Consider the following 72,089-nt stretch of genomic DNA (forward strand, 5'->3'; position numbering starts at 1 on the left):
GAATATCAGGTATAAAGGGTCGCAGGCAACAGTGCCATTCCAGAGAGATTCAGCAAGGGCCTGTAGGGAGTTCTGAAGTTAAAATTGTGCATTGAAGGAGTTCACATCTTGCTAGAATGGGCCTGTTTTAGTATGTGTATTTGTTAGGGTTCTCCAGGACAACAGAATCCATAGGTTGCAATACATACACACAAGCATGTACATATATACATGCATTTCTGTGATAGGATGTGTGTATGCTTATACACATAAAAAGAAAGAGCAATTTAAGGGAATTGGTATATGTGCTCTTCAGGGCAAAGTGGAGATCCAGGGATGAGTTGTAGATTGAGTTCAAAGGTCATCTGCTAGACGAATACTAGAGGATATGGAGGATCATCTGCTTTACTTAGAGTCTATGATTTAAATGATAATCTCATATTAGAAATACAGAAGTATTTAAACTAATGTTTGACCAAATATCTCTTTAAGTTTACTCGTAAAATTAGCTACCAGTGTGGTCATCATACTCTGTCACTGGTTGGGGCCGCCTGCAGGAAGCAAGGCCTTGGCATGAATGCAGCAGAGGAGGCAGCAGGGCAGCAGCTGGGGCTGTCGTCAGTTCTGTTCCCTGTAGCAGATCTGTGCAGCTTCTGTTCTTGGCCACCACACACAAAAGCAGTGATCAAGGCAGCAACAAAAGATCTATCCAAAGTTTAACTCTCCTTAGTAGACAAAATATAGGTTGGAACAACACAAGGGACAGGTGGATGAAACCAGAACACATGTAAGACAACAGCAGAGCAGGCAGACATGAAGGGGGCACTACACTGGAGCTGAGAGGAAGGCAGAAAATCAAGGAGTGGTGGTGCGAAACATGCCAAAGCAGCAACAAAAACACGAACAAACCAGGATCTGACAGGCACTGCGCTAAAACGAATACCCCCCTGTAAGAAGAAGAGACCTAGGCTCAGAGATGCTAAGTAACTTGGCCAAACTCATCTTTCTAATTAGTAGCCAGATTTAGAATTTGTCTTCTCTACTGTGAATTCCATCTCTTTCTACTCTATTATACTGACTTCCTTTTTTAAAGAGACAGGCCCTTGCTGTATTGCCTAGGCTGGACTGAGACTCCTGGGCTAAAGGGATCCTCTTGCCTCAGCCTCCTGAGTAGCTGGGACTGTACTGTAGGTGCACACCACCAAGTCTGGCTTAAACTGACTTTCTGATCTATCTTGGGGTCGAGAAACCCAACTATGGAGTGAAGAAACAAGCATGAGGCAGCAGAAGTAAAACAGCTTTGGCAGGAAGCAAACCATCTGCCTTCACAAAGAAGCATCTTAATCTATTTTCTACTGAAGCAACTTCCAGTCCCTGGGGAAGTCCAGGCTCAGGCTTGCACGTGAAAGCAGGAAAGTAGATTCAGTCGGGGAAGCAGTGTGTGTGAGGGCAGGGACACAGGCTGATCCCGACACATCTTTGTGAAATGCGGATGAACTATCAGAAACAGAGGCAGTTTTCCTTTGAAAGTCTGTCACATTCACAATGAGGGTGATGAAAGACTTTGCTTCCTTGCCTTTTAGGTAACTTCAATATGGCCAGACTTTGAAATATAATACTGTACTGAATTTTGTATTGAATGTGGTGGTGCAATATTGAACTATAAAAGAAAGGGCTGGAACAGTACTTTTCAAATACTTGCTGCTCAGAATCCCTTTGCCCTTTTCCACTTACAGGTATGATCTTATCTATTGATATTTTCTGTCTCAAAAGGCCCTCTGTCTATTCTATCAGGTTGCCCTATTTTTCATTGTGTAATAGGCTGTATTTTGAAAATGAATAGCCCCAAACACTTCGATATATTGCTATTACTGTGCTTTTCTTTTGAAGACATTCTTTACGTGGCATTTGCACTTTAATCAGACTTCAAGCTGCTATGATAGCAGCCCTTCTCTCTTGCTAGACCCCACCACCATGCAGACACCAACTCCTTTGTACATCTCAATGACTCCTGTCATTCTTAACACCCCTTGTGTTATCTCGACATGGTAAGGAGCAGCTGGCAGTCTTCCAACCTCTTTCCAGCAATGCCTGCTGCTGCCACTCTGTAGCAATCAACAGATGCATCGTGTGGCCTCCTTTATTCTCACTGTGTGGCTCTGCCCACCCTTGCTCTTGATGCCCACTTGAAATCCTAGTGCATCACATGTACAGGTTTTTCATGGGCACTATAGCTAAAGTGAACATGGCCAGAAGGAGCTATTGGGAGGCAGCAAATCTGTTGAAAGCTATTTGTGTTCTAGGAGCATACTGAAGAGTCAGCCCACTCGTGTAAACACTGAGCACTGAGATAGTGGTATTTTAGCTGCAATTTGGAGAATTTCAAAATAAGGCTGGTCTGGGGCAGAATAAAATCATATAGACATATTTATCATCAGCAGGATACAGCCTGATTTATAACAGAAACAAAAGAAATGATACTGTGCATTGAGTGTCAGCTGTGATCCTTGAAGACAAGGGCCAAAACTCCTAGTCACCTTGGCAGTCAAGTATGATGCTGGCCACAGTGGGTGCTCAATTGATGTGTATTTAACTGAACTGAATTTTTTTGTTTGTTTTTGAGATGGAGTCTTGCTTTGTTGCTCAGGCTGGAGTGCAGTGGTGCAAGCATGGCTTATGGTAGCCTCAAACTCCTGGGCTCAAGCCATCCTCCAACCTCAATCAGCATCTTGAGTATGTAGGATTGCAGGCATGCAACATCACACCAAAGTAATTTTTAATTTTCTTATTTTGGGGGAAGACAGGATCCTGCTATATTGCCCAGGTTGGTCTCAAACTCTTCGCTTCAAGTGATTTTCCCACCTTTATCTCCCAGAGTGTTGAGATTACAGGCATGAGCCACTGCAATAGCATGAACTAAATTTACAGCAAGGGAAACAAACTGGTTTATAAGTTTATTATTGTGGAATGTGTTAGAGAGTTTTAGGTAATCAGGTAAAAGTTAAGGCCCCTCTCACCAGAAACATATACACACAAAAATTTGTATGAAATTTCAAGAGGTCTTGTTACCCACCTAACATTGAAATCCTGCCAACAACTTCCATTGAGACTTTTCACATACTAGATATTCTACTTTAAAAATGTTTTAAAAAACATTCGAAGAGCAATGAAGGATCAGTAACCAGGGTTATATCCTCTGTGGCAAAATGTTGGTGACCTGACATTTAGAAATAACCCCGACATTTACTGTTTATAGAAAGTTTCTTAACCTCCCTAAAGCTCATCTGCAATATAGAAATGAATTTTTTTTCTTTCTATGCTATAGTGGCATTTAATGCCATAATTTATGTGAAATACTTGTGTAATATCTCTAGACAGCTTATTATTATTGAGCTAATCTAAGCTGATTATTTTATCTTTGCTTGTTTTTTTTCTTCTTCTTCCTCTTTTTCTCCCACTTCTTTTTCTTCCCTTTCTCCTTCTTCTGGCTCAATATTTGGTGCAAACTATTGTTAGTGCTTAGTGGTTTTTCTGTATTTGTGAAGAGTCACAAACAATGAAAATACCTTGATCTCCTGTTAACACATAGTGGGTTACTAGCAACATGCATTCCTTAGCTTATGTTGTTCATGCAAAGAACTTGGGGTCTGAGCTTCAAAGATAGAGATTTGAATACTTCTCTCCATTTACTTGGGGAAGATGACAAAATCTCCTTCTACAACTGTACTTTATATAAGTTTACACATTTGGAAAATAGCGATAATAACAGGGTTATTTGAGAATTCAAGAGACACTGCACTTAAAAATAACACTTTGAAAATTGTAAAGCACTCTGCAAGAAATAGAGAAGAGAGGTATGATGGTGCTAGTCCCATTTGCTCTTTCGCTGGCTGGATACTATGAGACTGAAGTGGGCATTTATTATTTTGTCTGCCCAGCCTCTCTAATGAGATTTAAATTGATCTTCAGATTCTACACTGTACTGTCACATGTGGGAATGGGAACCGTGACATACTCTTCTCCTCAGCCAGTGATTGGTCTCAGGCTGGGTCAATCAGAGACGTTCCAAAACATTTTCCAAATTGGAAATAATATAAGAGGAGCTTTTCCTCTCAGGACGCCATGCTGGGTAGCTGTGAGTCTGGAGCTTTAAGTGGCTGTAGTTCAGGCTCAAGTGAAAAGCTGTTTTGAGAGGACAAGGCCAACATACAACAAAAAGCAGAGAGAGCAGAAAGAAAAGAGAATTCTGAGTCCCTGAGTTCTCAGAAGCCACCTCAATTCCTGCTTCCTCCAGGCTGGATTGTTCCACGGTTTAATTTTGTATTTCATTACCCCATTTTCTAAAGTGACTTTGAGGTGAGTTTCTGTCATTTGCAGACAGAAAAATGCCGACTGACAACAGGTCTTGCATGTGCTTTCCGAGAAGCTACAGGAGTGTAGTTGCCAAAGTGCTGTCTCCATATACCTAGAGGAAAAAAATTCTCTTGGTCCCCATTCTGGTCCTAGCCCAACCAAACCCACTCATCAAGTTTTATTGCCCATGAAAGCAATATGATCAGTATCACTTGCCCCAAAAGCCAGGAAGATGTCTCTCCTCAGTTTGCAATAGCCTGTTCCTCGACCCAGAGCTTGTGAGGGAAGGCACTGGGCTCCTTGTGAATTCACTGTACTTCTTGCAGCCAGAATGTGTTTTTAAGAACTGCAGCTGAGGGAGATGACATGAATAGGGCAATTTGGGTTGATTGGAGAGCAGACAAGCATGAGGAGGAGACAGCAGCAGGAAAGAAATTATTTCGGAGCAAGAGTAGATTGCTGCTCTTTGGCTGTTTTAGCCCATGGAACCCAATAATAATTTTCCCCAAATTTTATATATCCTGCCAATTGAGTCCTATAGTCACATGGGTAGGGAGGTCTGAATTACTTTGCTTGTCAAAGGAGGGGTGTTGTTTATAAGTGGAAAGCTAACAAAGTACTTTGCTCTCAAGTCAAGTGAAGAGAGAGCTATCTGAATAAAAATAAAAGAATAACTAAAAACTCCCAGTTAATGCCAAGATAACACGGAATTTTTCATTGTTCCAAGATCTGATCAAAAAATGTGGTTTTAGGCCTCACAAGAATTAATCCTGTCACCTTAAATTTGAGCTGGGATAAAGCAATATATTTCAATTAAAAATGTCAGCGTTGAATTGCCTGTGTAAACCCATCTATAGAATTTGTTGTCCTCAAAACACAACAAGGAGACTAAATAGGGTTTTAATTGTCCTTTAAGTCTGGGAACTCTCTCAAAATGGGACAAAATGAAATACTTCATTTCTCTGGCCTATGTAGTTATAAAACTTATATAAGAATTCCTAAATAGCATGGCCTTTTCTCCCCTTCATCCACACCCACTTACCCTCTTCTTCTTTTGTGTTACCATTATGTTTGTGTTTTCCTATATTTAATATTTCAGAAGTTTCTCCATGCTTTATAAGAAGCCAGCTAGTTTGAGGGGTTTTGTATGTTTCTGTCTCTTAAGTATTTCAAACATATCTTTATTATGTTAGAGCCTTCTGTTTCCAGGATCTCTTTGAAATTAAATAAATTTATAGAAATGGTTGTTAATTTCTTACTATTGTACTTATTTCTAGGTTCTATTTTATATTTCTCTAGAATTAATCTTGAAGATAATTAATTAATTAATTATATTGTTTGCATGTGTCACACCTTAAGTCCTTACATCCTAAAACAAAAAAGACATTTTAGCATTTAGCCTGGAACTTCATTTTATAGAAAACAGTAATTCCCTTTAGTTATGTCTCATTTTCTACTAATATCTACATAGACACTTTTCCTAGTTACTTTATTTAAAAAGATAGATACATACAAATGTCAGAATAAACAGTTTTTAGATGTCATTTAATAGATTTTTAAAATTTCAATTTTCCCTAGATCCATTCAGTTTTTGGAGATAATTAGATTTTAAGCATTATCCTTCAGATTTGCAAGCCATATTGATCTAAATGTGATTCATGTTGTCAGTTGCATTTTAAAAAACTTATCAGCCTGTATTCACACATAATTCAAGACGTGCGTAGTTTCCTAGTCTTCTGCCCTTTTGCCCTGCATAATGTATAGTAAATCTGTAAGTACAGTAGCTTATGTCAGGGTGAATTATTAAACTAAAAGTCTGATATATGATCTGGGGAAAATACTACATTTTCACTGAAGGCAAACGTGAATCTCTTCAGGGCAATTCCAGTTGATTTCTTTGCCTCTTACTTCAATTGTTTTTTTTGAAGGCATGCACTATATGTTCATTTTTGTGAATACATTTGATTTTGCTCTTTATAAAAGTGTTACAGAACGTGTCAAAGAAGACCATTATGTTTTTTATGAATTTTAAAATCTGCTGGTGTACATATATATGACACAATTAGTATAATGCTTATGTTGGCTCATATATGATGTGCATTGACATTCTCAAAACATATTTTCCCAAATGAATAACACACAATGACGTTTCTAAATTAAAACAAAATAGAAGTGTGTAAGACAGAGGTGAAAAAGTCTCCCTTTATTCACCATCTCCCATCTCTTTTACTCTCTCCACTCTCTCATATACACACACACGAACCACACACAACTGCCACATCCCACTTCCTTTACAAATATACATCGTTTTTCTTTGCCTTAATATGCTTTCTCATAGAATATTCTATGTATTTAAATACACATATATAACTAATGACAAATATATTTTTGTTGGCTTTGTTTTGACTTTCCATGAGTTCATACCTAGACATGGCATTTGCTATACTTGGAATTTGCTGTTTACTCTTTCTGGAATGTTTTTCCTCAAAATATTTCTGAAGCTTAGTTACTTGCCTGTCTTAGGCCTTATCCAAATGTCTCCTTTTATTATTAAGACATTCTCCAATTACTCTATTAAAAACTGAAACCTGCTCTCCTATACCTACTTCCTGCCCATCTTTGTTCATGATTTATTTGTCTTCATAGTTTTTATCACTTTATAAATAACATATATTTTATGATTTTGTTTTCATGTACTTTAACTAGAGTGTGAGATTCATCAAGGCAATTTTTTTTTTGGTCCAGTCTATTTGTTACTATATTCTGTCACTGAGAAGAGTGCCTGACACATGGAAATATTCGCTGTGTTAATGAATAAATACTATGGTGACTAAAACCTATGTATTTTGTAGCCAGATTACCTGGATTCAATCGCAGCTCCAAATCCACTAGTCATGTGATCCTGACAACTTATTTAAATTCTTTGTTCTTTGGTTTCCTCTTCAGTAGTATAAAGATAGTAATAATATCTATCACCTAGGTGGTTATAAGGATTAAGCAAAGTTGACACCAGTTGACATGTATGTAGGGCAGTGCCAAACAAATAATCCTCACTACATTTTAGCTAGTATATATAGTAGTGGGAATAGTGTCAGTAGCAGGAATAATATGGAACTAGCTTTTTCATTCAATAATGTCATAGAAACATTCAGTCATTAACTCTATGTCCACCCAAATTTCTATTGCTACAGACTATACCACTGTGTGGATTTATTGTAATGAATGTAATCATTTTCAGATTGTCAGACGTTAAAGCTGTTCCAGTCATTTCTGTGTTATAGAGCGGAAGTGGTCATTGCCAGCGAGCAATCTTGTGTGAGCGATCACTTACATTGTGTGCATACTTATGCAATGCTGTTATACGTCTTTAGTGAAACTCTTGGTCAAAGAATATTACTATTCTAACATTTTATAATTAATTTCAAAAAATTGTAGCAATATACCTGCTTACCACCAGTAATGGAAGGTATTCATTTCCCACAGCTTTCCTCAAAATTGGATGTTTATTTATTTTTTAAAAATGTTCCTACCTGATGGGTCCCAATTAAAATGTTGTTTTAATTACCATTTTAGTAACAACTATTAATGTTGATCAACTTTTGTAATGTTATTAAACATTTCTATTATTCTCTGACCTCTGTCCTCACATGAGAATTTATAAAATACAATATATAATTCTTAATTTATTATTTGGAATAGATCAAGAAAGTATTTTCTCCCAGACTCTCTTCTGATTTCTCTACTCTCTAACTGCCTTTGCTCTACAGACTTTTGAAATATTATTCACTTAACTGATTAAGCATTTCCTTTATGGCTTCTAGATTAATTGATTATAAACACTTCTGTATTTTCTTTAAATCATTTTGTTTTCTTTAAGCACTTAAATCTATTTGGTAGACTGTGTGTGTGTGTGTGTGCGCGCGCGCGCGCGTGTTTGCGCGCGCATCTTTGGTTTATAGCCAGTAGATGCTGTGATAAAAACCTAAATCATTTGGTGGCAATGACTTTGGTATCAGGTTACAGGTAGAAGCCCAAAGGACCTTGAGATTTTTAATGGAGTCTGGAAGGAAAGCAAGGTAGTTGATATTGGAAGCTATGGAAAGGGGAACCTGAGTTGTATACTACACAAACAGGAAAACTGCCTACAGTAACATAGAAAATAGAATACCTCCAGTATGTAGAATAATGGACTCCCCAAAATGTTCACATCCTAATCCAGGGAACCTATGAACATGTCACCTTACGTGGCAAAAGAGATTTTGCAGATGTTACTAAGCCCACAGACATCAAAATAAGATTAGCCTAGCTTATCCAAATGGGCCCAATCTAATCACATGAGTCTTGAAGATCAGAGAAACCTTTCCCATCTGGGATTGGTAAACATCTGCAATGACTGTGTAAAAGGGATCAAGGAGATGTGATGTTGCTGGCTTTGAAGATGGAGAAAAGGGGTCATAAGCCAAGAAACATGGAAGACCTCTGTCTGCTGGAAAAGATAAGGAAACAGATTCTCCCTTAGAGGCTCCAGAAAGAAATGCATCCTGTTAGCCTCTTGAGGTTAGCCCCATGTGATCCATGTCAGACTTCTGACCTATGAAAGTATAAGATATCAAATGTGTTGCTTTAAACCACTAAAGCTGTGGTATTTTTTATGGCAGCAATAGAAAACGAATGCAAATTGTTTAGTAAATATGGGGCATTAAGGGGTGGGGAAATTATTGTGGATTATCTAGGTGTACCCATCTAATCACATAATCTTTAAAACCAGAGAATATTTCCTGGCTGCAGTCAAGGAGGGAGATGTGTTACAGAAGAACAGTCAATGAGACGCAAGATTATTGAGCGAGAAGGTGGAAAAAACAGGCCTCAAGCCAAGCAAAGTGTATGCCCTATAGAAACTGGAAAAGGCGAGGAAATGGATTCTCCCATGGACCCCCCCAGAAAGGAACACAGTCCTGCTGACATCTTGATTTTAACTTTCTGAAATAACCACATGTTCTGCAGTACATAAGCAATTACTGGCTTATTAAGCCAAGATAACAGTGAGGAGAGAGAGCATGCCCAGACTGCGTCATGTGCCATGTCAAAGGTCAAGGATGAACTGAGACTGGGAAACTTAGATTGGTTCTGCTGTCACCCTTCTTTTCCTCTCCTTGCAAACACACACAAGTTTTAAAAAAGAATCGATGGCTATTTTTTCTACTATTGCGGAAAAGTCATTGTATCATCTGAGAAATGACACAATATTATTCTCTGATTCATTCAACAAATGTTTACTCAACTTTTCTAGCTGTTCATACAGTAGTAGTCACTGGCTACAACCAAGAATAAAAGATTGACTGCTCTTAAATTTATCAGGATCAAGTAAGAAAGTGGCAAACAGAAAGTTCCATATGGAAGGGGAAGGTTATCCTAGTCAGTATAATCTCACAGAGTTACAGACTGAAACAGAAGGGGCTCCTACTCAAGTCTTCCCTGATGGGGAATGTTTTCCTGGAGAAAGTGACTTCTGAGCTGAGAACTGAATGATGAGCAAGATTTTGTCTACAGAACAGGCTCTAACATTTTCAAGAACTTCTTCCTGGATAAAGCATAGAGTACAAAGAAAAAGGTACAAACAAACAAGCAAACAAAAAACCCTGAAGATTTCATAAGGAGCCATATTGTGAAGGCTTTTATAAGGCATGCTTGGGAATATGGGTACCTCATAAGTATTTTAATAGGAGAAGTTAACATAATCGGTTTTTAACTTTTTAAAAAATTTACTACCTTGTATAATAGGAATAGATTAATGAAGGACAAAACGAGAAATCAGAATACTAGTTGAGATATATTGCAATAACCTATGAGAGATAGATGGTATAACCTTGGAAAGTGGCAGAGATGAAGACAGATAATTTTGAGAGATACTCAAAGGTTATAATGGATAGCACTTTGTGATTGTTTGTTACCTATAAACACTATCTAAAAAACTTAGTGATTTAATCCAACAATAAAATTTACTTATATCACTCACAAGTTTGTGGATCAAGAATTCATCCATAGTTGAAAGGAATCTTCCCATTGTTGCTCCCCTGGTGTCAGCTGGGACAGTTTGACCAAGGCCAGAAAGAGCAACATGACTCTACTGCTCACATGTCTGAGGCCATGGCACTGGCTGTCTGCTGTGTACCTTGTTCTTCCTCCATGTAATCTCTCTCTTGCTCTTTCTCTGTGTATGATGTCTGATCACCCAGTTCAGCCCAAGCCTCTCTACATGGGACATGTTTCAAAGAGAATAAAAATGCACAATTTCAGGCCTCTTAAAGTGTAAGTCACATACAATGTCACTTCTGCTGTATTCTCTATATCAAAGCAAGCTACAGAGCCTGACGAGATTTAGGGAAAGGGAAATAGACTCTGCCTCTTTGTAGAGGAACAACAAAGTCATATTTTAAAAGAATATGAGGATGCAAAGTTGAGGGAAACAAGGCATCAAAGGTGTTACTTAAGCAACCAGGTTAAAGAATGAAGGTGTCATTTAGTGGCATAAATAACACAGGAGAAAGACCAATTTGAGGGGAACACAATGAGATAAATTTTGAATATATAGACCTAAAGATATATACAGATATCAATGAGATATCCAAGGTAAGGTATAAATCAAACACTTATAATACTACCTGCTCAATGTTCTAAGTACTTTGCAAACAGTAACTATAGCTGACCCTCGAACAACAGAGAGTTGAGGGAACTGACCCCTATGTAGCTGAAAATCCACATATAACTTTTGACCCCCTCAAAACTTAACCACTGATAGCCTACTGTTCTCCAGAAGCCCTATCAATCATATAATGTAATATAAACAGTCAACACATATTTTGTATGGCTATATGTATTGTGTATTGTATTCTTACAATAAAGTAAGAGGAAAAAATATTGTTAATGAAAACATTTAATATTCATTAATTGGAAGTGGATCACAATAAAGGTCTCCATTTTCATCATCTTCATGTTGAGGCTGAGGAGGAGTAGGAAGAGAGGAAGGATTGGTCTTACTGTCTCAGGGTGGAAGAAAGATGGAAGAATATCCACATGTAAGGGGAACCACATAATTCAAACCCACAACATTTAAGGTTCAACTGTAATCATCATAACAACACAATAAAGAGGAGATATTATTTTCCTTACTTTATAGGTGAAGAACTAAGAATCTTGAGAGCTTTAGTAACTTTTTAAAATCACATAGCTATTAAAGGATGATAGCGGGATTAAAATCCAAGTAGTCTAGCTACATTTCCCTTAGTTGAACCATGCTTCCCTTATGTCCTACAGTATCTGGATGAACATATTTTTCTGGAGCTCAAGAGAAGTATAAAGATTATTTAGATATCTATAATATTTCAGTGTTTTAACCAGAAATGAGTGAAATTAAAGTGACAAATTTAACCTAGGAAAGTAAGTAGAGATCTGAAGGATTTAATAACATTTATCTTTTGTCTCTTTTTTTTTTTTGAGCTATAATAATAAGAATGATAGGAACTTCTGATCTCTTGGCAGCAACGCCAGTACAACATACTTTCTGGTGAGATATTTAAGAAATGGTCAACTATCAAGTGAAGATTCGCTGCTGATTCAGTTTTGTGAACTTCTCAGTCATTGCAGACAAAAAGTCCAGAGGTAGCAGAGTTCAGATTTTTGGGCTAACTTGTGTCTTTCATTGTGCCATTTACACAATACTATGTGTTTAAAGAACTTACTTTCCTTTAAACTTCAGTACATGACAGGACATTCTAGGAACAATGACCAGTCTCAATGTTCTTGAGTACTGGTAAGGCATTTTGAAAGTGCATAAATCCTTGCTTTTAGTGTACATTTGGCTCATTCCCAGGAACCTGCCTTTGAACTCAATCCAAAGTTCCACTGATATATATATAGTGTCTTCCCACATAAAAGAGTGGGAGTGAACCTTTAAATCTCAGAAAAATATTTACTGGCTTTGACCAGGAAAAATTACCCAATGTATCTATCAATCTTTTTTTTTTTGGAAAGTTATTCTGGCTGATCATATCAACCCTATAAAGCTGATTTTTTAAGTCTCAATAATATATCTGCAGCAATTAGAATTTTCTTTAAATCAGTAATTTTACAAGACACTGAATACCCATCCTTTTTATAAACCACTTCTCAAAATCTTAACAAGCATCCTCCATTCAAGTTCTGTGAATTAGTTTGAAAAAATGGAATTATAACAGGGTGGTGTTGGCACCAGAGTGTGGACCTGACAGTTTGGATCTGTCTCAAGGTCAAAACCTACATCCCTGACCCCAAGCAGCTATCAGTGCAGATTCATTATTTTGTCAAAGAAGAATCAGGGTCCTTGTGGAGTTACATCCCTTATCATCATTTGTGAATTGGAGGAAAAGGTGCCAAAAAGAAATAAAAAAGAAAAAAAAACTACCTTCAAGTACACACCCTTTTGCCTGTGAATCAGCAAAATTGTATTTAGGTATAGAAAGAGGCATTCCTTGAAATACTGCCAGCCTAAATCTGATAGTAGAGAAAATACTGTAATGTTAACATCAGCTGGAATACAGCCCAAATTTTCCCTCTTATTCACAGTTGTTTTTTGCCTGCAACATTCAGCAGAGAAATCTTCATGTTCAACCTGTGTTCAGCAGCGAATGTGGCCAAGTACAAGGCCATGTAGCAAGCACTCCCACTCTTAAGCCTTTAGGAGGCATCTTATGAATTCAAGCCAATTCCCTGCTTGAATTCCCAAGCCAAGTTACTGCTGCCTCTCTTCTACCATTACTTCCATTTTGGACCTAATCTGGGGTATAAGAGAAATCCAGAGAAGGAGAAATTCTCTAAACAAACTGAGATCATTCTCATTCCAGGCTTCTGAACATGCTAGTCATTTATCTGAAATACAACTTCCTTTTTCTGTATTCACAAAATTACTATCATCCTGTAAGTCCTAAATTAAGCATCACTTTTTCCACAGAGATTTCCCTAAACTGACTTTTAAGTGTTTCTGTTCTGTGTTTTTCTAATTTATTTAATAAGAAAAGTATACTCACACACAGAAGGATAAACAAGATGGTGTTGGCATTATCCAGAGATAGGTGAGAAACAGAAAATGAGACAGAAAGAGAGATACATATACACACACATATACATACAATAGACCCTTGAACAACATGGGTTTGAACTGCATTGGTCCACATAACATTTTTTTCAACCAAAAGCAGATCAAAAATATAGTATCTGCTCATGCCTGTAATCTCAGGTATGTGGGAGGCTGAGGCAGGAGGATCACTTGAGGTCAAGAATTCAAGACTGGTCCGAGAAATACAGCAAGACTCCCCCACCACAAAAAAATAAAATAAAATATGAAATTATTTCATTTTTAGCTGGGTCTGCATGTCTGTAGTCCAAGATAATATGGAGGCTGAGGCAGGAGGATCATTTGAGCCCAGGAGTTCAAGGCTGCAGTAAACCATGGTCATGCCACTGTAACTCCAACCTGGGCAACAGAGCAAGAGTGTCTCTAAATAATTAAGAAAATACAGTTTTGACACATGTATAAAAAGGGCCAATGTTATATATATATATATATATGTGTGTGTGTGTGTGTGTGTGTGTGTGTGTGTGTGTGTATCTACGTTTTATATATATATATATATATCTGTTATGCAGGCTGACTCTGAAACTTCCACATATACCAAGGAATGACTGTTGATAGGAGGATTGACTCATGCAATTATGGAGGCTGACAAGTCCCACCATAGGCTGGTAGTCTAGCCCATTCCAAGTCCAAAGGCCTCAGAACTAGGGAAAGGCAATGGTACAATTCTTAGTCCAAGACCAAAGGCCTGGGAACTGCAGAAGGTCACTGATATAAGTCCTATAGTCCAAAGGCCAGAGAATCTGAAGTTCTGATATTCAAGGGCAGAAAAAGAAAGGTGAAAGAGAGAACAAATTCACCTTTTCTCTGCCTTTTTGTTCTATCTTGGCCCTCAGCTGATTGACTGGTGTCTGCTCACATTGAGTGGGGGTGAATCTTCCTTAATCAGTTCACTGATTCAAATGTCAGTCTCTTGTGGAAATGCCTATAGAGACACACCCAGAAATAATGCTTTACTGGCTATCTAGGTATCTCTTAATCCAGTCACCTTGCTACCTAAAATTAACCATCACAAAGGCTACAACAAAATAATCCACAACCTAGAATTAATTAACACTTAATTTTGTTTCCTTCCAGTGTTTTCTTCTCTGTGGAGTCTACTTTGATCTCTATTCTTAGTCCCATTTGCTTCCAGCCCTGATGTAAGAGAACCACTATCATGAGTTTTATTTACATACTTCAAATTTATTCTTAATACTTACACACACAAACAAGCTGCATTAATAATAATATAGTATTGCACTGTATCTTATTTACAGAAATATTATGCCACTCCAGTTGTAAGCAACATATTTTTGAAATTTATGCATGTTGATATTTATAGATATATTTCATTATTCTTAATTACTATGATATGTTACATATTTCTTATGTCTTTCACATGTGTTCATTGAATTTCACTGACAGAAAACTTCATGGAATTATTTACTTTGTTCACACTATCTTTCCCACTGTAAAGCACAATGCCCTCTATCCTAGTAGCAAATAACAGATATATTAGTCCATTCTCTGCTATAAAGAGCTACTTGAGACTGGATAATTTATGAAAAAAGAAGGTTTAATTGACTCACAGTTCCACAGGCTATACAGGAAGCATGGCTAAGGAGGCTTCAGAAAACTTAACAATCATGGGGGAAAGGTAAAGGGGAAGCAAGCACATATTCACATGGCGACAGGAGAGAGAAAGAGAATGGGGAAGTGCTACGCACTATTAACCAGATCTCATGAGAACTCACTATCATAAGAACAACAAGGAGGAAATTTGCCCCCATGATCCAATCACCTCTCACCAGGTCCCTCCCCCACTCTTGGGAATTATAATCTGAAATGAGATATGGGTGCGGACACACAGTCACACCATATCAGTAGAATACTATTTGAAGCTTGCTCTTCTATTTGCGTTGAAATGAGCTTTGTGTATATAATTGGAAGTCTGATTATTAGATTGCTTCCTCTTGCTTTTACTACATTTTGTAGAATAATTCAGAGAATATTAAAGAAGTTTTGGTAATTTAGGTCTTTGGTCTTTTTGGAATTTTTGAGAGCCTTACTTTATTAATGGCATATAAACTGCCAGTCTACTAGAGGGGTGTGTCAAACTGGCTGAAAAATGCCTCATGAATGCAGGAGAGCTCCCGAACAGGAATCAGTCCAGAGTCTAACACTTAAAGGACTTTAAATATGTTATTTCTTTTCTCTGAACTTCAATGTTCTGTAAGATGAGTTGGGGGGGGTGCCATAGTAATATTTCACCTCCAAGATTAAAATAAAATAGTTCATGTAATACTGTTACTTGAATAACTGGTACATCATATGAGTACTCAATATTGGAGGTTACATAGATTACTGTTATGATTATCTACATTCTAGAATGTGGAGCAATGCTATAAATTAACACATTTTTTGGAATAATCTCATTATGCTATCCTTAAGAGACTTTAGAAATTCACCCTTAAAATTAGTAAAGAGTAGCCACTAAGCCCTTTCTATAAAGTTTTATAGTGCAAAGAGTAAGGCTTTGGCCTCAGTCAAACCAGAGTCTATGATGCCAATAACTGGTTAGTTGTGTAACTGTAGCCAAGCTATTTTTACCTCCATGAGTCTCAGTTTCTGATCTACTGATCATACATTCTATCCTGTAGGAGAGTGACACTTCCTTGCTGGCTTAATGCCATTATCCTTTCTGTATACACCCAGCCTATGAAGAAGGAGCCCTGATAAGAAAACAAAGACAATTTAGAAGTCTTAAAATACATACTACTGTGCTGATGTGGGAAGATTTTTATGAGATAAGGTCATTATAATAGCTCCACATGACCTCTTTTGTTTTGCACTTCTATATTTGTCATGGCTTATGTGGCCAGGTCAGATGTTAGGATTTGGAATCACTTCCCACCTACATATCAAAAATAGAAATTAGATGAAGCCAAGTAAAGAACACATGGGGCAGAATTTTCAAGGCAGCATCAAGAGCAGTCCTTATAAAAGGGAGATGGGTCTTTGAGAAAGTTATATGACTCAGCTCAGCTCCCACACAGTATGCTAAACACAGATACGGGGCAATTACTTGAGCCATAAATAAAATATGTGCCTTGGCTTGTAGTGTATTTTGCCCATAGAACCTTTGGAATCCAATGATACATAGATAGTTGGAAGTTTGATCATGTTTTAAATACTTGGAGTTCAGGTATTCATCATTAAATTTCCATGGATCTAGTACTGGTACCAACCTCACAGAGAGATTATAGGATCTAAATGAAATAACATGTAGGAAGGACTTTGCTTATTTTTTCCTACAAGTTTTCATTCTTAAAGATCTTGATAGGAGCAAACTCCAAGTAAAAAGTTAAAGAGAACAATTTTGTATTTGGTACTTGATCATCTACCTCTCTCTTGATGTTTCATCTTCTCTTTATGTAGTTTTACAGCACTAACTACAGGAATTGGGTTTCTCGGTTGTTTGTTTCACCTTGGCAAATTGAGACTTTAGCCTGTCTAAGAGTAATCATGAATCTCAGCACGCAAGAGCAAATAGTAACATTTGGCAATCTTCTTGCTATCTAACCATCTAATCATAATAACTTATCCAAAAACCCATCCTATGCATTCATGGTTGAGCATAAATGCTTAAAGAAAGGCTTTGCTTCTTTGCCTACTCACTCAGAACAAGCTATTATGAATGACAAGTATCTACTAATAAGATGCTCTTTCATAGATACTTCATTTTCAGAGGGGACTACTGAAAATTAAACAGGATTCAAAACAATGTGTTTCTATGTGAACTTTTGGGTATGGTCTGATGAGAGCAATAAGGGTATAGAAATCACTCAAGAAATAACTGTTGATTGATTGAATAAATGAAAATATGAACAAATAAATGAGAAATATTTTGGAAATGGATGCCTTAACAGAATTATTTAAACCATTTGAGGATGGTATCCCTGGACTTGATTGCTGTTTTAGAAACTAAAACTGTAACCTATTTTATACATATTTTTGTTTTTTAGGAATGCTTGGGGAAGCTCTAGAAGTGTAGCACACATTGGGATGGTGGAGGGGAAATTAGTCAATGACTTTGGATAACACCTGGAATTTGACCTGCAGACTAGAATATAGTTTCCTATTAAAATGTTTCATTCTTATAAGTCTTGTTGCATTTATGGCTTTAATGGAGAAATTCACTCAGGCTTAAGACATAAACTAAAGCCATATAGTGTCAGTTTCAATAAGGGCCTCTGTTTTTCAAATTTTTTGACTTTCACTTAGAAAGATAACACTGTACCAAGAGGTTACTCTTTTTGATCAGTCTCAACATTTTTCTAGCTGTTCTCAACTCCCCTTCAAAAGAATTTCCCACTAGAATTACATGAATGTTGTGCCCCCCAAGGTGAATGCAGTGTTTGGAACAACAAAATATTGATTTCCCATTGTGTAACTTCCATTTAATTTAAACCAAAATGCAAGAAGGGGAAAGGGTTGGTAGGGGAGTACGCTGATATAACCCTTTCCAGTGATCCTTAAGAACTTCACACATTTCCAGTGTTGAATTTTGTTGACAGACACTGATTTCGATCACATTTGGTCTTACATATCTCTTCAAAGTCTGGTTTAAAAGAATCTACAATCTTTAAAAGCCTGGCTTTGCTAACCAAGAATTGATATGGTGAACATTAAACCCTAGCTGTTTGCCCAATTCAGTCTCATTCATCACAGTTGGTTTAAGTCTTAGGACTTACTCCAAAATAGCCTCTAAACTTACTGGCTGCTCCATAAATGCATGAAAAACACAGCTGTCTACCACCTCCAGCAACATATGCTTTGCCTTTGCAATTCCATTATCGCTCCAGTCTAAGGGAAATTGAAAACCTTTTTGAGTATTATTCTACCATTTTACATGTCCTATTACCTTACTTAACATTTTCTGATCTGCTTTTCTCCCATCCTCTAGGTCAGTGCTATTTTCTTATGATATTTTTGTCTTCTAAAATTGTTTTACAAAATCATAGTAAATGTACTTAACATTGGCTATTTTGATATATTTTTCTCTGCCTTGTTTATATGTGTAATTTTTGAAGTTCTTGCCGTCTGATTTCTTTTTTAGGAGATATACTGAGTATTTTTGCCAGATTTTGTCATTTTTTTATCATTTAATGCATGAAGTAGCCATTCTTTACATTATTAATTTCTATACATTTTTATGCATCTATTTGTTAATCCACTCATTTAAACAATAAAAAAATACCTACCTTGTATCAGACTGCTAAGCACTTTATGCACATCAATAATTTCATGAGGTTGGTTCTATTATCCTCATTGTATTGATTTAAAAACTGAGGCTCATAGAAGTTAGATAATTTATCTAAACTTACACAAGAAAATACCAAAAGCAGAACTGCAAACAATAATCTTCATTTTTAAGCCTGAGTTTTAACTTTCATACTTTCTAGATTTATCATCAGTTGATTGCTATTTTGAGACCTGAGGTTAGCTTGTAGGAGAGAAAAATAAATTTTAAAAAAGATACTGCCTTCACGAAACTTGCAATATACAGTAATGTAGGGAAAAATCTACATACACCAAAAACTTTAATGCCTCATATAAATAGAATACCCGCCTGGGAAAGATAAAGCCCTTCCAACATTAAGAAGCTGAAAAGATCCTTAATAATTCAAAATGGTGGTTCTTGCTGTTCCCCTCAGCTGAACTACACTTCCCTTGCTCTTCTAAATTCTTAGCAAACTTCAGAGCTTTCCTGGTTACCCTGCCCTACAATGCTATCTTATTTTGCTAAATTCTGATATAATTCCCTGTAGTTCAGTCATATTAATATCACTGATTTTAGTATTTATCTTGTGTATTATATGGTTTGTCTCTTTAACTTGATCATAATCTCCATGAAGTCACTCCCTGAATAACCTAGCTATCTGTATATTCAAAATAAAGGGCATTTGTAATTGCAATTATAAACACGTGGTTCATTTTGGTAGAGCTTCTCAACTTGTTCAGGTGATGAAAAAGCATTAAGGTCATCATGTTATAAAAGGAGACATCGATATATCTAATTTGATGTAACTAGATCTATTATCTTACCATATATTAGTTACTGTCCCAGAATTTATATACTGTAGATAAGTAATAAAAAACAAAAATTGAAGGGGAAAAAACTTTTAAGAGAAAATATATAAAAATTATATTAATACATGTTACTGACTTTTTTTCTGTTGCATTTTGCCTTGCTTTGTTTATTAATAAAGTGGAGAAACATAAAAGCTTTTTAAAATATTGGTGATACAGTTGCTTATATTACTCAGCTTGCAAGTCCTTAGAGTTCTATGAAGCCACAACTTGGAAACCTCTGCCACAGTGGCAAAATGTCGTATTTATTCTTACATCAACTTGTAAGGTAGCTAATGGCTACAGATGTTATTAATTACAAAAGAATTCAGACTTGCTCAGTTACCTGGCTAGGTGCATGGTCACAAACACAAATGTAATCAGTTCCAGAGACGATGCTTTGAAGGCTCAGCACTTCTTGTTTTAACCAATCAGATATTTACTCCCATATTCTTATTTTCTTAGAATTGTAAAGAAGCATATAGATAGATTTAAGTGGTAAACAGTTCTAATGCTGTCGCTCTCTCCCTAGACATTTTTTACCTTTAATAACAATAGAACGGGGATAAGAAGGCACCAACATTTATTTAGCTCCAGTTATGTGCCAGGTACTCTGTATAATTTAATTGACATTTATTCATTCCTTAACAAATATTTCTCAATAGCTGGCACATTACAAAAATGTGTACTCTTGTGATAAGCAAAAATAGGCATGCTTCTTATATTCATGAAAAGTACATACTCCAGTCTTAGACACTAACCAAATTCATAATTGTAAACAATGCTATGAAGAAATATGTAATTTTATCCTCAACAATCCTTTAAGGAAGCACAGTGTCCCCTATTCATAAATTAGGAGGTTAAAGAACTTGTCAAAATCTGTAAGGCTAGTAAAGGTCAGCATGGCTGCCAGGTATGGCTCAGCAGGTGTTGCCTAAACCTCTTATGAGGACCAGGGGCATTATTCACATCTACTACAATGCAGCTGAGGCTTCTAGAGTTTTGAAGTGTATCACCTGCACAACCACACATGTGGCCTTAAGTTGGAGAGGATCAACTCTCAGTTTGTCCACTTGTCCCTAATTATTGTAGTTTCTCAGGGTAATTAAATTTGAAATATGTTAGTTTATTCATCAAACCCACTGTATGTGAAAGGTCAAATATGTGGGACAGCACCTAAACAATACCCAACTGAATGGGATACAATTCTCATTCAATTAATAAAAGGTTGTTTGAGTGCCTGGTGTATGTAAAAAAACACAGTATGAAAGTTGTTTCCTGGCCTCACAGTTGCCAGTAGAGCAGGAAAATAGATGAAAAGGACGATGTTAACTTCTCTTCCCGGGTCCACAAGGGGCATGGTTTCAAAGGCAAGAACTTCCAATGGCCATACCTCCACTCACCTCCCCATCCAGGAACTAGAGTTCTTTGTCTAGCTTTTGTGCACTTGGGAAAGGTAGACTGCCCAGGTGAGCTTCCTTTGATTAGAAAGCCCGCCAAAAGCCTTGGAAGGAAGAGTTTTATTGCAAGCCAGGCAGCCAATCAGATATCAAAGTCAAAGATCAGTCACTCCAGTGGAAGTTTAAGGGAACTCCTCTCATGGGACAAGAACTTGAATGAGGCCAGAGTAACTCCAAGATTAAAAGTCCCCCTGCCCCTTACCTGTGTGGACTTCATCTCTGGATACTCTCCCATAACAGCGTGGAAGCTTGCTCGCTGGCTCTCTCTCACACTCCCTTCCTTCCTCCCTTCCTTCCTTCCCTTCCTTCCTTCCTTCCTTCCTTCCTTCCTTCCTTCCTTCCTTCCTTTCTCTTTCTTTCTTTTTCTTTCTTTCTTTTTCTTTCTTTCTTTCTTTTCTTTCTTTCTTTCTTTCTTCTTTCTTTTCTTTCTTTCCTTCTTTCCTTCTTTCTTTCTTTCTTTCTTTCTTTCTTTTTTCTTTCTTCTTTCTTTTCTTTCTTTCTTTCTTTTCTTTCTTTCTTTCTTTTTCTTTTTCTTTCTTTCCTCTCTCTCTCTCTCTCTCTCTTCTCTCTCTCTCTCTTTCTCATAAATCGCTTTTCTGCAAAGCTCTTTGGTCCAATATTTACTTGAACAATATCACCACCAGGGTTTCCTACCCATTCTTGGGTGAGTGAGAACCCAAGGACCTGGAAAAAACACATCTGATTGGGGAACAGTGAGTGAGGACCTTTTGGGATGCCCCTGCAACCTGCTCCTGTCCCCTGGGTTACAAAATGAGATTAACCATCATGCCACGGTGCACTTAGAAGGCATTTCAATGCCAGTGAAGAATTCGTTTTTGCTTTTCCTAGCAGCCATATCAGGAAGGTAGCTAGAATGCTTGGATGAAAAAATTTAAATGATCTACCCTGGGCAATGGTGAATTCCTGCCAATTTGAAGATATAGGAATATCATGTGCATCACAACATTCAGAATGGTTACTCCAGCAGTATGAAAATCCATGAACGAAACTCTTTAAGACTCAGGGAATCTAATTAGAAAGTTTTCACAAAAGATTGACATAAAGTGACAAGTTCTTGGATTATGGTTGTGATTTTTTTTTAATTGGAAAAGCATGTTCCATTTAGAAGAAACATTGAAGTCTCCTTTCCTCGTGGTTGGCTGTAGTTGCAGCTTTGTGTAGAGAGTAACACTTAGTAAATCTTTACTTTTTTCTGTACTATAAATGAACATTCATACATATCTTGTTTTTTAGCCCTTTTTAATTAGAGTCAGAATAGGAGAATGGGTATCTCAGGCTGTTAGTAATTTGATATAGAACTTTTCACCTCTGGGTCAGTGGTAAATGAAACACATTTACATATTTTTAAGTGGATTTATTGCTCTTGAAGGGAGCCCAGTTGTAATCCTTGACACCAGAACACTCATTTGCCAGAAAGCCCACAGGCGTTGAAAACATTGATCGGGAAGTAACACAGAGAAGGTGTTCAATTTCAACAGCTTTCCACTGTTTGGCTTCCCTTATAAGATCTTCTTAAATTGTTTTAATTAATCCTAGTTATGATTCTATTCTTAAAGGCTGATACCTATCTGATGACAAATTGCATATGGATCAATAAGATGGGCTTATTTCAATTTAGAGTATGAGCTATCCAGTTGCTTAAAAATAATTATCCATATCTGAAAAAGCAAGGAATTTACTACAGTATTCATTTTATACTAGGGGGAAAAAGGAATAATTGATAAAAATTGTGTTACAAATTTCAGTAATAGGACTATGGCTTTTACAGTTAGAAAATAATAGCACTGATTACATCGATCTTAGCATCAAGGAATTAGACATTTTCTGGATGTGCGTGCCCATTTAACACCCCTAGAAATGACCAGAATGGATTCAACCCTGTCCAACTCCTCAGCTTCCAAGGCAACACATCCATGGCAACAAGTAAGCATCATTACAGTTTCTCAATTGTGGAAAAAAAAAAAAAAAAGAAAGAAAACAATTTCTTAACTCCCTTTAACCTAAGCACATTTTAGGCAACGTAAAAATACAAGAAAAAAATTTCAGTTTTATCATCATTGATTATATATATACACTCTGTCAGATATATTACTAGAAGATGGGGATATAATAATTAGCAAAACAAATTACCTGTGTCTTAGTTTGAAGTACTCTGCATAAACTGGAAAAAGAGCTTGCATGCAGACCATTTATTATGAATAGGAACCCAAGGGACAGGAATGAGAGAATGAAATACAGGAGAGAAAGCCACACCAAACATGAATAGATCGGCCACCACTATAGGCAAATGGTGATCCATCCTGCCAGACTCTCTAAGGAAGCTTATGAAACATATCTCAGAATTATTAACCTGGAAGATAAAAGGGAGATGATTTTTTCCATGGGCGCCTGCTCTCCAATTGTCAAGTGTAACCTAATGGACGTGAACTTCCCCACACTAAGTTGTGTGATTGGCGCAGACATGCCATGTAGCAGCATCAGGGAGGCCTTGAGGAGCCTGAGAAGGACCCTGTCAGGTTCACCTGTGTGAGCTTGGCCAGCACCTATGCTGGACTGTATGCTGCAGCCGACTAGTGGAACAGATGGGGCTGAGAAGACACAAAAGGGAGAGGCCTGTGGTACACTCTGCCCTTAGGGTGCTCAATGCATCCCAAAAAGATATACTTTCTCTCAAAGAAAAAGTTAAAGACATGCATCCTTTTAGAATTATTATATAAAGTAGATAGGTATAGATTAAATATATGAACTTTGGAGTCAGATAAATTGTGGTTTGAACATTGTTGGTAATTATCACTCTTTGTGCAGCCAAGATCAACTCATTTAGCATTTTCTCATCAGTAAAAGGGAGGGTGGGGTATGGTAAAATCATGTCTCTTCTATGCACCAATTATGAATATTAAATGAGATTATGTATAGCACTTAGTGCATTGTTGTGCATAGGTGTCATTAAATGAGATTATGTATAGCACTTAGTGCATTGTTGTGCATAGGTGTCATACCAAAACAAAATTTTAGAGGCAAAAATTGGCAATCTTCCTATTTTCTTACTCCTATCCATATTTATGCATCAAATGATGCCATGAAGCATAACACATTTTTAATGATTTAAGGATTCCTAAGATAGAAATAAGGCTTCTCGTAGTGCTAAAAACTGAAAAAAGGAAAGCTATATTTTGTCTCAAGTTTATCAGAGTTCAAAATAGAAATTGTTTTAAGCTTCATTTCAATTCATAAAGTTCCCCTAAATTCTATTTTCTGAGAAGACAGCAGATGATTTGGTTTCCTAATTGTTAAACTAACTTTTTAAAATTTAACAAAAAAAAAAATGAGTGTTTGGCTAAGCTGTTTCTTGAAACATCAGTGACCTGAATGCACAGTCTTTACAAACTAAGAATTCCCTGAAGCTTGATAGGAACATTGAGATCTTAGCCTACACAACAGAACAGCAGGATCAGGCAAGTCACTGTGCTGAGATACCACTTGGGGCCAGATTTTAATAGCTGACAATTCATAATGGATTGACAAAAGCAAAACATCATTAACTTGAATCTACAAAGTCGACATTTCCATATGCAAATAGGAGCTAGCACATATGTGCCTGTGTACAAGTCTCATTGCTTGTTTAGTTGTCTGTGTGTCCTTTCCTTTGTCTTTAAGATCCCAGTGGACAGGAACCATGTCTAATAGCCCGCTTTGCAAAACAACAGGTGCACAGATTGAGGCCTCACTAAATGCTTTCTATGATAATGATGATAATATGGTTGATTTTCTCTCTCATGTAAGGGTAAGGTCTATAGTCTAAAGTCAGCAACCAGGAGTAAGATAGTCATGAATGATACATTTGAGCAATGGAACATGAAAGTTACTATATATTTATGTAACAAGGATGGACTAAACTGACCCTATGGGTGTGATCACCAGAAAGAGCACTCACCTGATTTTCTATATTTTACTTTAAGTTCATAATACTGATTCTTATAAAAGATGTTTCCTTCATTGCAAGCTAGATAACTCTTTTGTATTTATTCTGAGAACACTGGGGCTGTGAATTTTCCTTTTTAGTGTAAATCTGCTTGGTTCAGTCAAATTTCATGCAAGAAATTATAGCAACAGACTGCCAGCCTGATTCTGGCTCATGGGAAAGTGATTTAATCTTTCTACTATTAAGTTCTAATTGAATAATTGTAACCTATCTTACAGACTTGTTGTGCAGATCGGATGAGATCAAACAAGATAATATAAAGTGCTATAGAAATTTAAGCTATTGTTATCCCTGAAAACATATCCTTTGGGCTGGGCTTAGGTGACTTTAGGAAATAGCCAATTATGCTGTTTCCTTTATGAAAATATAATCTTGGACTTACTGTTCAGCATGCCTGTGTGAACACACTACAAGGACCCACAGCCTCTTAAGATTCCTCACTCTACTTTCTTTCTCCATGTTCCCCAGGGATCTGTCCTTCTTGGCTTGTCTTTCCTTTTCTGCTGTGTATACAAATGTTGTGTGTTAAGATCAAGGAGTGGACACCTGGTTTGCTCTCAGAGTTCCATCACTCACTCTCATAAAGATTTTGCTTTGGGCACTGCAGCTGGCATTCTTTTCTTTCTCTTCCTTGCTGCCGAACAGTTAGTTACACAGGAAAGAATAATGAAGGCTTAAACTCTCCAATCCTGCTTCCTATCTACCTCGCATCCTCCTGTTACCAAAGGGGAAACACATGTTTTTCAAACTCAATTTTTGCTGATGAAAATTTTGTTCAGTTTCACAGCTTGACTTCAGAATTTTCCCAAGTGATGGTAAATTTCATTCCCTTGCCAAACAAGGAAATAACCTGCAAGCATGTTTGGAAGAAAAACTTAGCAATCCCCCTGAAGCTTTAGTATCAGATAAATAGAAGAAAGAAAACAAAATTGTTATGCAAGCCTTTCTGTCATTCAAAATACTGATATGTTTAAGCATTGGAAATTTGGGGAAAATATTTAACCTAGGTCAATAGAATATATTAAGTTACCTGTAAAACTTGAAGTATAGATATTTATAGTAATCGTAGCATTTGAACTCTGAAAAGACAAAGAAGTGAAGCTTACACATGGCTCAATGTTTAATGCATATTTGGTGAATCAATCATAGTTAGAGACGGTGCTCAATTAGATTTTCTTCCTGTTGTTGTACATTATACTGTTTTGTTTAGAACATTCGTTTAAAAAATAACTTATCTTTCCTTATGAAAACTTAACTTCTCTATTTCCTTGATGGGTAACTAAACTACTATAATTCTAAGTTCTTTTTTATTTTCTTCGTTTACCACAGCCCAGATAAAAACCCTTTCTATAGGTCACTTTCATTAAAGGTGTGATAAAAATAAATGACTTGTAACAGGTAGAGAAAACGTGAACCAGGAGGGGTAGGCGGCAATCCTATTTTCCAGCAGTACTACGGAAAGCCTCCATGTTCTTATGGGTTTATTTTTGTGTTCAGTTCCCACCAAGTTACCCTGCTCCCCAACCCCATCTCCATCCTCCTCCCTGCGTGTTACAGGCTGACACTGAAATAGACAAGAGGCAGAAGAGACCGTCCCTCCCTGGGAAGGGTTTTGGAAGTTAGCTAGTTTATTTAATCCCCAGGCAAACCTGCAGTCAAGTTAATCAGAATGAGAGGAAACAGCTTCCTACATACGAGCTAGGACTGTGAGAAATTGTTTTTCTGGGTGTTTTATAGCCAAAAGCCTTCAAGGGTATGGAAGAGCTCTCCAACCAGGGGCACAAATATTCAAGGAGAGCTTGTTTGTTTTATGGTTATTTTTATCCCACAATAAACAGCTTAAATTTGCAGACTATACTTTTTGACTATAAAGTGGGTTATTTCTCAAGATGCTGGTGCTTTCCCCTAACAGATGGAATAAATAGAAGAAAATGCTGAGAGTACACCACTGAAATTCTGATTTATTCAATCATTAAGAAAAAGAAGTGCAATTTCAACGATAATAGAATGAAAACCCAACTGTTTCTGCTCTCCTTCTGAAAACTTGTTTTCTATGGAGAATGCCGCTCTTAGGAAGACACCTATTTAAACCTCAGCAATGTATAATCTTAACTTCAGGCAGCATGGTTGTATAGGTTTGGTAATTTGTAATACCTCTGCAACTAGGGATAAAATATTAACTTTCGATAATATAAGCAGTATCTGCAGCATAAATACTAAAAATATTACATTCTCTCCCAGGAAAGATATTTTATAAAAAAGACTTTGCACTTGGTTTTAAATGCTTCTCTAGGCAGTTGCTTTGTAGGCTTGTTAGAGGAAACACAATGTATGTACAACCTTTGGAGACATGGCACTAAGTCGGTCCAGTATGTCGTTCTTAGGACACAAATAAGAAGGTGGGGAAAAAAGCATTTAAGTGCAACAGTAACCTCAGGGAGGACACTTCCATGTTGGAAACCACACTAAATGCTTCTTGGAAAAATTGCTTGAATATAATGAAACCAAATAAAACATTGCTGTAAGTCTGTAAGAAAAGCAAAAAAACTAAAATTAAAAAAAATCCGTGGCATACACATATGTATAAAAAAAATCTATGATATACACACGGGAGCACGCACCCATGCATGTACACAGGGTATGTAAAAACATAAAACATTTATCTGTGTATTTTGCCTATCACACACAAAAAAAGTAGGGTATAAAGGTTTCAACATATTTGTGCATAAACTTTTTAAAGATTTTGAAGTCCTTGAGCTGGAGTTTCACTCTGTCATTAACCAATGTTGTGACCTTGGCTTACTCATTTATTTAAATCCTAAGATTATTTTTGCAGAATTTGGTAATTAGACTTCTAAATGCTCGATAAGGAAGTTCTTTCCAGTTCTAAAACACTGGAATTTTAAGGTTTTCCTTTTGTTTCTTTTGTTTTCCATTTTTTTTTCTTTTAGGTTTATTATTAATAAAAAGAAATCAACACAGAATTATGTTTGCAATATGCGATCACTTATATTTAGCTGAAGAAAGATGTTTACAGCAGAAACCCTTCAGTTCCTTCCTTTGTTATTTTTGGTTTACATCAGATGAAAAGCTCCCCAGTAGCAAGGTGGCAGTTACAATCTTATGGAGCCTAAAATGAAAATGAAATTAAGTCATTTTAGAAGACACCCCATTTAATAGATTCTCCTATTCACTTATTCCTCTCTCTCTTCTTTTATCTCTACCCTAGCTCAATTCTAAAAATCTTGAATATGAATGGAACTTGATGATAGTCTTCCCAGGAGTTTTAACAAAGCTATGTATAGAAATGGTCTGGTTGAAACATTTCTAAATCTGTATATTCTGAAAGTGGATGTGGCTTTTCCTGTCCTAATCATGTAAGCAGACTGCAACAACATTACTGCTCAAACCAACAAGGTCTTTTAAAATGTGCTGCCCATTTCCTTTTTCAATCTGCCGAATAGCTGCAGTTATTTTTAAACCTCTTTAGTTCTCTATGCACACACAGTATTATGCCTATCGCTTAGTGCAGGTGTGTGTTTTGTTGCGGTTTGTTTACAATTGGCAGGGCTTGATTGTAAAAGTCCTGTATTATGAATAGACCAATGCCTGAAATGAAGTGGAACCTTGATTTATTTGGGTAGGACTGTTTTCCAGTACTGTAAATCATATTTTGGTGTTCATTTACCTTTGCATTCTTTTTGAGCCACCGGCACTGAGGCTGACGAATGGGAATCAAATGAAGTGTGCTAAGTGCTTCTGCTGGAGGGTTTCAGCTCCCCGCTTACTGGGGTGTGATTTATCTCTGCAATACATCATGCAACTTATTTTCCTTTGCTTATTTTATTTAGTGTTGTCACAAATAATATCAATTGGCCATTGCCTATGAACCCTAGTAAATTAATGAAATAAGCTGCATGTACAAAACTCATCTGTCCCCATTTTGATTAGAGCCTCTTTGGTTGCACCAAGCCATTTACTATAGATGAACTTCATTTATTAAACAAGCAGCTTCATGGGTTCTTGGTAAATTGTTATGCGTAGTATTTGCCATGATTTTAATGAAACACTTAAAGCTGACTCTTTTATATCTCAATCACTAAGAGTATTTTATGCCTGTGAAATAGGTATTTTGAGTCATCTTGTGACTTCCGGCTGACTAACTCCATCTGAAGTAGTTGTCTATTTATGGAAGGAGGTGTCCTTTATCTTTGTTTCTAGGGAAGACAGTAGGCGCCAGGAAAGGGCAAGAAGCCCTTATTTCCTGTAAGGGCTTCTTGTCGCCTGCACTATGGTTGAAGTCCCCTAACAGCACAGAGCAGCTGGTCACTGCTCAGCCCAGGCATTCCGGTGCCTTCCTGCTATACTTGCATATCAAGAAGCATTTCAGACCACAAGAATGCAGGACTGCAAGGGGCCAATTTACCTTGAATCTGAAAAGGTAGATTTCACAAAGCCAATGGGTTTTTTAAAAACAATCAGAATCATTCAGATAGATGATGTTGGGGTTTCTTTTTGGCTTTAACAAACCTGGGGAGGCCAAACATATTCCAGAAAAGCACTGCAAGGTAGCTAAAAGCTGTGAATCCGAAGCAGAGAAAACATAAGTGGCTTAAGTGACTGACATGAAACAAGCTTCTGCTCACTGGGGAAACTGCCACAAGAACAGGAGAAGTGGTGCGGGACACAATATGGGGAACGTGGATCCAGAGGCTGCCGTGAGAGGTGCTAATCGTTTAACTTCTGTGAAGGGCAGAGGAACAAAGCTGAAGGACAGAAAAATCATGGTGGATGAGATAAGAACATTCCGGAGAAGTATCTATATGAGAGTAAAGCAGAATAAAAATTAGAAACATTTGGAAGAGCTTGTCTTTTTCCAGAGCTGAAATGAAGGTGGGTGGTGGTGATGTAACGCAGAATCGTCCTACATGTCTTTGCTAAGAACATATGTCCTCCTCGTGAATCCACTACAATCAATAGCCAATAAAAAAAGTGCGAGGCAATCGTAGAAATTCTTAGTGTTAAAGTTAAAAGCATATTCAATATTCCTGTTTTACTAAAGAATTTTATGCATGCCAGTACCTCAAACTCTCACGTTTTCAAAGAAATTTAGAGCCCTAAAATATGAGAGCTTACAAACTGGAAATGAGAAAATTTAGATATCTCAGTCCCACAGATTTTGTTAATGATGTTTCCTGAGAGTTACTTTATAATTTTTTCAGTATATAGTTACAGTTGAAATCTAATTCGCTGGTACAAGTTCTTTATTTTAAATGAAAATTAAAGAGTTCATTGAAACAATCTCCTAATTAGAAGGAGCATGGAAGGATGGAAGGAAGAAAGAAGGAAGGAGGGAGAGGAGGGACAGAGGGAAAGAAGGAAGGAAAGAAAAGGAAGGGAGGGAGGAAGGAAGGAAGAAAGAAAGGGAGGGAGGGAGGGAAGGTGTTCTCCTTCTGCATCCGCAAGCGGGCATAGTTTAAAGGGCAAAAACTTCCTAGCGCCACACCCCCCCTTCCCATCTCTCTCCATCTGGGAGATTTAAGGGTTTATGTTTGAATTTTGCAGGCGCGGGAAGAAACTAAGAATCAGTCACTCCCGCGGAAGTTCTAAGGAACTCCTTTCATTGGCCTGGGGTCTTAGAGAACATGGAGGTTCCTCCCGGGTTAAAAGTCCCCTTCTTCCACATCCCTTCAGATTCCACGTTTGGGTCCCCTTCCACAAACACTCCCTTCGTGGAAGCTGTTTTTCTCTACCCTGGATTTTCCCTCTGGAGTCCCCTTCCACACTCTCTCGTGGAAGCCTGTCTTCCCCTCCTAAACTCCATCTCTCTCTCTGTGTTCCCTTCCACTCAGTGTGGAAGCTGCTTTCCTCTCCTGGATTCCATCTTTCTGAATTCACTCAGTGTGAGGATTAGCTGTTTCTTTCTCTCTCCTTCTCCTGTTTCTCTCTCTTTAAATAAATCACTTTCAACAAACACTTTTGAATCTGGCATTTACTGCACACTGTGCCATGGTCTCCTCTCTCATTCTTGAGAGGGCAGTAGGCCAAGAACCTGGAGAAACATCCTCTCAGGGGAGCTGAAGGCACCCTGAACCCCAATATTGAGGGAGGGAGGGAGGGAGGAAAGGAAGAAGGAAGGAAGAGGGGAAGGAAGGAAGGAAATGGAAGGGAGGAAGGGAGGGAGAGAGGGAGAGAGGGAGGGAGGGAGATAGGCATCCACACCATCTTGATTAGGGGTTGGGTAAAATAAGGCTGAGACCTACTGGGCTGCGTTCCCAGGAAGTCAGACATTCTTAAACATAGGATTAGATAGGAGGTCAGCACAAGACACAGGTTACAAAGACCCTGCTGGTAAAGAAACTGGCCAAAACCCAAAACTAAGATGGCAACAAAAGTGACCTATGGTCGTCATCACTGTTCATTTTATGCTAATTATAGTGCATTAGCATGCAAAAAGACACTCCCACCAGACCACGACAGTCTACATGGCAATGTCCAGAACGTACCCTGTACAGTCTGAAAGCAGGAGGAACCCTCAGTTTCGGAAATTGCCTATCTCTTTCCCAGAAAACTCAGGAATAATCCACCCCTTGTTTAGCATATAATCAAGAAATAACTATAAGTGTACTCAGTAGATCAGTCCATACTACTGCTCTGCCTATGGAGTAGTCATTTGTTTCTTTACTTCCCTAATAAACTTGCTTTCACTCTGCTCTATGGACTTGTCTCAAATTCTTGTGGAGGAAGGAAGGAGAGATAGAAAGGAGGAGTAAAACTACAGCCAAATTCCTTGGTTCTCATACTGGGAGTCAAACACAGGCCGCTTGGGTGAAAAGGAGGAGTCCCAACCACTAGGCCACCACAGAAGCAGGAACTACCACTGCAGGTGGAGCTTAGGTTCTTGATCTTCCTAACCCCAGAAGAATAGGGAAAGGGGCCCCGGAGGCGCGGTAAGTTTTACCGTTCAAATAGAACTCATGGACCCAAAGAGTGTGTGTGAAAGTTTAGATTATTAGGCAGAGTGAAAAGACAGCTCCCACCCTTTCGTGGAAGGGGATCCAGAAAAACGATACCGTCTAGGCAGCTATGGCTGGAGTTTTTACCCTTGAGTTATTCCCTCCCCATTATGCATGTTCTCATCCAATGAGAGGAGTTCTTTCAAACATCCTCTGGATTGACAGATCTTCGACTCTGTTACCAGATTGGCTACTTGTTTTAAAACCCTGAGTCACAGAGTTCCCTCCTCCAAGAGCCAGCCTGGGCAATTCAGAGACAAAGGGCCCTACCTGGCTTGTCAGGGCGGAAAGATGAAACAAAGAGCTCTACCTGGCCTGCAGCAGGAAAATGAATAAAGAGCCCTAGCAGGGTGGGGGGTGGGGAAGAACTAGAGAATTCCTGCACTTTAAACAATGCTCCCCCCTCCCACCAGGGGACCCTGGGAAGTCTAACACAGTCCCAAGGAAGGAAGGAAGGAAGGAAGGGAGGCAGGGAAAAAAAACTTGCAGTTCCTGTATGTATATATTATTATTATTACTGATTTTTATGCTTATTATATAACATGTAAATATGCAACATTTACTTTGAGATAAAAGGAGCTGGAAAATATTAAATAAAACACATTCTGCTCAACGTGTCGAAAGGTGAGTTTCACTACAAAAATTATACCTTGGTCAAAAGTGTTTTGAAAACAACTGCTACCCTAAATACTTCCTTCATATTCAGTGTTGCACACTAATAGAGGTTCCGAGGAGTCCTACAGTAAAGAAAGTGTTTGAGTTTGTTTTAATGTGCATTTCAAAAATATGTTTGACTAGGGTAATTTTTTTTTCATATAGCAGCTATTAAACAGACTATGTACTAGTACTCCATTGAACATACCTTGGGAAACGCTGCTCTCAAAACTTCTACATACCTCACCCACAAAGTCTAACTCTTTTAAAGATTATACATAGAAAAATGTGTCCATTGGTAGAACTACCCATAAGAAATGTAAGATTTGTGAAGGAAATTCTAGGCTCTGGAGTCTTCATACATGACCAGTGAGGGAATAAAATCTCATTCTGGGAGTTTCCAAACTCCCAATGTTCTATTTTTTTCTATAACTGAACTTGAAATTAGAAACTCGGTCTTTAAAATGCAGTGCCATCATATTTTTAAAAACCCTATAGATAGGACACTTATATTTAGCAATGCTCTTTTTCCCATTTTTGAAGTTGTAAACATGACTGAAAGCCAAAAATACCAATTCCTGCTCAACAACTTTCTTTGATATCTGAATTCCACATCTTCTCTACCAATCAAATTGCTGAAATCTTGCTCTAAAATTAGCAATTTTATTCTGATTATTTCTCAGCTTCATTTCCCTTGATCTCTTGGGGGCATTTGACAGTGTTGATTTGTTGAATGTGTTCTTGCCCAGGGCCTCTGTATCACACCATCCTAATTCTCCTTCCACCTCTCCAATTTCTCTTGGTCACTGCTTCCTGATCTAGTAACTTCATTGTTTCTATCATAACACAAGGCCAGGTGCTAATCAGATGTTTGTTTCCTTTCATATTCTTTTTCTAGAGTCTACTCCTCATCTGTTTTTCAGTGTCATCTCTAAAAATATGTTTGTCCAATGTGTGGTTCTCTAGCTCAAGAGCCATCCTTGTATTTCCAAGCATCTCAGAATATGTTCTCTCAAATAACCCTCTGACATATCCAATTTAAAAAGTTAATACTAAACTTGCCATCTATTCTATATCAGTCTCATTTTTAATCATGACCTTATTGTTCTATGTAGTAACACCATTTTTTCACTTAACATGTAAGTTTAAGTTGCAACTTATATTTTAATGTAAGCTAAGGGAAACTCAAAATGTAAGTTTTTCTAGTGCTTTTTAGTATATGAATTTCTTACCATATGCCATTACCGTGCTAAGCACTACAGATACAAAGTCACATGACCAAGAACCTCGTGATTTAACCTAAGAAATAGAAATATAAACACAAAATCAAAGTAAGTTTAATGTTACAAGTACAAGATGTATAAGTTGTTATGGAAAGAGAAAAGAGAGAGCTCAGAGAAGCACAGGGATGGGACAGTGTTAGAAAAGGCTTCATAGGAGAGGCAGCATTTGAGATGTGTCTTGAAAGATGAGTTGAAGGTCATATGAGGCAAAATAGAAAGAGAAGTCTATTCCAGGCTGTAAATATTTATGTTGTTTAAAGGGATGGGTAGAATTTTGGTGTGTCTGTTTGGGGGACAGAGTTTATAAAACTCGTTTAGGTTTAGAAGATCTACTAGGAGATGAGGCAGGAAAGATGTTGAACCTAGTTTACTATCAACTTTGAATAACTTGCTAAGGAGTTTGGACTTGACTCCCTGAAAAGTTTGGGAGGTGACCAGAATTTGAGCAGAAGTACATAATCATGTCTCTATCTTAGAATGATCATGCCTATAGTAAAGAAGAGGGAAAGAGCAAATGTGAGAGAGGACATAAAAATAGGCTGGTCTGCTATCTAGCTTTCCTGACTCAAACTTCTTAATTCCAATACTCCTGGATGACTTTATGACACTTGATTATGTGTGTGGGTGCACAACACACACATACACACACACCAAACTCAAAATGATTTCAGTATTTTTTTTTTACAACAAAATAAAAGTCTTTTGCCTTACTTTCAGTGTCCCTTAGATTTACTGAAGGATAGGTTTCTCACATAGGCAAGGCTATCCTCTCCCAAAGGCCTGCTTTTTTGTTTTTTGTTGACATCCCCCAACTTCTGATCATATGGGCATACCATAGTCATTCCAACTGAACTCTGCACTCTTCTTTGCCTTGATCCTCTCCCATGGCCTGTCTGCTCCTTTCCTCTTCATTTATATAGATCAGGCCAATTTTTCAATCCCAAGTTCAAATCCATTCCTCTCCCATGAAGCGTTCTCTGATTCTCTTGTCCTGTTGTCACTGATATGTTTACATATATCAGTGAGATATATATATATATATATTTTTTTTTCCCCCAACTCTTTAATGTGTTCTGGATCCTGCGATTCATGCATTATCTTTTTTTGTTTCTTACTTTTATATCTTGGACTAATTTCAAATAAATGTTTTGTTTCTTGAAGCCTAGAACTAACTATGTGCTTTTACATGCCTGGGTTTCTTACTTGTTTTGAAAATAATCATTCTGAAATCAAGACTCCTTTTAGATTTTTTTTTTTATATTGGTCTCAATGCAAGAATCTGCAACAAGAAAAAAGTGTCCAAATTTGTTGAGCATAGGCCAGACACAGTGGCTTACACCTGTAATCCAAGGACTTTGGGAGGCTGAGGCAGGTAGATCGCTTGAGCTCAGGAGTTCAAGGCCAGCCTGGGCAACGTGACAAAACCTCGTCTCTACAAAAAATAAAAAAAATAACCTTATATAGTAGAATGCACCTGTAATCTCAGCTCCTTGGGAGGCTAAGGTGAGAGGATTGCTTGAGCCCAGGAGGCAGAGGATGCAGTGAGCCAAGATCTTGCCACTGCACACCAGCCTGTGCGACAGAGCCAGATACTGTCTCAAAAAATACAAATGAAAATTATTGAGCACTTATGTGAAAAGCACTGTGCAAGGTGCATCTATGTGTAAGCCTTATCATACCACTATGTGTCATTGCTATGATTATTGTTAATATAATCATCATCACTGCCATATCAATATAAGGAAAGCAAGTTAGAAATACACTAAGCAGTTGTTCAAGGTCACTCATTTATCCAATCAACACATTTGTATTGAGTTTTTATAATCCCCCAGGCATGGTTCTGAGGGCAAAAGTAATTGTGGTTTTTACATTGTTGTAATTTGCTGTTTAATATTGGAATACATTCTTAAATAAATGTGGTTAGGTTATACATCATTTTAATGGGCATTTCTCACTTTATGTTTTTTTGCTAATGACTTATTACTTGCTGCTTATTTTATGTTTATTTTAGACGACGGCAATGATGTTAGACAAAAAGCAAATTCTAGTGATTTTCTTATTTGAGTTCAAAATGGGTCGTAAAGCAGTAGAGACAACTGGCAAAAGCCACAAAGCATTTGGTGCAGGAACTGCTAATGAACATGCAGTGCAGTGGTGGTTCAAGAAGTTTTGCAAAAGAGAGGAGAGCTTTGAAGATGAGGAACATCGTGGCCGGCTCTCAGAAGTTGACAATGATCAATGGAGAGCAACCATGAAAGCTGATCCTCTTAGAACTACATGAGACGTTGCCAAGGAATTGAACATTGACCATTCTATAGTTGTGTGGCATTTGAAGCCAACTGGAAAGGTGAAAAAGCTTGGCAAGTGGATTCCTCATGAGACGAGTTAAATTTTTTTTAAAATGTTATTTTGAAGCGTCGTCTTCTCTTATTCTATGCAACAACAACAAATCATTTTTCAATCAGATTGTTACATTCAATGCAAAGTGGATTTTATATGATGACCAGTGATGACCAGCTCAGTGGCTAGACCAAGAAGCTCCAAAGCACTTCCAGAAGCCAAACTTGCACCAAAAAAAAAAAAATGGTCATGGTCACCGTTTGGTAGTCTGCTGCTGGTATGATCCACTAGTGCTTTCTGAATCCCAGCAAAACCATTACATTTGAGAAGTACGCTCAGCAAATCAATGAGATGCACTGAAAACTTCAACAACTGCACTCAGCATTGGTCAACAGAAAGGGTGCAATTCTTCTCAACAACACATGACTGCACGTCACACAACCAATGCTTCAAAAGTTTAATGAATTTTGCTCTGAAGTTTTGCCTCATGCACCATATTCACCTGACCTCTCACCAACCAACTACCACTTCTTCAAGCATCTGCACAACTTTTTGCAAGGAAAACATTTCCACAACCAGAATGCAGAAAGTGCTTTCCAAGAGTTCACTGAATCCTGAAGCACGGATTTATATGCTACAGGAATAAACAAACTTATTTTTCATTGGCAAAAATGTGTTGATTGTAATGGTTCCTATTTTGATTAATAAAGATGTGCCTGAGCCTAGTTATAATGATTTCAAATTCACGATCAGAAACTGCAATTACTTTTGCACCACCCTAATATGAGGAAGTAATAGTTGAACAGAATAGTTCTTTCTTGGCAGTCGGGCATTTTGCCTGGGGAGAAAGATCATTAAAAATGTAAACATTTTAATAAAACCATTTAAACAAATGATGTTGTAACAATGTCTGATAGAGCAATACATGCTGTTGAAACAGGAAAGGTTCCCTTGTCCCCCACGCATGGAGGGCGATGGGGTTGTGGCTTGCTTCTTCAGTGCCCTGCTGCCCAAACCTCTAGGGGAGCGTACAGATGGGCAGGCTGTGGGGCTCTGACCCCAGCAGTGTCTAGGGGTGAATGTGTACACACCTGAAGCCCCAGTGGGCGTGTGTTACAGGGTGCTCTTTTAGTTTGCTATCTATAGGCTGCTTGTGTTAACCAGCTCAATTAGACCTTATACCTTATGGCAAGGACAGAGGGTTTTCTGTATCCTGGGTTCTTGCCTTGGTGTACCAGATGAATCGGATCACATGTAGGCTTGGAGAATAAATGTAAAGCTTTATTGAGTGGAAGTAGCTGTCAGCGAAAGGGAAGCCAGTAGGGGGATGGTCTTCCCCTGGAGTTGGTTGCTGGGGGCCCCTGGCTCTCTTGCGTCTTCTCCAGCCAAACTCCACCTTGTCCAGCTCATTGATGTCCTGCCAGCCGGCCAGGTCTCGGTGTGCTCTTCCATCGGTGTGCTCTGCTGTACATCCTCTCAATGTCAGGCCACTTGTCTTTTTCTGCCGATGTGTTCCTCTCACTATCCAGCAGCTTCTGTCTCTGCCTTGCTAGGGTTTCGAGTTTTTATAGGCCCAGGATGAGGGTATGGTGGGCCAGGGTGGTCTTGGAAAATGCAACATTTGGGCGCAAAGGCAGAAATGCCTGTCCTCACCTAGGCAGCTGGGGATGGAGTCCTAGCCAGGGACCACACCCTCCTCTACCTAACACTTCCAACACTTCCCTTCCCTGCTTCCCTGTCATTTAAAGGGGCCACGCCCTTCCCTTACCAGCACTCTTGTATCACTATAAAAATAAAACAGTGTAAAAGCTTGGAGTGCAATGAGCAGTAAACATTGACCTAGGATGGAAGCGAGGCTCTAGATCCTCTACAATAGCCCCTGTTACTGATCAGTCTCAGGTACAACTGGGAAGTCACAATTCAACACATAACAAAAGCATCTTTACTACTGGCATTTGAGGCCTCCAGTAATCACTCCTTACATACATAATCTAAAGTAACTCATCAAATCTGTGTTTGAATCAAAAGAGCCTACTTTACTTATAATGTACTCACTATGACTTTGTGCCGTGCTCACGCTATTCCTTTAGCAAGTGTGCACATTCACTTGGGTGCACATACACACATGCTTCCTTTTTATTTTAATGCAATTTCCATTTATTCTACAAAACATTCCCTGTTTATTAGAGTAAGAGTTACATCTTCAGTTTTGTTTGGAATTTTATCACATATGCTGTGATTCTGAACAATCTATAAATATGTGTTGACATAACAGAATCTATCTGAGCTCTAGGCCCTGGAAAGGATAAAAAGAAACCAATATGCTAATATTTCAGAAACTGAAGAACTATAACTTTGGGACTAGTTTTTTGTTGTGTCTGCATTGACAATGATTTTTACAATTAAAGTGTAAAATCTGGAAAAAAAATTAAATGTATTGAACCTACTGTTTAAGAAAACATATTGAGGATAAATACAAATATAATTGGAATGGCATTAGACTTTGGAGAATTTAATAACATTAAATTCAAGATATCTTTAATTTTTTTGTGTATTACTATCACTTAATTTTTATATCCTTCAATTCCAAAAAAAATAAAGAAATAAATTTGAATGTTTATTCACATTATTTCAGCCATTAATTATAATGTACAGTTGACCTTCATATCCATAGGAGATTGGCTTCTGAACCCCTGAAGATACCAAATCTGTGGATGCTCAAATCTCTGAAATAAAGTGGCATAGTATTTGCATATAACCTATGTATATCCTCTTATATACTTTAAATCATCTATAGATTACTTATAATACCTAAAACAAGGTAAATGCTATGTAAATAATTGATATACTGTATTGTTTGCTCATTTGTATTTTTAAAATCATATTATTTTTCACTGTTTTTTTTCCCCAAATATCTTTCATCTTTTGATGGTTGAATCTGAGAGTGCAGAACCAGCACATATGAAGGGCTGACTGTACATTTAAAAGTTGTGGCTCAGTTGTAGTGAAGAGAATGACTTCTTTGTAAATAAAATGAAGCAGGTATATTGATCTTTAAAGTGAAGAAAACCTGTTTGAGCAAAGCCAAATGCTGAGAATTCATATGACATTTGCACCATCTCAAACTGAAGCTCAAGTGACCTTGCCAATATTATTTATTCTGAATAATCACACAGAATAACAAATAACTTCTCAATCAAAAAATAATATTCCTTCTAGTTCCAACAACAATAGAGTCAGAAACAGGACTTGACTAAAACTGCAGTTGCTATTCCTGCTTTCCACCTTTTTCCAGCTTCAAAAGATTTAAATACGATTTGTCTTTGTAAACAACAGAGCTAATCACCATCCTCAGTAGCAACTAGCATGTGTTGCTAAATTTGGCAGACTCAACCAGATTAAAGAATACAAAAAACAGTTAATAGAATCTTAAAGTTGCTGCTATTATAGGCATTACATTAGTTTGCTATGGCTGCCAAAACAAACTGCTGGAAACTGTTTGAAATTTAATGACTCTCAGTTCTGGAGGCTAAAACTCTGAAATCAAAGGATTGATAGGATTGGTTCCTTTTCAGGGCTGTGAGGAAAGGATCTGTTCTAAGCCATTCTGGTTTGTAGATTTTCATATTTACATATCATTCTCCCTGTATATGTGGCTGCCCCTAAATTTTCCCTTTTTACATGGACACCAGTCATGTTGGATTGGGACCCATCTTAATGTCTTTATTTTAGCTTAATTCTATAAAGATTCTATTTCTATACAAGGTTGCTTTGTATGTACAGGGTTTAGGACTTCAACATATGAACTGGAAGGTCACAATTCAACCCATAACAAGCACTTTCCGCATTTTTATTTGAAGCATCATTTAAAATTTTATTTTTTGTGTAAATTCTATGGGTAACATAAATACCTGTTAGGAACAATAATTAAGGTGGATCTTCAAAACTATATAGAGTTAAAATAATAAATGAAATTCTTAACAGTTTCTATGGTTGTTTGTTTAAATCTTGACCCGTGTAAAGTTCAAATGAACTTGGAATTGTGATATGAGTATATATTAAAAATGAGGAATTGAAAAGTTATCTAAACATCGCTATATAAGTTCATGGGCAAAGTAGACAGCTGCCTATGATGTGCAGTACCTGCTAGTAATTCTTCATGTCTCCGAAAGCTGTATATTGTCAATTTCTGGCTAATATCTGATATTCCATCAAAAGGTTTCCTCACATTAAAACACACATATTGAAAGTAATGGGAGATGAAGTCAATAGCTAATCACAAATATTGTATTGCTACACCGTCACCTTCAAGTCCAATGTACCAACATCTTTCACTTGAATTGCTAAAATAGGGTCTTAACTAGATGCATACCTTAACTCTTTTATGTAGCAAATATTTATGGGGCTTCTACCAAGTACCAAGTACTCTCATAAATGTCTGGGGTATCTTTGTGAGGGAAAAATACCCCTGTCCTTGCAGAGTTTATCTAGAAGGATATGGAGATGTCTTTTTTCTTTTGGCTTTTTCCAATATGTCATCTACAAAACATCCAGGGTAATCACTTCAAGGATAAATCTGATCTCGTCGCTGGCTACTTAAAACCTTTTCATAATTTTCAGTTGCTCTCGATTAAACTCCCAAAGCTCTGATGCAGCTCTCAAAGTCCTGTGTAATCTGCTTCCTCCTTGACTCTGCCATGCCATACATATAGCTGTCTATCCCATCTACTCTGCTCCATCTGCACCAGCCTGCTAAGCTAATGGTGATGATGAACAAATCTCTCCTACACTCAGAGCATTTGTATATTTATTTCCTTTATTTTAGGAGCTCTCTTGCTTATCAGATGTACATTTCCAACCGTCATTTACATGTCAGCAGAAATATGACCTGATAGGTGCTTCCTGAACCCACCAAACCAAGCACAGTGTCCCTCTGAAATCTATTTATAACTTCTGATTTATAACAATTAGAAATAATTATGGTAGAATGTCTATCTTTCTAATTGTATTGAATTCAATTAGAATAAATATTATGTAGGTTTATAATTTTCTCATTATACTTAGCACAGTACTGGATAAATGGAAAGAACTAAAAACCTATATATTGAATATAAGAGGACGAAGGTAGAAGGGAAAAGAGAGAGAATACCCTGACTCTTGGTGAGGCGTACATTAAAGTGGAATTAGTTTGAACTGGGATGGACACTAATTTGGGCTCTAGGCAGAAAGCTTCAATTTACTTTAGTCAACATTTTCCAAGTACATTCAAAAACAGATTCATTTTAGGAAGTGCTTTTAAAAAACATGATACTATGGTCAAATAAGTCTAGCTGAACAATCTTGTCTGCCACTTAGATGGTGCATATTGGAATTTCTCATTAGGAGCTCTAAAAAGTTTTCTAGTAAAGAAATCTGTTTAGCAAACCCTTCTCTTCCTCTAGAATACCTAATAACATTGAGGAGTACTTCCTGGGAAATACTGTTCTGAGGGATTGACAAGTCTTTTCCAATCTCTTTCCTTTTTCTCCCTAATTAAAGCTATGTAGAGTAGATGGAAAATCTCATTCTGCATTTTTTCTTGTCTCAAAAGAAAACCTATAGGCCCTACCTTTAGAGGTACCATTCGTACTTCTCAATCAAAAATTAGTATGTAAAATCAGGAATCTTGGCCTCCTCTTTACAATGTAGTATTTTCATAATTTTAGATAATTGATGCATCAATATTTATAAATTTGTAGTATCATAATAAGTGGCTGCATACTTTCCACCTAGAATTCCTTTAGCCTAATTACTGTGGTATAGAACAGGAGTCCCCAGATATGTTGAGCCTATTACTTGTGTATTTATATATAACATAAATCTACCACTATACTTTTATATCATTTATTTTTTGAAATGGTCCCTAAAATAAAAACTTTAAAGATTGAGATAAAATTAATATAACAAGAGGCCCTAAAATTTTCTTACTATTATTTAGGGGATCATTTTGCATCCACCGTGGATTACATGCATGTACCTCACCTTAGAGATCATTCTTAAAACTATGACTGGACTAGAGCTCACCAGAGCATGATAAGGCCTATGTATAAGGAATTATTCCATGCATTTGAAGCTTTACTGTTTGCCTTTACCCTGAAAATTACTGTTTACTGGATTTGGCTTATTTAGGTGAGTTGGGAGAACTGAATTTGGAGGCTTTGAAAAAGATATTGAAAGGTGAACAAAGGATTTATCTTTATAAATTTTGTGTCAGGATTGAGGTGTTGCATAATTTACTATCATGATGGTACCAGACTGAGTCCTGTCTTTTTTGCTTTGGCTTGAGACCCCAGGAGGGTACAGTTACAAAGGTACATACTTCTCCTAGAAGACCAGACTATAAAGCTCTCTGATGATTTAGGGCATGAATCTACCAGAAGTTCAGAAAATAGAAGTTACAAAGAACCAATTCTGAATTTTATTCTATTGTGTTTTACTCAGGGAGAATCCTGAAGAGTAAGTTGTTTCAATACTGAGAACACTAATAACAGTGTCTGGGCCAACTATACTTGTCATATTGTACAGACAACTTAGTTTGATCCTCTATCCTGGCAGAGACTACATTCAAAGAGGCCTTTAGAGGAAATTCCTCAGAGATTAATATGAAATCATGAGTTTGGAAGCTCCCTGAGTTCCAAAGTCATTTATCATGAGATAAAAGCATCATCATGCCAGGGCACAGTGGCTCATGCCTGTAATCACAGCACTTTGGGAGGCTGAGGCAGGCAGATCACCTGGGGTTGGGAGTTTGAGACCAGCTTGAGCAATATGGAGAAACCTCATCTCTACTAAAAATACAAAATAAGCCAGGCATGGTGACGCATGCCAGCTACTCGGGAGACTGAGGCAAGAGAATAGCTTGAACCTGGGAGGCAAAAGTTACACTGAGCCGAGATAGATTGCGCCATTGCACTCCAGCCTGGGCAAAAAAATAAATAAATAAATAAATAAATAAAACCAAAAAAACCCCTCCATCTCCGCTAAAAAAATTAAAAAGCATCATCGTGATTTAGATGAGTAGTATTGCAGAATGGTTAAGAAAGGCCTTGATGGAAGACGGAAATGGATTTGACATGAATTTCCACATTAAACAACTTAAAGGCTATATGATCTGGGACAGGATATCATAGAATTACCATGAAATTGTAGATAACTGAACAATCTCAAGTATCACTTGAGTGAAGCACTCAGCACAATGATGCTATAATTAGCACATTATAAATGGTGAGTAGTTATTATTATTATTTATATTATTTTTACTACTATGGAAGAAATGAGAATCATCTGTGTTCCTTAGTGTTTTCCTATGTAACAGGACCCTAAATTTGCTCTTGACAACATTTCATATATATATATCCATTTGACTGTATTAAACTTAGCGACCATATGTAAGCTGACAACTTTGATTAAGGAATTTTCTGTTGGAGCTTGACTTAATCTTTAGTTTGAATGGAAAATCTGGTAGTGAGGCTTTTTCTCTTCTGCAGTTCTGTCAAACACTGTGATCCATGGAGACAGAAAGGGGAATTAAGCCAGGAAAATACCATAAGTAAAAACTTTATGGAATTGAACACAGAAGCAACCATGAAAGAAGTGTAGGGAAAAAAATACGTAATCAATGCTGCGAAGTCAAATGACTCCTGAATTCTGTATTGACTGAACTTGACAGTAAAATAATTTACACAAATTAAAATTCTTAAGGAGAATGAGTTATAAATAACATACCCATCAATCTCGATTTCAAATGATATTCTAGAACATCTGAGTTCTAATGCATTTGGGACAATTGTCAAAGTTCTCCACTGGAAACTGGGTTTAAAATGTATCGGCAATAAATTTTACGGTTTTTATGTGTTGTATTAGTCTAATCAGCTGCTAACCCTGCAGGGGTAAGGGCTAACATTTGTCAAGATGAAGTAACTTAGAAGTGGAAATGATGCATTTGTTCTTTCCTCAAAAGAAAACATGGATCTTTATAAAGTAATTTTTTTTTCTTTTACAAAAAGGGACCCAGGCTCCATAATTTTATATGTTAGACTCACTGATTGCTGTTTAAAGAATTGGGACAGTCTGCGAAGCAGGCACAGATGGAACAGAAATAGCTTCAGCAGAGATTTGATATTCTAAGTCATTCTCTGCAGAATGACAAATGCTAGTGCTTTTCGTTGTGATACATTCCCCCGACCACACATATCTGCAAAAAAATGTGAAATATCTTTAGAAAGATAATACTCATTGTGATTTTACTTTTAGGGCCTAAAAGATTCAGATTTCTTAACTCTTTATTATTCTGGAAAAATCAAGGCTAAGATGGACTCCTGAAGAAATTATTTTCTTAACATAAAAGTATGGCTAACGGAGAACACATGCAAAAGTTTAAGCTTTTCCAAACCAACATAACTTCTCATGCATGCAGCAAAGACTGGCCATCATCAAACACCTTTTTTTTGGGACAAGTTAAAAAATAGTGCACACTCAGCTTGCATCACCAGAATTGGCCATCTAACCAGGGTAAGCATTGGATTCATTATCCTAACACCCTGAAGGCAAAATTCTAAGGACCTATGGATCATAACAAGATGGAGGTCACAGGAGAGTCATTTAACTCTATTCCTAACATAACTTATTTGTGAAAAAAAGATACCGTTGAATTGTTTTTGCATGAATGCTATAAAATACTTTTATTAAAAATAAAAACAGCAATAGATAAAACAGAAAAGGAGAGAGAATATCCCAAAGCAACAACACGTTTAACAGAGATGAAGCCCATTCTGTTTCCCTAGGGTGAAAATGTGTGGTTAAACATATGAGAAGGATATTTTGCTTGGTGTATGTTACCCATCATAGTAGCAACAGCAGGAGCAGCTACAGAAAATGGCCCATTAGTTTTTCCATAATAAACTCTTTTTTCACTGACACACTCTTGAGATTCTTTGACATTACTTCAGTACTTATTGGTGGATGGCCTCAATAATTGGAACTCTCACAACCTGATATTAACAGTTTCCCCATCACTTTAGTGTATGCTAAATATTGTGAAATTTGCATTTCAGGACTTCCTTTTCAAGGTATATGATTCCAAAAGACAAACTTATACATTCAAAATGCTCTTTATATTTTTGCATTTTACATTTGTATTCCTTTCTCAAATTAGCATGTCAAGACACCTATTCAATATAACTTTATCACATTCAAGGAAGGACTAATGAATGAGAGTTAACAACTTCCAGCTGCAGTCTCCAATGTGTCTAACTTATACCTAAGGCAATAGCCTCTGAACACGCGAGTTCTCTGAAAATATGTGCCCTGAAATGTACAAGCACAAATGAGAATTCAGCGGAAGTCTTCATTGATCTTAAAAATTTTCAGCAGTTAATTGTGCCAAACATTAGAAAGAAGACAGAGTTCTTAATGATAAACAGAAATCACAATTGAATTTGGAAGCCAGGAATGTTATGTAACATAGCAGAGTAAGTTTCATCAGAGAACTATTTAGCCATTTAAGGAAGAACATATAGGAAATCTGATATGAGAACACTAAAACACTGCTTGAAAATTTTTCTTAAAGCTAGTGAGAGTATTAGACTTCATCTGACATTATGTCCTCTCTAAATGTTATAATAAGACTGAGCCTAAAGAGGTAAAATGACCCAGGCAGGGACCAACAGGTAATTTTCACCACATCTCCAGATTCCAAGTCTAATGTTCCATTACTAGAGCAGACCTCTCTCTGGGGAAGACATAGTAGCATATCTCTAACTCACAGGATTAATTTGTATGTTATTGCTCCCTTTTAAAAGGCCACAGTAAAATGAGGAGGGTATGGCCAGAGAAATGACAACTATTCATAATTTCCTATTTCAATTGTGCTATTTAACAAAGGAAACCACTGCTGAGAGACCAGGGACTTAGGAAAAACGTCTAACTTAAAGTCTAAGAGAAAAGGCAAAGAAGAAAGAAAAATAGTCAATGTATTAGGTACATGGAATGATAGATGACAGTTTCCCATTAAAAATTTGTTAATAAATTTTACAGAATACATAATATTTCTCAACAAAAGGAAAATGAAAAGAGAAAGAATAATCAGGAAAATTCAGAATAAGCAATATCATTTTCAACAAACATTTATTAAACATTTCTTATCAGCCATGCATAATACTGGATACTAGGTGCTACAAAGAGATGTTAAAGTTCTTGTTCTTAGAGAGTTATTAGTGTAATGAAAAGACAGAAATTAATCAAATAATTACACTATCTATCATTCAACCCAAGTCAAGTGCTCTGTGACAAGAACATGATTCTATGAAGGGTTATGAGAAAAGCTTCTGACCTAACTTGGAAAATCAGAGAACTTTTCCTATACAAACTGATATTTGAGCTGAGATAAAGGACAAATAGGAATTAGGCTAAATAAATGTGGCAAAGAAAGTGATGTCTCAACATCTATGGGGAAAAACTGTGTGAGATGGGGCTTTGAGCCAGAGACTATATTGGCACCTATTAAGAATTTAGGGCCAGGTACAGTGGCTAACACCTGTAGTCCCGACACTTTGGGAGTCCGAGGTGGGTAAATGGCTTAAGCACAGGAGTTTAAGACATGCTCAGGCAATATGGAGAAAGCCCATCTCTACAAAATATACAAAAATCAGTTGGGCATGGTGGTGCCTGCCTGTGGTCCCAGCTACTCAGAGACTGAGGCTAAAGGATCAACTAAGGCCCAGGAGGTCAAGAGTACAGTGAGCCATGAATGCACCACTGCACTCCAGCCTGGTTGACAGACTGAGACCCTATCTCCAAAAAAAAATAGATCTTTTTAGTAGCTTCATTACATTAATGCCCCCAATTTATCACACCTTTTGAAATCCATGCCCTTTTTCTAGTGCCTTACCATAATGACTCTGCTTGCCATGTGACTTTCTTTGTCAATAGGACAGGAACAAACTGGACCCAGGCAGAGACTCAGAAAAGCAGATGCATGCTGCTTCTTTCTTTTCCTCCACTATGAGAATCCGCATAGGCTTCCCTGCTAGAATGAGAAATGTGGAGCAGAGCAGTTGTCTCAACTCAGCTCCTTCAGGTTCACCCAGGCACCAGCCAGACACCTGGGAGAGCCCAGCCAAGATCAGCCAAGTAGTCTAGCTGATTTATAAATAGTAAATTCTGCTAAGCCCTCTCTCCACATCAGCAGAATTTCTCAGGTGAGCCCCAAAAGACTATCCAATTAATCCACAAATTTGTGAACTAAATAAATATTTAATATTTTAAGCCACTAGGATTTGTGGTTCTGTTAAGCAGCATAAACATAGCTATAGATAATGGATACAGTGGTAAATGTAAAAATGGATTGCACAGTGGTATATGATGTGCACAAGACTGTAACGATTTTCAGGCTCTTGCAATAAGATAAAATGGCAGTTGGACCAAGTGATAGTGAAGATGACAAAGGCTACCCAATTGAAGCAATTTGAATTTAATTCTCTAAGAAATGGTAATTACTAAATGCCTTAAACAAACAAAGATTGACATGAACAAGCTTCTGCTAATTTAGGAAAATTAAATTGGCCATGTTTTCATGAATGGATTATGGTAAAAGAGTAGAGAAACAGAATACTAGAACGAAAACAACTGAAAGAAAAAAAATTAAATGCAAGGGAATGTCTCTTCACCACATGATATATAATTGAACAGCCTCATTCAATGAAACCATTCTGAGGCCTGTATTCAATAACATATTCTCATTCTTAAAAAAGATGCTAATTCTAGATGTTTGTAGCTTTATTCAATGCCCTTTTGACAGTCCAACCTCAACTTGTGTTGACTTGAGAATGGAATATAATCCATGGATTAAAGCAATGAGTTTCAAGACCCTTTTGCATTCTGTATTCTTGTGAACAAGAAATTAACATGAAGGCATAAACAATTCAAAGGGTATGGAATCAGTTTAATGCCCATTTTGCCATTGTTGGCAACAGGTTGCTCCTTTCTGACTTTTCAAAATGTTCTCAATTTCATCCTTAACAATCATAATAAAAACCATGTTCCATAATGTATACAGACACATTATATTTCCTCAGTAAGTGTTTAATCACCCAGTGACATTCATGGGTATGTTATGAAATAGGAACTGTGTAGGGCAGTAAATAATGGGCTTTAATCTTATCTCCATCTAAAGCCAATTCCTCCAGTTTTACATAGATCCCATTTCCTCTTGCCTGTTTAAGGACATCATTCTCAGAACTCAGAATTCTTTGAATATTTCTCCAGCAATTCTTCCCTCTTTCTCTGACATTAACATTTTTCTCTCTTTCTCCTTCTCATTGAAATAGGTATATATAAATATATAGGTATGTCTAAGTTCTTAAAGAAGTTTACTTGCTCCACTTTCCCTGTCTCTTATCCATTCATTACTTAGTCTTATTTGTTGAAAAACTCTGAGGGGATGACCTATTCTTGTAGTTTCTAATTCTCTCTTCCCGTTGTCTTTTAAATCAACCCAAGTCAGGCCTTTGCCTCTCCCTCATCCCATCAAAACTACTGTCTTCATGGTTACCGCTGATCAACAGCCATTTCTTAGCAACAATCCTACCTCCTTGATAAATCTTTTCTCATTTTCATTTCATACCACCCAATTCCTTGATGTTCATTCTTTCTTGCTGGTTTCTTTCTCAATCTTTGTTAAGGGTTCTATTCTTCTCCCCAATCTCTTAAAGTTGGGAAGACTCCCACATTGTTTTTGGTCTCTTCACTTGCTCTATTCATGTCTTTGGTGATCTCATCCAATCACATGAATTTAAATATACTCCATATGGCAACAACTCACAAATGTGTATCTCCAGTCCTGGCTTCTCTCCTAAATACCACATTTGTATCTCTCTCTACCTAACTATCTACTTGAATGTCTAATGGACATCTCAAAATCAATATGCCCCAAAATAAACACCACGTGGTTTCACCTGCAACCTTCCACATTTCAACTGATGAAAACTCCATCCAGTTACTTAACATAAAAAATTATGGTGATGATGATGACTCTTACTTTTCTCTCATAATTTGTACACTTCCAGCTTATCCTTCTAATTGGTTCACCCTTATCTTCTGACATTCTAATATCAACACAGTAGACATAGTGCTCCTTTTAGCATTTAAGATAGATCATATTATTTCTCTGTTCAAAACCATCGCAATGGCTTCCATTTTTATTTTCATACAGATTAAAAGTCAAATTTCTTTAAAAGCATTAAATGGCCTCCTGCTCTGTACCTTAATCCAGTTACCTCTCTGCCCTCAGTTTGTAATATGCTCTTCTTGCTCACTCTCTACTACACTATAAGCTTTCCTTACTTTTCCTTAAACTTGATGACCACATTATCATCTTAAAAGATTTGCTCTGGCTACGTTTTTTGCTTGGAATAATCTCCTTCCAAATATATTCACTGCTAATTCCTTAACTTTCTTTCAATTTCTTCTCAAATGTCACCTCAATGATGCTGCCCTAACCTCAATATTTAATATGTCCTTCCTGCAAACCCTGGCACTCCTGATCCCCTTTGCCCTATTCTACTTTATTTCCTTTTTTCCCCCTAACACTTATTATCTATGAACACACTAAATAACTTATTTATTATGTTTACGGTTTGTTTTCGGTCTCCCTGTTCTTAAATGTAAAAGCAGTGAGGTCACAAATCTTTGTTCTGTTCGATGAAGTGTTGCCAAGAATAAACAAAGCATGCCACAGAGAAGACACTAAATAAATTATATGTTGAATGAATGAAGTGATGCTCCGAATTATTTAAAATGGCATATCCCACCTCTGCCACAACTGAGCCCTGCGTATGAGCTGTGAATTATTTCTGTGGCTACAATTAATGGGTTTTTTTTTTCTCGGCTCTTTGAACAATTTTTGAATGTGAATTAAGACATCCTTTTCTCACTTTTCGCCTTTTTAATGTAATTGCCAACCATTACAGCCACTTCGTTTGCAATATGGAGGCCTTGCCCTCATCAAGTATAAAATGTAGGAATACATAACAGTACTGAGAAACCTGTTGGATGTGGAGAATGCACAGTGATACATAGGAATCAAAACCTTATGAGATAAATTGGACAGAAATCTAGTTGAGTGACTTACTCAGAGTTACACAGTGATCAGCAAACAGAATGTGAGAATACATTCTGGTGAAGACTATTCTCACTAGAACAAACTTATTGCTTATGGTCTAATTCAGAATTTCAGAGGTTACTAACTTGCTTCCAGCAAAGTCAGACCCCAGGTGTTACAAGCTCTAGATGTTCCTGCTCATCACAGGTCCACGTTGGACATTCTCCACGATTTGAGCCCTCATCATCCCCTCTGGTCTTTCCTGATACATTCAAATTGGGGACAGAAGTGTTTGCGTCCATGTATTTCTTAACATACCTTTATAACGACTAGCTTGGCATTTGCTGTATGTGTACATATACATGTAATGTGGAAAAATTCAAAGAAATCAGGTACGATGAGGAATTGTCTATGATAAAAAATATTGACTCTACTGAAAAGCACACTTCAATTCTGCTGTTCTACCTTTTTTCTTATTTCTATCATGTATGAGCACAAGTTCTTATATGTTATTTATATTTCACTTGTGTTTTGTTCAAGAGTTGTTCTATGCTTAGATGGTAAATCTTATATGTTATTTATATTTCACCTGCGTTTTGTTCAAGAGTTATTCAAGACAGATTCACTGTCTAAGCATAGGACAACTCTTGAACAAAATGTTTTAGTCAAGAGTTGTTTTGTGCTTAGACAGTTACATGCTTAGAGCCTAACCAGCTAGATTGCAGAATATTTCAGCTTTCTAAGTTGACCCCTGATTATCAACTAGACACTATGTTGATTGGTACAGATACAAAATTGTGAACAGAAAAAAAACCTTAGAATGAATACACATAAATGAATGAATAAACAAGATTAAGTACTGGGCAATGCTCTTCACTAAACAATGTATGGCTAATGCAATAAACCCAAATGGTAAAAAGAGATGCCATTTCTTACAATAGCTTCTTTTCAAATTTTAAGTGTTCAACATTTCAAGCACTTTTAAACTATTATCTGCTCTCAGCTCACATACAATAAACTGCCCAGTAGATATTTATTTAAAGTGAAATGTTGACTTCTGCTGAGGTTTAGCTATTTACTTGAAAGAATGACATTTGCAGCAACAGCGTTTGAGACTTCTTCACTGTAGTGATTCTAAATTTCCCACCAAAAATGTAAAGTAGTATAGCCACCAAAGAAAACAGTATGGAGATTCCTTAAAGAACTAAAAATAGAACTACCATTCTATCCAGCAATCTCACTAATGGGTAGATACTCAGAAGAAAAGAAGTCATTATTCAAAAAAGATACTTGCACATGCATGTTTATAGCAGCACAATTCACAATTGCAACGTCATGGAGTCAATCCACATGCCCATGAATCAATAAGTGGATAAAGAAATATATATATATATATATATATATATATATATATATATATATAATGGAATACCACATCATATATATATGTATATATGTACATCTATATGATGGAATACTACACAGCCATAAACCATAAAAAGGAACGAGTTAACAGCATTTGCAGTGACCTGGACGAGAGTGGAGACCATTATTCTAAGTGATGCAGCACAGGAATGGAAAAAAAAAAATTGTATGTTCTCATTGACATGTGGGAGCTAAGCTATGAGGACTCGAAGGCATAAGAATGATACAATGGACTTTGGGGACTTGGAGGGAAGAGTGGGAGGGGCTTGAGGCATAAAGACTACAAATATGGTGTAGTGTATACTCCTCAGGTGACAAGTGCACCAAAATCTCATAAATCACCACTAAAGAACTTACTCATGTAACCAAATACCACCTGTACTCCAATAACTTATGGAAAAATAAATAAATAAATTTCCCACCAGTTATATCCACAGGATGTGGTTATGTTCACAACTTCTCAAGGACCATGTTATTTCTCATCTTAATCCATTTTCTAGTAAAGTATCCTCTGTAACATGTATTTACCTCTTCCTATTTTCTCTCAGTGGTTCTGTCTTCTGGTTCAGAATCTTCATGTGTGACCTATGCTAGAAGAATACTTTAATGGATAGCCCTTAACTTAGTCAAAATTTTATTTATTTAAATATTGTAACTAATTTATTTAAGTATTGTATTTATTTAAGGCATGTCCCAAATGTCTACTCATGTCATTATTTTTATAAAGACAATATATTTCTGTAAATGAAAAAACACATATAAATGATTTTGCAGAGTAGTATCATCTTTCATGTAAATAAATGCAAAATATTTTGATAGTCATAATAAGGATTATATTAGATTTTCAGATTCTTTTATTATACTGCCTTAACCATCATATTAACTGCAATAAATTCTATAGCATAGAAATATTGGAAGGATAGCTGAAAATGTATTTTTTAATGAAGTCTGTACCAGCAAATTAGAAAGAGATTACCCCTCTGCTCCTGCCATGTGGTTTAATAACAGCAAGCCTGTGTTGGTGGGCTGGAGATAACTTAACAAGAAATGAGTTTATTCTTTTAAATGAGTTTGTAACTTTTACATTCACTCATCCTGTGACTGAAATTGGGCTTTAATGTCATTTCTCTTGTCTTCCATTTATTTATCTTTAAAATGGCCATAATGGCACTTTTCAATAGGGGTTTGTGGTTGGACACTAATAAATAATGATAACCCTTTATAAATACAATGCTATAAAAACGGAGTTTTTAAAAACTCATTTTTTCAAGATAGAAAGCTTAACTAATGTTCGATTTGAAAAAGGATTCTACAAAGGACAGTCCATTTATCTGAATGCTTTCTCTAACATTAACACAATTCCAAGTGTGGTTTTGTCTACTCTTTTTGGTCTAGCAAGCAAAAATGTTTTTAATTTTTCTAAGTGTAGATTTCTAGGCACAGATGACAGATATTTAGTGTTTTGAAGAATTGTTCAGTTGGGTCTAAACTATACTTTTAAACTAAGGAAAAGGTTTCAGTGAAGGAGAAATAAAGATAAAAGACATGGTCATCTGATGAAATAAGGTCCATGAGTGAGTTCGAGAATGTATCGGTGGGTGTGGCAGAGAATGACAACATAGAAGGCAAAATGGAAGAAGCAAGAGTGTGATTGTTAGATTGTCTCAGTACACACAGTGGGGCAGAGTCTAGGTGCAATGTAAGGGATTGATGGAGGAGAAAACTAGGGAAGACCCTGAATACAACTCAAAGACACTTTTTGGTGGAGTGAAGGAAAATGTAGGGATTGTAGGTTAAATAACTTTTCTCTGAAAGGGGAAGAAGTAAATTAATCTGCTGTGAGAGGATAAAGATGCTAGGAAGAATTCTGTTTGAACATTACTGAAGAGTGAAATAATTATCAACAGGCTTATATGAAGCAGACTAAGCTATCTTTATAATAAGACCAATTTTTTGTTGTACTTTAAGTTCTAGAATACATGTGCAGATCATGCAGGATTTTTACATAGGTATACACATGCCATGGTAGTTTGCTGCATCCATCCCCCTGTCATCTACATTGTGTATTTCTCCTAATGTTATCCCTGCCCATTCCCCCCACCCCTGTTATCCCTCCCCAGTCCCCCCACTTCCCAACAGGCCCCAGTGTGTGTTGTTTCCCTCCCTGTGCCCATGTATCCTTATTGTTCAACACCCACTTAAGAGTGAGAACATGTGGTGTTTGGTTTTCTGCTCTTGTGTCAGTTTGCTGAGAATGATGGTTTCCAGATTCATCCATGTCCCTGCAAAGACATGAACTCATCCTTTTTATGGCTGCATAGTATTCCATGGTGTATATGTGCCATATTTTCTTTATTCAGTCTATCATTGATGGGCATTTGGGTTGGTTCCAAGTATTTGCTATTGTACATACATGCAGTGAACATACATGTGCATGTGTCTTTATAATAGAGCAATTTATAATCCTTTGGGTATATACCCAGTAATGGGATTGCTGGGTCAAATGGAATTTCTATTTCTAGGTCCTTGAGGAATCGCCACACTGTCTTCCACAATGGTTGAACTAATTTGCACTCCCACCAACAGTGTAAAAGTGTTCCTATTTCTGCACGTCCTCTTCAGCATCGGCTGTCTCCAGATTTTTTAATGATCACCATTCTCACTGTCGTGAGATGGTATCTCCTGGTTTTGATTTGCAATTCTCTAATGACCAGTAATAATGAGCTTTTTTTCATGTGTTTGTTGGCTGCATAAATGTTTTCTTTTGAAAAGCGTCTGTTTATATCCTTTGCCTACTTTTTAATGGGGTTGTTTTTCTTCTTGTAAATTTGTTTTTGTAGATTCTGGATATTAGCCCTTTGTCAGATGGATAGATTGCAAAAATTTTTTCCCATTCTATTGGTTGCCGGCTCACTCTAATGATAGTTTTCTTTGCTGTGCAGAAGTTCTTAAGTTTAATTAGATCCCATTTGTCTATTTTGGCTTTTGTTGCCATTGCTTTTGGTGTTTTAGTCATGAAGTCCTCCTTGTCTATGCCTGACTCCTGAATGGTATTGCCTAGGTTTTCTTTTAGGGTTTTTAGGGTGTTGGGTCTTATGTTTCAATCTTTTTTTTTTTTTTTTTGAGACTGAGTTTCGCTCTTGTTACATAGGCTGGAGTGCAATGGCACAATCTCGGCTCCCCACAGCCTCCACCCCCTAGGTTCAAGCAATTCTCCTGCCTCAGCCTCCCAAGTAGCTGGAACTACAGGCGTGCGCCACCATGCCCAGCTAATTTTTGTATTTTTAGTAGAGACGGGGTTTCACCATGTTGACCAGGATGGTCTCGATCACTTGACCTCATGATCCACCTGCCTCGGCCTCCCAAAGTGCTAGGATTATAGGTGTGAGCCACCGTGCCTGGCCTTATGTTTCAATCTTTAATCCATTTGTAGTTAATTTTTGTATAAGTTGTAAGGAAGGAATCCAGTTTCAGCGTTCTGCATATGGCCAGCCAATTTTCCTAATACCATTTATTAAGTAGAGAATCCTTTCCCCACTGGTTTTGTCAGTTTTGTTAACGATCAGATAGTTGTAGATGTGTGGCATTACTTCCGAGGCCTCTGTTCTGTTCCATTGGATGAGACCAATTTTTAAAATATATCTAGAATATATTGCTTTCTAAGATTCTGTATTCCCCATTACTATCAACATTTAGCTATTTAGTTAATATTTACATATTTCACTAATATTGTCCTTCAATACTTAGATATTTTTGGAAAACTGGCATGCTAAATAACTAGGATCGTTGGAGTTACAGTGCCCTCCACCCTATGCAGGCCACATTACAGCAGAAGCATGGTGCCCAGTTCCAGATATCTCACCTACAAGTTAAAGCCCCTACAGAGAATTAACAGAATGTTGAGGGTTCTAGCCATGCCATTTGCAAAATAATTTAGGAAACGTTCTCCTTAAAAAAAAAAAAAAAAAAAAAGAATTGGAAGGACTCTTGATGATCTGCTTGATTTGAGGAGCTTTCACATTCTCTGGCAGATGCAACACAGAAGTTTTCACTGTCTTTGCTGAAATTAGCCATTCTCATGAGATCCTTTGTTCCGTCTTTCTCCAGGAACAAAGGATCTGTAGTTGAGGCAGCTAGATGGGGAATATAATTCCCTCTTTCTGTCTCAAAAACTATAATGATGTTTAGAGTTAGCTATGTAACAAGTATCTCTCTGTTCTTAAGAACACAGAGTGTCTTTTGCCTAGTTTTCAAGATCCTAACGTTTTGCCCTACGCTATATATTCCAACTTTATTCTTCTCTGGAATATAATCAGGCTAATCTCCTTACTCCATCTATGTGTCCAACAGCATGTTTGCTTTCTATTTTAATCTCTAATTTGGGTTTTTGTTGCTATATAAAAACCACCCTGAAACTTAGTCATAGCTTATTACTGAGATAATTTTATAGATCGATTTGGGGTGTCAAGCAACACTATTTGTTTTCAAGACTATAAATCAGAAATTCAGGCAGGATTCAATTGGGGTATTTTTCAGCTTCACATGGCCTCACTGGGGTCACTCATTTAATAGTCATCTTTCAATATTAAAACATAAAGAGTACTTTATAATGGCTTAATTGCATTATTTTTTATGAATGCATCTCTCTACTTAACTAGTCCCCTACTGATGGGTATGTAGATTGTTTCTGATTTGTTTTGCTTTGGCCAACATTGCTGTAACTGACATCCTTTGCAGATGTATTTGAGTATCTGTTGGATGAAGTGTGTGAGGGGAATTGCTAATTAAAATATAAGTTTATATAAATATTAGTACAAATAGATAAACCAACAAATAAAAGGTAGTCCAGTCAGGACCAACGTAGAAGATTACCACTTTTCTATGAATATCTTCTTTCCATTTATATTCTTACAGTGAAGTTTTCTGCAATTATTTTAATTTACCTTTGAGTATTAGTGAGCTTGAGCATATTTTATATGTTAAATAATCATTTGTAGTTTCTTCTTTGAATTGTCCCTTCATATCATGTTTTAATTTGTATTGGAATATTTTATCTTTTGTTTTCTCTTATATATATAGGCAGTAGGATACAATAAAGATATCAGGTGTTCGACAACCATAGTTAATATTATTCACAAATAAATTCTCTTTCAATTTTTTAATAATGTATTTTGCCCATACAAATGTACTTAAAATGTTTGAAGTGAAATCTGATCTTTTTCTTTTGTGACTTCTGGGTTTAATTTTATGCTCCTTAATATTCTAAAAATATTTGCCTTTTTTTACTAATTTGCTGCTTTATATTTTATGTAAATATTCACTGTATTGGAATTTATTTTTTTGAATGCTACAATGGAGATTTTATTTTTCTCGGGTAGACAGCCAGCTGATCCACTTCATCTGTTTAACAATGCATCCTTTCTCAACAAACATGGAAAATCAAATGTACTATACTTTGACTCTATACTGGACCATAATTGATTTGTCTCTTCCATCATAAATACCAAGCTCTTTAACTTTACTAGCTTTAGAGTATGTTTTAATATCTGGGCAAATGTTTCTGTTATTATCAAAATTTCTGGGTATTCTTGCCGATGCGTTCCTCTGAATGACACTTAGAAAACAAATGTTTATAAATGTGTCATACAGAGTCATAGCTTCTTATTAAGATAATTTTATAGATTAATTTGGGGAAAATATAAATTTTTATAATATTTGATCTTCCTGGCAAAAATATTATAACTTTTATTTTACATTTATATAAATGTTCTTTTATAATCATTTTTATAGAGTATTTTATGTATTATTTTACTCTGCAGTAAAATTTTTTCTTATTACAGTTTTTATTGCATTTTTTCTCGCTATTGCTGTTACTTAAGAAAGCTGGCACTTTTCTACATTATCAAAAATATTTTACAGTAGCAAACTTATGCATTGATCAAATATTGAACCACTTTAATGAATTATCTAATTGTTCTTTTGGCTTGTCAGATGATTAACAAATTTTCTAGGTAACCATTTATATTATGTTCAAATAATAATCATTTAGGCTATCCCTTTAAATTATGAATATTATTTATTTACTTTTTATTTTAGTCTTTTAGTACATTGGCTATATCCTCTTGAGTAATATAAAATAAACTTTAATACTCATGAGAATATATATTTTTAAAAAGAGTTAAATTTCATTGGTGTCTGTGAATTTAAACATACCAGGCACTGTAATAATCACTAATGTGTGGAATGAAAATTAAGAATAGTTGGTCATTTCCTAAGTAAAACTTGTACCTCCAATGTGCAGTTTACTTGGCAATATTTCAGGAAATCATAAGATTGAGAAAAAAATGCATTAACTTCTTCAGCAGAATAAATGATTCCCATCTGACGATTAGAGAGTATGACTTTTTTGTTTTGATTTCTATTATTTTGTGTTTGTTTTTCTTGGATAAAAAGAAAAATAGAAAAACATGGAAAAGTAGGCAAAGTGAGAACTGAAGCTAATGAAGAAGCCATAGGTATAGCCTGAATGGATCTATGTGTTGTTATCAAATAATAAAAATGGAAAGCATGTAACTTGAAGGAAGAGATCATTTCTTGTTTTGGTGTTCATCTTTAATAAGCGGGAGAATGGCACATAGAGAGTGCTAATAAATATCGTTAAATGAATGAGGAATTAGTGCAAACAAATGGACGAAGTGCCTATCTTTAACACACAGGGCGAGTCTGCCTACCTCCAGATAATCCACACAGATGATTTAAAGTCTAATATTCAGATCTTCACTATGAATCTCAGAGAATATGAATTAGCAGCTACTTCTCCAACTGAAACAAATAACTCATATTTTAGAGCTGCATCTGGTGGGAGAGGAGAGATCTTGAACAGGACAAGAAAATCATTATTCAGTTAAACTGATGAGGTCCTTGATGTTTCTACCTGTTCTTCTCCTTTTTCTGAGTCCTTTCAAACAAAAGGGGAGGTAAGAGCAATACACTAGTTGATGACAAGGGGGATTTCAAACTATCTACCATTGGTTTAAAGTAGCTTGTAATTTATAATAAACAAATGCTATTAATTAAAAACTGCATGCATCATGTAAATCTCAGAATACCTTCTTTGAGGCAAGACTACAGAATTTGTTCACATAAGAAATTTGTGCAAGGAAAGCTATTGTCTATATCATACCACAGGAGAAACCATTTAGTCATGACTAAAAGAAATTTGAGTGTCTAAGATCTCTGCATTCAAGAACACATTTCTAAGCCTCAGTAAATTGATAATGCCTAAATACAGACTTTTGACCAAGGAGGTTTGGAGCAAGCAATGCACTGATGAATCAACCAAGCTTTAGGGTACTCATTTCAAATGTAACAGTATTGCACTTCCACATAAAGCAGAGACAGAACATCAAAAAATAGTAATTACTACAAAAACTTCTGAAAAACTAAAACAAAATCCTATGGCAACAAACTGTGTGAGATTTCATACGCTCTGATTTGCTCACAGCTGTGGGCTTCTGTCATGCTTTTCATATGGTGCATTAGTTCAAATAGCCCAGATTACTGAAATGCATATTATTGATGTGGGTAAACTTCTGTATAGTCTTTTTGTTGTTGTTGTTGATGATGTATACAGGAAAAACATGGAAATGAGAAAAGTTCTATGTTAGGTATGATTAGCTCAATGCCTGTGATCATGTCATTCATATAGCTTAATTTCTCTGGGACCTAAATGTGAGGTGAACTGTTTATCTCTAAGGATGATCCTAGCAGACCTTTCTCAGCTAGGTAAGGCCAAGTGGGAGTGGGCTTTGATATAGCTGAATGCTGAAAATTGAACTTAGCTGGGGGTAATTGCACTCACAGGTGCTAAATTCATTAAATTCTTAAGCAATCTAACCAGAAAACCCAAATTAAAGAGAAGAATAGAGTAGAGCATACCTTGAGACAGGAATGTGGTTAGAAGAAAAGATGAGACGTTTGATTTGGGCCAGAAAATCTTGTGGTTTAGTGTCACCCTGCTTAAGAGGTCAATTCAGGGCTCTGCAAGCAACATCATTGGGGTGTGTGCTTGAGGGCTGAGTGGGAGAAAGTTGCAAATAAAAATGTTACATCAATTCTAAAAACCTATGGCCCCCTTCACTAGAGTTACCATGCACAGCTGTCAAATCTATAATTCTCAGCAATATCTGGAATGATTCAAAATCACAGGTTGTATTGTGGGGTTCACCTGGGCTGAACAGCTTACCACCTGTGTCTATGATGAGCTGCAGTGAGGTAATTACAACAGACTGGGAAGGGACAGTGTGTAATGACACTCACTGGCTTTGTCTACATGACCAGGCAACAACAAAGCAGCCCTAAAATTGACTCTAGCGCAGCTGGCTCATTTTCTTGGCCATATCCATAGCCTGTTTAGATTGTGGCTACAATCTGTTTGAAACTCTGCTGGGGGAAAACTGTAGGGAAGTTCTGAATCAGCGATGCCAGGGTAGTCCGGTTGTGTTCTGTCAATATGGCTACCACCCTCACTTCAAATTCTGTGGAAAAACTGTTAAATGTGGAAAACTCAAGCAGGGGGGATAGGCCCTTGGCAAGTGATGTAAATTGTGCTATTTATTATGTGTGGAGGTTGCTGGGAGACCAGAAGATTAATAGAACATGCTCACTTGGAATCCTAATGGAAGATTTCTCAATCACTCTGTAGTGAGAAAGATCTATACTTCACTTCCATACTTGCACACTTGGGAGATAGGAAAGGGGAGATGGAGGAAACAAAGCCGTGAGTGAAAGAGCATGAGTTCAATATCTGTAAATGTTTCTACATAAGTTGATAGAAAACACATGACTCTGAATGACTTCTAAAATGCTGGAGTCCTGTAAGACACACAAAAAAATGAATGATCTGAACACCATCTGTCCTTTTGCTACATGTGGTAATGGTCACTTATCTGACTACCTGTGGATATGGAAATGTGTTTGAAATGATGAAGGACCCTCTGCTCTACTATAATGACAACTACCAGTGACATTTGTAACCTTAGCAGCAGGTTAGAAACTATTTATGTCCACTCCCATTAAGAATTTTACCTCTTTGACACATCCATTTGGTTCTGTTTGAAAAAGAAAATCATTAGTCTGACCTAAAACCACAAATGAAGACCAACATCTCTCAAGTAATTTGCATATGCTTAACTATTTATGAGTTCCCTGCTGAGCATCAAAGGTGGTTATCAATCTACCTACACCCCAAACTTCTATAGAACATTTACTTTCTGTTAAAAGCATGCTCAGTACCCTACGAAATGAAACTTGAGGTCAGAAACATACACAGCAGTACTTTCTTTTCCTTGGGGAGCATTTTGACATTTTCTGCTGTGAATAAAATTTATCCATTCATTCAACAGATATTTCTTAAGTAGCTGCAATGTGCCAAGCATTAGCCATAGTGTTATTCTGGAACCCGTTTAAATCTTCAATAGATTGTATTAAAATCAATCTTACTTACTAACATCTATTATTTTACCAGTATCCACAATCATTTCCTCTTTTTCCCATAATTTAATTTGTCATTTGTTGATAGATGGGCTAGATGACAAAATTTGGCTAAATGCAATATATGGAACATCTCTATTTGAAGCACATGTACTAGTAGACTATTGGGCCTTTAAACTTATTCAACATAGCCTGCAATAACAGCACATAAATATGTACTTATTTTTTTACTTGTATATTTATTTCAAGTTTTTGTGTTTTGAGCTTTCATCTGATGTAAAACAAAAGCAGCAGTTAATACAGTTGTATTTAATATAATTTCAGTGCCGACAGTGGTGAGGCAGCAATCTAGAGGAAATTACTGCTGAGGCAAGTAAATAAGTTATTCATAGTTTTGTTGAAGGAGTTACACTTCCAACATGCAGTGCCTTACGCTTTGTTTATTTTACATTTTTTGATGCAAATTACTCACTATCTTAATCTGGGGGTACATCAGAAACAGGGTGTTAGAATCTTTGTCCAAACTACCAATGCTCAGCATATTTTCTTGAATTACATGGGTCAAAAAGCAAGAAGATTGTTTAGAAAATGCAGAATATCATCAAAGAAATTTTGGGAAAAAATCATTTTACTTCTGACTACTAATAACTTCTGAAATCTAGTTTACTGCAAAAACATGTATTTTAAAACAAAAATAAATATGTTTACTGATATTTCTTTCAGTTAGTCTTTGCTTTTTAGAATGAAGAATGGCGTACAATTTGCTTTTTACTCCAAAAATGCATAAAGTCTATTGAATTCCAGCTAACACTGCTAAAGGCGATTTTTCACGTTTTCCATTTTATGATGAAAATAATATTTACATTATTTTGCATCATATTTCTATGCTGTATAATTATCAAATAAACTATTTAGGAATTATATGGGGGAAGAGTGAGAGAAAAAGCTAAACCTAAACCACCTTCCTCCAGTTTTGTTTGTTTTTCTTTCTCTCGCCCTTCATATAGTGTTTATAAAATGGGCAAGTCTAGGGGAACTTTCTAATTTGTAGATGGTGGTTCCAAGCTGTGCCTATACAGTTTTATGACTGCTTAGTTCCAAAACGTATAAACACATTACCCTTCTACATAGCAAAATGCCCAAGAGAAGGCAATGCAAAAGAAATGAAGCAGAGGAAAATATATTGCACCATTTTCTTTTTTTTTTTTTTTTACATTTAATTTAAAATTGATATAAAGTGGTTCCAGCTTTGGGGAGTCAATGAATGTTTTCTGCTTGCTGTTTCCCCATCTCATCTCCAGTTTTGCAGTTGCACTTAGTTGGCCGACAATCCAGCCCTACACAATTTCTGAGAAAATCTTCTGAGGTATTGAAAGAAGACATAGTAGTTCCTCTGAAAGTAAGTAGATGAAGTTGCTATTATTTATTTTGAAGCAAATGGTTTTTGGTTTGGAGTGTGTGTGTGCACGTGTATGTGTGTGTGTGCACATGTGTGTGTGTGTGTGTGTGTGTGTGAGAGAGAGAGAGAGAGAGAGAGAGAGAGATTCTCCACAGTCTTAACTTTGCTATGCAAACCAACTTTTCAACAAGGCTGCAACGTTCAGCCTTCTGCCACATCAGCTTCAGAACAAAACATCTGGAGGTCAGATTGCCTTAACGCATCATACATCTTAGTATATTATATATTTCTATGTAGTTGGTGCAACACTAAAGGAAAATCCTATGTTAGAGAAATTTTTTTTTTTTGGTTGAAAAGTATGTAAAATGCATGATACTATTTTGGTCAATATAAACTACATGAGGAAGATTCCAGGAAAGCTTTTGACACATAGTAGGATTCAACTAACATAAGTCAGATCTGAAATTAAATATTAAAAAGGCTTCAAAGTATTTCATGTTTTTGAGAAAAATAGCAACCTATATTTCTGCTTGTGTAGGGGAAAGGAGTTGACTACTTGTCCAAATCACAGAAGTCAGCCTAACAAAACTTACACTCTGGTACCAACCCCCACAGGGTATGTGGCCATGAGAAGAGCCACAAACTGGCAGGCATTGCTACTGAATATGAGAAAGACTAAGTGGTATGTGGCTATTGCCCTTCTTCTCCTGTACAGGACAAAAAAAACTTTTTTTGTTTGTTTTTCTGAAACAGAGTCTCACTCTGTCACCCAAGCTGGAGTGCAGTGGTGGCAAGATTTTGGCTCACTGCAACCTCTGTCACCTGTGCTCAAGTGACCCTCCCACCTCAGCCTCTCAAGTAGCTAGGACTGCTAGTACCACCATGTTCAGCTAATTTTTTGAATTTTTATAAAGATGGGGTTTGGCCATGTTGCCCAGACTGGTCTCAAAATCCTGGGCTCAAGCCATCTACCCATCTTAGCCTCCCAAAGTGCTGGGATTACAGGCGTGAGCCACCCTGCCCAGCCTAAACAAAATTGTTAAAAGGCTGATCAGCTGTCATTTTATCTGCCTCTTTATCTCTCACTTACACGTCAGGGCATTAAATCATTTACTCACAGAGTGGTTTATTCCTTCACTCCCAAAAACTCACACATGGAAACTGTTTGTTCCAAAATCCACCTGGAAGGTGTCAGTGGCCAAGAAGAAGTCTGCATTTATGGCTCATTTTGTGAGATACATTTGAAACATCACTTTTTCCTTCAAAACAGAGTCTAATCCCTGCAGTATACTTAGTTTCTTCTTCCTTTGTGTTCTCATTGCAAATTGTTTATAACTCTCTTATTAGAATCACCCTGATATTATAATTTATTTGTGTACAGAGTGGCTGTTCCACCAGACTTTAAACTTCTTAAAAGCAAGAACCATAATTTTTTTTAATTTTTGTAATACAAACATGTCGTAGATATATTGACCATTTTGTAAAGGCATGATAAATATTTATTGAATGAGTGAATAAATGATAGATTTCAGGCTAGTTTTAGAATATTCTTATTGTGTTAGGTGATGCGGTATGTTCCATCATTTATATCAGCATACGGAACCAAAAGATGCCTATAATTTTGGTGCAGATCTTTTTGTTACTAGCATAGAGCCTTCCTGGAATACCATTCATTATGTTGAACCTCTGCTTCAATATGTCTGCAACTAATAACATTAAGTGTCTGTAAAACAGAGTCTTCAATGACTCCTCTTAGACTACAAAATCAAGTCAAAACTTCTTGAAATAGTGCACCATTTTTAACATGTTTTACCTTTCTCTAATATATTGTACCAAAATTCATATACAGTATTGTCCTTTAGAGGGTAGTGACCTTTGACATCTTTTAAATACAATTACTAAACAATTCCAGGTTAGCATTAAAAAGAAAGAAACTATTAGAGAAAAAAAAAGACAGCAAAAAGAAAAGGTCTCTACTGTATTTAAATTTCTTCATCAGGATGGGAGGTATTTCAGATTATAAATTCAGATTGAAATGATATTTGATAGCATATATTAAGTTGTTTCATTGCCAAAACACCAAAATATAAATTAAAAGTAGACTATCAAACTGGAAAATAAATTGTAACAGTAATTCAAGTAAAGTTTATTTCCTTAAGGAATGAAAGCAAAATAGTTAGAACTAAGTTTAAAAATAGATAAAGAATATAAACAACACACAAACACACACATACACAGAGAAATCTGAATGGCCAGAAGCCAGTGTAAATGATAGGAGGATATTGATTTACCTGTAAACAGGATGCTATTTTTCACATGTAAAAATGGTAAAATTTTGTTTCTGTTCTTTAACATTTTGGTTTGCTTTAGTTTTGTTTTAGTTATACTAATCAGTGTGGGTCAACATATGTTGAAACAAGCATTCTCACAAACTGTTAGGAATTTTAATTAGTATAAATTTCTAAATTAGAAAAGTCTTTCATATTACTTTGCTCTGAAATTGAAATTCTCTACATTGGACTGCTAAAATTAATCAAGTAACAATTAAAAAAAAAAACAGTAGATTCTCAGGTCACATTTATGAAATAACAATGTAGTAAAATAGTTTTCCAAAGTATAAACAAGCTTACAGATTTAAAAATTCGAAATAATACATACAAAGGAGAGTCAGAAAAGGGCCATAGGGCTGAAAACTCAGAAATGAACTGCAAATTGACTATTTAAGATAGTAGGCTGATGTTCCACTATAGCCTTACATGTAGAACAGCTGGTTACTCATCCCAGGTAAAAATTTGTAGTTTTCTTAAACATTGAACTACGTGTACAAGAAGAACTAAAGCAATCTGTGGGCGTTGATGCTCCCAAGCAAAGATTTTCTCTTCTGGAAAACAGAGTTTCAAATCATCTCAGGTTAGTTAACAGGTTGATCAATACCTATTCAACTGTTCCAGCCATCAATGAATTCACTGCATTGTGAGGGTAACCAAGGGTTACCACATATTGGAACACTTGAAATAAAAAGGAAGAGACTGAGATAAAGAAATGGGGAAAATTATGTTAAAGGGGAAAAAAATGAGATAATGCTGGAGAAAACTGAACTTAGGAAAATAATTTTATAGACTTGCCCTGTGGTGTCGATGAAAATGTACCACTCAGATCACCTGCTGCAAGAAGCATAAGTGAGTGATGGCTTCAGATAACTAACTTCAGGATTCACCGTGGGTGCACACTGTAGTCACACGTCCCAGAGACTGCTACCAGTGATTGAGCCTAGTAGGTATATTAACGCAGACCAAGCCCCTGCAAGGCATGGGGCTTCTTTCACACAGGTCTTTGGCTTACGAACTGCCATCAGACTACCTAAAATTTTCTGAGAATTACTCTGCAGTATAAAACTCTACTGGATCCTTCTTTCTTTGCTCCTCTTTCACAGGCATCAGAGCTGCATCATGGTCTGAAGGCTCTCCCTGCTTTCTGTGGTCCCATTCCTTTTACCCTTTACGAGCATTTCCCACAGTAAATCATTTGCACATATAATCTTGCTGTTTGCTTCTTGAAGAAGCCCTCACTAACATACATGGCTCTGGGAATGTTCTGAAAACACGGGGCAGTTGTTAGGACAGGCTCACTCTTCTTCCTGGAGGCAAAGTCGGCATTCTGAGTGGTTTACAGAGCAAGAATAGTCCCTGGAATTTATTTGTGGCTAAAGATTTTACCAGGATAACCTGGGAAAACTTTGTTGGAAGGAAACATTCTTGCAAGTTCCATGATTCTGCAATTTGAAAAATAGAAGGCATGTAGGGGCATCGCCTACAAAGACATCGGAGAGGAATAATTATTGCTGTTTTATTTATGTCCTGCAGAAGTATAATTAGAAATCGAGAACTGTAAACAGGCAGTTAAAGGCCAAGTGGAAGAGCCAGAGAGCCTCCTTTATAGATACATAGAGCTGAGCAGCAGACAGAAGCTTTAATAGTTTGATTAACAGAGCTCCAGAAGTAATTAAATGAGCCAGCAAGGCAGGTGTGTTATGATAATTCTAGGACTCTGGTTAGTAAAATCTGGGGCCTTGAAATGTGAAATGTGAACAGAAAGATGGATGCCTATGAGCATGTTGGCTGTGAAGATCCCCCTAACCCTTAGTTTTTAGAGATGGTCCGTCTTTTTCCGAGTAAGAACTAGTACTTCTCCTGTGTTGAGAGATGCTGCAGAGGACTCTTTCCTGCAAAGCAACAGAAGCACCCTCAAGAGCTGCCCTCACTTTCTCTCTTGGCCACTAGGTCTATAGCTAGAGTTAAATCTAGGTTGGGGATATGCTGGGCCTGAAAAGTGAGAAAAGAGATTATATACCAATAGAGCTGCAAGAATTCGCATATTCCTGTAGAAACCAGATACTATGAACTAAGCTGTTCCTTTCCCACCCCCAAATTTACATGTTGAAGCCCTAACCCACAGTTTGACTGTATTTGGGGACAGAGCTTTTAGGAAGCAACATAGGTTCAGCGAGATCATAAGAGTGAAGTCTTAATGTAATAGAATTGACGGCCCTATAAGAAGAGGAAGAGAGATAAATTGCTTATAAGAAGGGAAGAGAGAGAGATGCCTCTCCATGCTTATGCAGACCAATACATATAGCAAGAAGGCAGCTATTGTAAATCAGGAAGAGGCTCCTCAATGGAACATAACGATGCTGGCACTCTGATCTTAAAATTCCGAACCTGTTAAACAGTGAAAAATAAATTTCTGTTGTTTAAACCACCCAATATATGGCAGCCCAAATAGACTAATATATCATGGAAGTATATATTCATCCCTTGGAATTGAATTTTGATAGTACTGAATTAAAAGGGCTAAAATATAACTAGATAGATAAGAATTAAAACTCAGAGGCTGGAACCAATTTGTCAGGGTGCCTTTTAGAGATCTGAAAAAGTGACAAACAGTGCTTGATAGAGTGGAAATGCCTGAGTTTCCCTGGAAGAGGGTAGAACAAATAAAGTGGCTGAAAGAAGTAGGCATGCTAGAATAAACACATTAGGTGATGCCAGAAAACCCTCTCAAGGATTAATGAGATAGCCCAAAAGACATACCACTCACCACAACCACCAGCACTACGCTACTGAGAGGAGCACTAGAATCAATACATTCAGTGCTAGCTCTCCTCTCCAGGCCACGTATGACAGCAAAAGGGGGTCACAGACCAGGGCTTGTTAACATCCATGGTTTGGTGGGGCCCAGAAATAAAAAAGCCAGGTGGTGGCTTAACCAACAGAAGATAATAGGTGCTACGGTAACAATTGATAAGTTTGGAAGGAAAGACGCAAGGGCTTGGTTCACAGCAAGTTATGGAGACGGTTCATAGAATATATTCACCATACTGAGAAAATAAGGTGTTACTTCTCTGTAAGAAGGAAAAAAGACAGCACCAGCTTGGAGGCATCACTCTGAAATAATGGGGTGCCATGTTTCAGGAAACAGCATATACATTAAATCAGAGACCTCTTTATGACACAGTCTTCTCAGCAGGAAGAATAAATTTGCCTGGGATCCAGGAGTGGAACCAGTAATAACCCCATTAAACATCATTCCCATTGACCCACTGGGGAATTTTGAGCTTCTCCTCCTCAAAATTCTGGGGTCTGGACACCTGCAAAGGGACAGAGCCAAGGTCCCACTGAACTACAAGCTATGGCTGCCACCAGAAGACTATGGACTTCTTTGTATCTGGGAAACAACAGATTGAAAGAAGAGTTATCATCCTGACAGGAAGAATCAACTCTGAACAGTGGGCAAAGGTAGGGCTCCATTTACACAATAAGTGCAGAGAGAATGCTTCCTTGTACACCCTTACACCATTGTAACTATAATGGACACACACAGCCACCCCAGCCGAAAGAGAGTGATTGCCAATCTAAGGGTCATACCTTTCAGGATTTCAGGCTTGCATCGACTCACGAGGTAAGCCTGCAAGATGTCCTGAGGTGACAGATAGAGTGAGTACAATTTCAGATGGACAGTGGAAAGGGAAAAAGGTGAATACAGGTTGTGGCCCTGAGACTACCTGCACGATGGAGGTTATTGTTCATCCTGCCAACCTTCAACTTCCATTTCCCTGTAGGAAGAAAGACCCACAAGAACAGCTTCTTCCCAACCTGTGAATCTGTGAGGCAGAGAGGACTGATTCTGGTGGCAATGAAAAAGCACTGCTTAGAGGAAGCCTATTGGATTGGGCACCTCAGCTCCTGCCCTTGTGGATCCACCACTGGGTTTGCAGCAAAGTCACACTCTCCATAAGCTACTCCCACCTAGTGAAGGAGTATATGGGGGTTCCAATGCAGGTTCAATCCTATGAGATGCAGGTGTCCTTTAAGGTGTCCTTTTGTCTCAGAGGATCCCCACTGGTCTGGTCAAAACTTCCTTATAACTGCACAGCATTTAAGGCTGTCTCCTCTGTTCACCTTCCTTCCCCTTGTCCATCACAGACGCAGACCTGCCTCACTGTTTAACACCTCCCAATTTCATGTGCCTCCCTCTACTTTCTCCTTCCTAAGTGCTTCCCCCCAAAAATTTTTGCATGTCCTTATATGCTCTGGCATCTCTTTCTCAAAAGACCTAAAGTAATCAGCAGTCTAATGCAATTTTTTAAAAAGGAAAGTCAAAGGATAATGAGGAATATTAATAATATCTCTGAAAAAATCAAGTTTTTAAATTTTAGAAAGAATATTACTGCTGAAAAACATGATAGACATAGAGGATTGATTCAGAAAAATCAACACTGACAAATATGATTTCTTAAAATTGAGAAGCAAATAGAAGTGAATTTCTGAACACTGATGAGTATCCAAAAACTTTATGTAGAAAAATGTCCTACTGAATTAATGAAACATGACCCACTTAGGCATTTGGAAGTTTCAGAGCATCACATATAAATAAAAGAGTCTAAAGCTTCTATAGTGACAGAACTTGTCAGCAATGTGAACATTAGTTAGAATGGTAATGGACTTCTCAACAGCAATAGTAGATCATAGTAGACTATGATAGAATGAGTTCAAAATTCTGACAAAAAAAATGTTTAGCCTGAATTTTAAACCTACCCAATCTATTAATTAAGTGATTAATTAGGTAGCAGGAACTGTATAAAGGAATTCATTTAATCTTTATAACAACCCTATGATTAGATGCTACTAATATGCCCATTCTAGAGGTAAAGAGAGACTTACTAACTTTGCCCAAAGACACAGAACTAGTAAGTAGCAGAGTCAAAAATCAAATCAAATGAAACCAATGTTTTTAACTGTATTACTTTTATATTGTCTAAAAGTGCAAACTATAGACATTCTAAGAGACACAGTCAGAAAATTTACGGTCCATGCTCTTTGGATGAAAAAAATTTTTGAAGATACAATCCAAAATAGTTAAGGTAAACATAAAGTGAAACATAACTGCTGTAGACAGAACAACAGCTCCCCAAATATATCCATGCCTTAATTCTCAGAACCTGTAAACATGTTGTTTTACATGGCATGACAAAAGGGACTTTGCAGATGAGATTAAGGATCTTGAGATAGGGAGAATATTGAAGTGGATCTAACAAAAGCGTCATATTAGGGAATGAGTAACACAGGAGAGAGGGAAAGATTCAATCATGCTATGCTGCTAGCTTTGAAGATGAAGGAAGGGGCCATGAGCTAAGGTGCCCACCGAAAGCTGGAAAAGGCAAGGGCATAGACTCTCCCCTGGAGCCTTCAGAAGTAATATGGTCCTGCCAAAACATTTTGGAATTCTGAACTCCAGAACTATAAGACAATAAATTGTGTTAGTTTAAGCCTCCAATTATAAGATACTTTGTTATAGCAGCAGCAGAAAACTAACAACAGCACAACGAACAGTGGGAGGGGAACGGGATCCCTGAAAGAAGATGATTCATCTCAGAAAGGAGTAAAGGAAGCCTCGGATGATGGCTTCAAAAGAATCCTAGAACAACCAACTTGGATTAGAGGAGTTAGACACAGCCTTATAAGTGAGTAGTTGAAGTATAGAACATGACAGGAGGGGAAGGGATGCATTCTGGTATTACTGGAAAAATATAACTGAGATTTAATATTTAAAAAGATGAGTATGAATAAATAAAAAGTGACTAAAAATTCCTTTCAAAAATCCAGTAAATGAAATGCAATAACAGTGAACAACTTGTCTTTGGCATAGTACAACATATATGTCATTACAGTGTAAATGCTCCTTATTGATTTAACTAGAAATCAATATAATTATATCAGAAAGATGATGAAATGAGAAGTGGTTTTTATTCAAATGATACATCCTTCTCTGTTATTAGTTAATAGATAATATCCAAAATTTGTATACCAATAAAGAACAGTAAACACATACTTAAAGATACAGATTTGAGTAATCATTCAAAAAACAAATAGCTAAAAGTAGTTGCTCTTAGGAGTGGGTCTGGAGATGAGGAGGGTGCGAAGGAGAGAATATTATATTTTCTTATTGTATTAGTATTTTTAATATTAAATTGGTATTTTATTTTTAACCACCTGAAAGTAAATTTAATATAAAGCTTTAATTTTACAAAAAGAGAAATAAAAATGTAAAATTAAAAGAAACATAAGTGAATATTTAACAGATTATAAGCAGAAAAGCAAAGAAAAAAACCACAAAGATGAGACCAGTAAATTTGATTCTCTAAAATTTTTGCATTTTCTGAAAAGACCAAACAATATATAAAATTAGAAGAAAATGACAAGGAAAATATATTTGTAACAAATATGACAAATAATGTCATTGATGTATAAAGAGCCCTTTGCAAATCAATACAAAAAGTTCAAGCGTTCCTGTGAAACACTGTCAAAGCATAAGTCACAGGATAATTACAGTTATCAATCAATAAAAACAGGTTTAACCTCTGTAATAGTTAAATGAATATATGTTAAAACATAAATCAGATATCTTCCACTTAGGAAAATTATAACGGTAAAATTGATCATTAGTAGGAGTTTAGTGATGTAGGAACTCTTGTAAATGACATGAGAAGGTAAAATTTAATACAGTCTTTCTGAAAGCAATTTGGCAATATATTTAGTCTTGAAAGTGTTCCACCCTTTGAACCAGTAATTCCACTCCTAGAAATCTGTTCTGATAGAATAGGCAACAGAGATAGAAATTTCTGTGCAAGAACACAGTATTGTTTATAATGGTAAAATTGTAAATAATTTAAATGTTCAACATGAGGAGACTGTTTCAAGAGATTATG

This window comes from Sapajus apella, unplaced genomic scaffold, assembly GCF_009761245.1.
Source record: "Sapajus apella isolate SASKATOON/1434 unplaced genomic scaffold, GSC_monkey_1.0 scaffold36, whole genome shotgun sequence".
NCBI classification, from domain to species: domain Eukaryota; kingdom Metazoa; phylum Chordata; class Mammalia; order Primates; family Cebidae; genus Sapajus; species Sapajus apella.